Raw genomic sequence first — 72,089 nt, 5'->3', positions numbered from 1 at the left:
AATAGTTGGCACGAGGCCCAAATATGGCATTCAGCCCAAATAATGATGATAGCAAATAGATTTCAGTCAAATACGCGTTAAAATCATCAATCGGGATGAACCAAGTCGCAATTCCCAATAGTGCACAACCCCACGCTCGTCACCAAGCGTGTGCCTCACTTCAATATAGCACTACGATGTGTAATCCGAGGTTTCAAACCCTCAGAACATCATTTACAATCATTACTCACCTCGAACCGGTCAAATCTCTAGCTTATGACGCCTTTGCCCCTCGAATCGGCCTCCTCTCGTGTCGAATCTATCCAAAATCAGAACGAGGATGTCAAAATATGTTAAAGGAACGAAGCCCAAGCGAAAATAATCAAAATACGACACAAAACCCAAAATTACCAAAACCCGACCCCTGAGACCACGTCTCAGAATTTGATAATTTTTACATCGCCAGATTCCTTATCTCCTCACGAGTTCATACATATCAAAAGTTCTGAAATCTGACCTTAAATGGTGTTTCAAATCCTCAAGCAAAGGTCTAAGTTTCCAAGCCCTAGTTTCCCCAATTTTCACCCTTAATTTCCATAATTTCTAGCTCTAATCCGTGAAATAATAGCATAGGAACGAGTTTTAGGTCCAAATTCCTTACCTCAATGAAGTTCCCTTGAAATCCCTATTTCAAATTGTCCAAAAAGCTCCAAAGCCGAAGTAAAAAATAGTAAAAATAGCTCAAATTTGCGAAGGTCACAATTTATACCTTCTACCCAGACCTTTTCGCATCTGCTGTCCCATAACCGCTTCTGCGGTACCGCGTATGCGGTTCTTCCTCCGCTTTTGCCGAAATCACTTAACGCCCCATTACCGCACCTGCGATCCCATACCCGCATCTCGCAGAGGCAGTCCTCTTAGCCACTTATGCGGTTCCTGCTCCTTAAGCCCTTTTTCGTTTCTGCGGTCGATCTCCTACACGTACGACGTTACACCTGCGGTCCCCAATACACAGGTGTGGAAATACCAGAAGCACAAAGGTTCAACACCTACAACAAGTCTCAAACCTTTCCATCAACCATCCAAAATCACCCGAGTCCCCAGGGACCTCAACCAAAAGTACAAACATATCCTAATACCTTATTCAAACTTGTACCAATATTCAAAACACCTCAAACAACATCAAATCAACCAAAACACGTCGGATTCAAGCCAAACTTTCAAAAATCTTCCGAATTCCGCTTTTGATAAAAAAACCCAACAAAACCACGTTCGAATGACTTGAAATTGTGCATGCATATACAAATGACACAACAAAACTATTACAACTCTCAGAATTCCATTCCTACCCCTATATTAAAATCTCGCCTACCAACCAGAAATCGCCAAAATATCAACTTCGCCAATTCAAGCCTAAATCTACTCCGAACCTCCAAAACTCATTCTGATCACGCTCCTAAGTCCCAATTCCCCCCCCCCCCGAAGCAATCCGAACCATCAGAACTCACATCTGAGCCCTCTAACACATAAGTCAACATTCGATTGACTTTTCCAACTCAAGCTTCCTCAAAAGAGACTAAGTGTCTCAACCTTACCAAAATCATTCCAGATTCGATCCGACCAACCCGATACCATATAACACGGGTAAAAAAAGCATAAAGAAGCAGAGATGGGGGAAACAGAACGGTAACTCATAAGATGACTGGCCGGGTCGTCACATTAATACTCGATCCTATTATGATTTCTACCTAATTAAACATGAAATTTGTGGAATTTAAAGCCTAAAATTGGAGAGTTAGGGCTTGGAATTTGAGACTTGATTTGGGGATTTGAGGGGTCGTCCGTGGTCGAATTTTGATGTATTTAGTATGTATGAACTCGTGAGAGTGTAAGGATTCTAGTTTTATGATTTTTATCAGAATCCGAGATGTGGACACAGGGGTTGGGTTTGGTCAATTTCGGGATTTTTGATGTAAATTGGTTATTTTCAAGTGGGCTTTGTTCCGTTAGCATATTTTGATGGTATGGATCTATTTTTGACTAGATTTGGAGCATCCAAAGGCCGAGTCGAGAGGAAAAGGCATCGTAGGCTAGAGTTTGGACCGGATAGAGGTAAGCAATGATTGTAAATGCTGTCCTGAGGGTATGAAATCACATCGTTGTACTACTTTGAGGTGACACACACGCTATATGACGAGCGTGGGTCGTGCACCGTTAGGGATTGTGACTTGGTCCATCCCGTATGACTATTTAGTCATGTATTTGACTGAAAACTATTTGATATTTTGGAAAGTATTATCATGTTTTGGGTTGATTACCATATTTGGGCCTTGTGCCAACTGATTTGGACCATTAGGGGGATTTTTATTACTATTTCTCACTGTTTTGACTTCATATTTATACTCAGTCATGATGTATTCTACTATTTTCATAATTCAACCATGTTTACTCCGTTTTGATATTTTAAATAATATTTTGGGTTGAACATCATGTTTTACTGTTGCCCGAGTGGCTTGAGAGATTTCTGACTGAGTGAGGCCGATGGCCTGTGTTGTGAGGATATTATGGGATCGGGCTGCGCGCCACAATAGTGTGGTATTGATTCATGATTATGAGGTCGGGGCCCTGTTTTGTTGAGCCATGAGTTGGCTTGATATGAGCCCGAGAGCCTATTTGATTATGCCACGAGATGGCTTGTTATTGTGCTTGTGCCGTAAGGGGCCCCTCCCGGAGTCAGTACATCCCCAATGAGCACGAGTACCCAGTGTGAGATGTGATATATCCCGAATGGCTGATGTCGTTACATGTTATTACCCGAGGGGCTGATATGAGTGATGGTGAGGTAGCCCGAGGGGCTGGTTCTATTGGTATTTTGCCCGAGGGGCGGTTATGGTACTTGTTTTGCCCAAGGGGCTGATTTATCTTTCTACCCTTTATCCTCACTGTTTTCATCACTCGTTTGAACTACTAAAAGATGTTTTAAAGAGGGTTTTACCGAACTAAGGTGTTTTTATGAGCCTTTTACTGTTTTATTGCATTGTTCTGGTTTTATACCATTTTGTTGTAGCATTATGCTGTGTTTTACGTGTTTTCTTATTGCTCATCTACCTTTACTTTTATTACTTACTAAGTTGGCATACTCACATTACTCCCTGCACCCTGTGTACAGATCTAGGAGTCTTGGGTCACGCTAGCGAGTGCTGATTTGCTTTCTAGCAGACTTGTTCGAAGTTGACTAGGTAGCTGCTCGGCATTCGTAGCCCTGTGCTTCTCCTTACTATCTTTATTTCACTTTGTTCTAGCTTTGTATTAGACTATGTTGTCTTTTCATACTCTTAGACATATTTTAGATGCCCATGACTGGTGACACCCCGATGTCGGGCCATGTTTGTTTCCGCACTATTCTATTCTACTCTTTATTTTGGGATTTTAGCTTATTAATGTCTTTAAATGATTTATTATAACTGTTTAGTTGGATTCGGGGTTTGTGTCGGTTGGCCTAGTTTTACGATAGGCGCCATCACGACCAGGTCCGATTTAGGGTCGTGACAAGTTGGTATTATAGCCTAGGTTACATAGGTCTAACAGGTCATGAGTGGGTTTAGTAGAGTCTTTTGAATCGGTACAGAGACATCTGTACTTATCTTTGAGAGGCTGCAGAACCTTAGGAAAACTTCATATTCTTGAATTCTTGTCGTGTGAATCTGTTGATCCATGTACTAATACTTCTGTTATTCTATTCTCTCACAGATGGTGAGGACACGTGCTACCGGTCAAGATGGACGACTATCAGTACCACCAGTTGGGGTCACTAGAGGACGAGGACGTGGTAGAGGTCGTGGTAGGGGCATGGGTGTAGCCAGCACAGTAGCTAGGGCATCACATGCAGATCCACCAGCTACCCCCAGCTCATGATCAGGTCCTAGTGGTAGATGCTCCAGCAGCACTAGCCCAGGCACCAGCTGTGCCTATTGTGATTCCAGGCATTCAGGAAGCCCTGACCCAGATTTTATCAGCATGCACTGGCCTAGCTCACGGGTCTCGGTTACTACAGCCGCAACTACTTCTCAGGCCGGGGGAGGTACTCAGACTCCAGCTGCTCGCACCCCTAAGCAGGTTGTATAGGGACTTCAGACATCGGGGGAACCTCCAGCCCAGCCAGTTACAGCTGCTCAGGACTATGTAGCTCTTGTTATGCCAGAGGATGAGCAACGCAGATTAGAGAGGTTTGGTAAACTTCAGCCTCCGACTTTCAGTGGTACAGAGGGCGAGGATGCCTAGGGTTTCTTGGACAAGTGTCAGTGGATTCTTCGTACAGTAGGCATTCTAGAGATTAGTGAGGTAGCATTTACTACTTTTTAGTTTTTTGGATTTGCCTTCACTTGGTGGGAGGCTTATGAGAGGCGTAGGGCTATTGGTGCTGCACCCCTTACCTGACAGCAGTTCTCCGTTCTCCTTTTGGAGAAGTATGCCACAATCTCACAGAGAGGAGCTGCGCAGGTAGTTTGAGCTGTTGTGTCAGGGAGATATAACTATGATGTAGTATGAGATAAGGTTCTCGGAGTTAGCTCATCATGTTATTTGGTTGGTTCCTACGGATAGAGGTAGGATCAGGAGATTCTTTGATGGCCTCACATATCAGCTTCAGATTCTTATGACTAGGGAGAGGGTGTCTGGTGCTACTTTTGAGGAGGTTATTGACATTGCTCGTGAGATTGAGTCAGTTCGTCTCTAGGAGCAAGATGAGAAGGAGACTAAGAGGCCTCGGGGATCTAGTAGTTTTGGTGATGCTCCTTCAAGAGGTCAGTTTCAGCACGACAGAGGTCGTCCATTCAGGAATGCTTAGTCAACTCGCCCAGGTTATCGTGGGACATCATCGGGTCATGGTTCTCACAGTTCTCATCATGGCAATTCATCACTCAGTGCCATTCTAGCCTAGAGTTCATCTTGTGCTCCATAAGTTCAGGGCTCTTCTATGCCGGGTGCATCTGCTAGTCATTCCGGTGCTAGGGGTTCCCTTCAGTCCCAGTCACCAGAGGAGTCAACCATCGACTTCAACACCAGTTACTTCACCACCAACCCAGTCAGATATGGGTGGAAAACAGTCAGTTGGGGGTCGCCCCAAAGGGGGAGGTCGATCAGGTGGTAGTCCAGCCCGTTTCTATGCACTCCCAACTAGACCCGATGCTATCTCTTCTTATGCTATGATTACATGTATTGTCAGTCTGCCACAGAGATGCCTCTGTGTTATTTGATCCTGGTTCCACTTTTTCATATGTATTATCCTATTTTGCTCGTTATATAGATATGCCCCATGAGTCTCTTGTTTCATCTGTTTGTGTGTCTACTCTGGTGGGCGATACTATTGTTGTAGATCGTATGTACTAGTCGTGTATGGTGACTATTGGGGGTCTGGAGACCCGAGTGGACCTTTTGTTACTGTGTATGGTGGACTTTGGTGTGATATTGGGCATCGATTGGCTATCTCCGTGTCGTACTATTTTGGATTATCATGCTAAGACAGTGACGTTAGCTATGCCGGGTGTGTCACATATTTAGTGGCGAGGTTTGACTAATTTTGTTCCGAGTAGAGTGATTTCATTTTTGAAGGCCCAACGTATGGTTGGGAACGGTTGTCTTTCGTACTTGGCCTTTGTGAGGGATATCAGTGCAGAGACTCCTACTATTGATTCTATCCCAGTGGTACGGGAGTTCACAGATGTGTTTCCAGCAGACCTTTCGGGCATGCCGCGGGATAGGGATATTGATTTCGGTATTGACATGGTGCTAGACACTCATCCCATTTCTATTCCTCTATATCGGATGGCACTGGCCGAGTCGAAGGAGTTTAAGGAGCAACTTCAAGAACTCCTTGATAAGGGGTTTATTCGGCCTAGTGTGTCGCCTTGTGGTGCGTCTGTTCTATTTGTGAAGAAGAAGGATGGTACGATGAGGATGTGCATCGATTACAGGCATTTGCCTCGTATCGACGATTTGTTTGACCAGTTTCAGAGAGCGAGAAAGATTGATCTTCGTTCAGGGTATCGCCAGCTAAAGATCAGGAACTTAGATATTCTTAAGATAGCTTTCGGGACCTGATATCGTCATTATAAATTCCTAGTGATGTCTTTTGGACTGACTAATGCCCCAGCAACATTCATGCATTTGATAAACAACATGTTTTGGCTTTATCTTGACTCATTTGTCATAGTTTTCACTGATGATATTCTGGTGTACTCGCGTAGTCAAGAGGAACTCATGGAGCATTTGAGAGTCATGTTACAGAGATTGAGGGTGGAGAAGCTTTATGCCAAGTTCTCCAAGTGTGAGTTTTGGATCAGTTCAGTGGCATTCTTGGGGCACGTGGTATCCAGTGAGGGTATTTAGGTTGATCCGAAGAAGATAGAGGTAGTTCAGAGTTGGCCTAGACCGTCCTCAGCCAAGGAGATTCGCAACTTTCTTATTTTGGTGGGCTATTACCATTGGTTTGTGCAGGTATTTTCATATATAGCATCTCCCTTGACCAAGTTGACTCAAAAGGGTGCTCCATTCAGGTGGTCGGATGAGTGTGAGGAGAGCTTTCAGAAGCTCAAGGCTGCCTTGACCACAACTCGAGTGTTAGTTTTGCCATCAACTTCAGGTTCATATACCGTGTATTGTGATGCTTTGAGAGCTGGTATTGGGTGTGTGTTGATGCATGAGGGTAGAGTGATTGTTTATGCTTCTTGTCAGTTGAAGCCCCATGAGAAGAACTACCATGTTCATGATCTATAGTTGGCTGCCATTATTCATGCGTTGAAGATTTGAAGACATTATTTGTATGGTGTGTCTTGTTAGGTATTTACTGATCATCGTAGCCTCCAACACTTTTTCAATAAGAAGGATATCAATTTGAGGTAGTGGAGATGGTTGGAGCTACTAAAAGACTATGATATCACTATCTTGTACCATTCGAGAAAGGCCAATGTGGTGGTCGATGCCTTGAGTAGGAAGACAATAAGTATGGGGAGTTTGGCATATATTCCTATTGGGGAGAGACCTCTTGCAGTTGATGTTCAGGCCTTGGCCAATCAGTTCGTGAGGTTGGATATTTCGGAGCCCTATCGGGTATTGGCTTGTGTGGTTTCTCGGTCTTCCTTGTTTGATCGCATCAGAGAGCACTAGTATGATGATCCTCATTTGCTTGTCCTTAAGGACAAAGTTCAGCACGACAATGCCAAAGATGTGACTATTGGTGATGATGAGTTGATGAGGATGTAGAGCCGGATATGTGTGCACAATGTAGATGGGCTTCGGGAGTTGATTCTAGAGGAGGCCCATAGCTCACGGTATTCTATCCATCCGGGTGCCACGAAGATGTACCAGGATCTGAGATAGCATTATTGGTGGATAAGAATGAATAAGGACATTGTAGGATTTGTAGCTCAGTGTCTCAATTGTCAGCAGGTGAAATATGAGCATCAGAGACTGGGTGACTTGCTTCAGCAGATGGATATTCTAGAGTAGAAGTGGGAGCGGATCACCATTGACTTTGTAGTTGGTATCACATGGACTTTGAAGAAGTTCTATGCTATTTGGGTGATTGTGGATCGGCTGACCAAGTCCGCACACTTCATTCCTATATGTACTACCTATTCTTTTGAGCGGTTGGTAGAGGTATATATCCGGGAGATTGTTTGTTTGCATGGTGTCCCAGTTTCTATCATTTGAGATAGAGGTACTCAGTTTACTTCACAGTTTTGGAGAGCTGTGCAGAGAGGGTTGGATACTCAGGTGGAGCTGAGCACATCTTTTCACTCTCAGACGAACGTGCAGTCTGAGCGCACTATTCAAATATTGGAGGACATGTTGCGTGCTTGTGTCATTGATTTTGGAGGTTCATGGGATCAGTTCCTACCACTCACAGAGTTTGCTTATAATAACAATTATCAGTCAAGTATTCAGATGACTCCATATGAGGCTTTGTATGGGAGACAGTGTAGATCTTCGGTCAGTTGGTTTGAGCCTGGCGAGGCTAGGCTTTCGGGTACAGACTTGGTGTAGGATGCTTTAGACAAGGTGAAGGTGATTCAGCAACGGCTTTGTACAGCACGATCGAGACAAAAGAGTTATACTGACAGGAAGGTTCAGGATGTGTCCTACATAGTTGGTGAGAAAGTTCTATTGAAGGTTTCACCCATAAAGGGTGTTATGAGATTTGGGAAGGAGGGTAAATTAAGTACTCGGTTCATTGGGCCTTTTGAGGTGCTTTAGAGGATTGGGGAGGTGGCTTATGAGCTTGCCTTGCCACCCAGCTTATCGAGTGTGCATCCGGTATTTCATGTTTCTATGCTCCGGAAGTATATTGACGATCCTTCTCATGTTTTGGATTTTAGCACGGTTCAGTTAGATGATGATTTGACTTATGATGTGGAGATAATGGCTATTTTTGAGTGTCAGGTTCAAAGTTGAGATCGAAGAATATAGCTTCAGTGAAAGTGCAGTAGAGAGGTCGGCCCGTGGAGGAGACTACCTGGGAGACCGAGCGGGAGATGCGAAGCAGATATCCTCACATATTTGAAGCTTCAGTTATGTTTCTTGACTCGTTTGAGGATGAATTTTTGTTTAAGAGGGGAGGATATAATGACCCTGCCGGTCGTTTCATGAGTTACCCCTCTGTTTCCCCCATTTCTGCTTCTTATTTCCTTGTTTAGCTGTATTATGTGTTATCGGGTTGGTTTGTTCGGGTTTAGAGAGGTTTTGGTAAGGTTGGAGACACTTAGTCTCTTTTGAGTAAGCTTAGGTTAGAAAAGTCAACTGGACGTTGACTTATGAAAAAATGCTCGGATATGAATTTTGATGGTTCAGATAGCTTCGGGAGGTGAATTGGGACTTAGGAGCATGATCGGAATGTGTTTTGGAGGTCCGGAGTAGATTTAGGCTTGAATTAGCAAAATTGGAATTTTAGCGTTTTTCGGTTGATAAGTGAGATTTTGATATAGGGGTCGGAATGATCTTTCGAAAGTTGGAGTAGGTCTGTTGTGTCATTCGTGATGTGTATGCAAAATTTCAGGTCATTCGGACGAGGTTTTCTAGACTGTTTGATCGAAAGCGGAATTTTAAAGTTTATGGAATTTCTAGGCTTGAATCTGATGATGATTTGGTGTTTTGATGTTGTTTTGACCATTACGAGCGTTGGAACAAGTTTGAATGATTTTATGGGATATGTTGGCATATTTGGTTGAGGTCTCGAGGCCCTCAGGTGAGTTTCGGGTGGTTGAACGGATCATTTCATGTTGGAAAAAGTTGCAGAAAATTTGTTGTTGGTGTTGCAGGATTTTGGCCTTCGCGTTCGCGATGGATATCCCGCGTTCGCGAACGGTTAGGATGTAGGCAGTAGGGTTGTCCTTCGCATTCACGAATGTGGTCCCGCGTTTGCGAAGGGTTGAGGTCAGTGGTCATCACGTTCGTGAGGGTTTTGCCGCGTTCGCGTAGAGGAAATATGAGCAGCTGGGGTCCTGGAGAATTTGTTCTTTGCATGCGCGAGCTGGTAGTCGCGTTTGCGATGGGTTTAGAAGTTAAGTCTTCACGTTCACGTTATGCTGTCGCGTTCGCGTTATGATGTCGCATTCGCGATAAAGGAAAAAGTGGTCAACGTAAGTTTGAGCTTCGCGAACGCGAGGCGTTGACCGCTTTCGCGAAGAAGGAACGTGAATAGTTGGGCAGAATGTTTAAAAGACTATTTCCGCGATTTTGGGTCTAAGTTTCACCATTTTTGAGCGATTTTAGAGATTTTTGAGGAGTATTGAAGAGGGAATCAAGGGGAAACACTTGTAGGTAAGTTTTATGGACTTAATACTCGATCCTATTGTGATTTGTACCTAATTAAACATGAAATTTGTGGAATCTAAAGCCTAAAATTGGAGAGTTAGGGCTTGGAATTTGAGACTTTGATTTGGGGATTTGAGGGGTCGTTTGTGGTTGGATTTTGATGTAATTGGTATGTATGAACTTGTGAGAGTGTAAGGATTCTAGTTTTGTAATTTTTATCGGAATCCGAGACGTGGGCCCCGGGGTCGGGTTTGGCCAATTTTGGGATTTTTGATGTAAATTGGTTATTTTCGAGTGGGCTTTGTTCCCTTAACATATTTTGATGGTATGAATCTATTTTTGACTAGATTTGGAGCATCTAGAGGTCGAATCGAAAGTCAAAGGCATCACAAGCTAGAGTTTGGACCGGATAGAGGTAAGTAATGATTGTAAATGCTGTCCTGAGGGTATGAAACCCCAGATTTTACATCGTTGTGCTACTTTGAGGTGATGCACACGGTAGATGACGAGCGTAGGGTCGTGCACCATTAGGGATTGTGACTTGGTCCGTACCGTATGACTATTTAGTCGCGTATTTGATTGAAAACTATTTGATATCATTGTGTTTTGGAAAGTATTATCATGTTTTGGGCTGATTGCCATATTTGACCTTGTGCCAACTGTTTTGGACCCTTAGGGGGATTTTTATTACTATTCCTTACTATTTTGATTTCATACTTGTACTCAGTTATGTTGTATTCTACTATTTTCATAACTCAGCCATGTTTACTTCGTTTTGATATTTTTAAATCATATTTTGGGCTGAGCATCATATTTTACTATTGCCCGAGTGGCTTGAGAGATTTCTGACTGAGTGAGACCAAGGGACTGTGTTGTGAGGATATTATGGGATCGGGCTGCGCACCGCAGCAGTGTGGTACTGATTCATGATTATGAAGCCGATGACCTATTTTGTTGCGCCACAAGGTGGCTTGATATGAGGCCGAGAGCCTATTTGATTATGCCACGATATGGCTTGTTATTACGCTTGAGCCATAAGGAGCCCCTCCCAGAGTCTATACACCCCTAGGAAGCACGGGTACACAGTGTGAGATGTGATATAGCCCAAGGGGCTGATGTCGTTCTATGTTGCCGAGGGGCTGATACGAGTGATGGTGAGGTAGCCCGAGGGGCTGATTCTGTTGGTATTTTTCCCGAGGGGCGGTTATGGTACTTGTTTTTCCCGAGGGGCTGATTTATGTTTCTACCCTTTTTCCTCACTGTTTTCAACACTTGTTTGAACTACTAAAAGATGTTTTAAAGAGGTTTTTACCGAGCTAAGGTGTTTTACGAGCCTTTTACTTTTTATTGCATTGTTCTGGTTTTATACCGTTTTGTTGTAGCATTATGCTGTGTTTTACGTGTTTTCTTATCGCTCAACTACCTTTACTTTTGTTACCTTCTGAGTTGGTGTACTCACATTACTCCCTGCACCCTGTGTGCATATTCAGGAGTCTCGGGTCACATTAGCGAGTGCCGATTTGCGTTCTAGCAGGCTTGTTTGGAGTTAACTAGGTTGCTGCTCGACGTTCGCAGCCTAGTGCTTCTCCTTTCTATCTTTATTTTACTTTGTTCTATCTTTGTATTAGACAATGTTGTCTTTTCATACTCTTAGACGGATTTTAGATGCTCATGACTGGTGACACCCCGATGTCAGACCGTGTTTGTTTCCGCACTATTCTATTCTACTCTTTATTTTGGGATTTTAGCTTATTAATGCCTTTAAATGATTAATTATAATTGTTTAGTTGGATTAGGGGTTTGTGTTGGCCGGCTTAGTTTGACTATAGACGCCATCACGACCGAGTCCAGTTTAAGGTCATGACAGGATGTTACACAATTGTCCTTAGTCTATTTTAAATATTCTTGATATATGAGTTATGAGAATTGTTTAAAAAAGTCATGTTGCTGTAAAGTGTAGAAAGTTGCTTGAGGACGAGCAAGAGTTTAAGTGTGGGGTATTGATAAACAACCAAAAATGCATATTTGTCGGTGTACTTTCATCTCATAACTTGTGTGGTTATGGTAGGTTACATGAGTTTTTGTAGTGAATTATGCTCATTACGTGCATTCTTATGTGCACGAGCAAGTTGGACGAAAAGTGAGCAAAAGAAGTTGATTCGTGACCAAAAAACAAAAGAAGGACTTTGCTCGTTCACTATTGCGAGCACACGAGAGAGTAAATGGGCTATTGAGGAAAATCTTGGAAAGAAAATAGCAAAGTATAGCAAAAAGGCATGGAAGTGCAAGAGAAACCTAGAAGAGAAAGAAAAGGAGAAGAACTTTGCACGTTCACACTTGCGTGTGTACGAGAGAGTGAACGAGCTAACCAAAAATGGTTGTTTCGAAGTGGGCTTGTATTATTTGACCCCATGCTAACCCTATCCCATATAAATAGTCTTTAAACTCACTTTGGTGAGGGAGGATGTGACCTTTGTGTAGAACGTGATTTTTGTGAGGGAGGAACACACTCCACGCTTGGAGGAGGCTTCTAACTAGTTTTTCTTCTCTTCTCTTCCTTTAATTTCATAGTTTATTAGTTCTAGAGTTTTGGGTGCTATATGAATGTTGTAGTTTGAAGCTTAGATTGTTCTTATTATGTTATCATATTGGTTTATTTATTCAATCTTGGCTTAATTATTTGATTGCTTGATCACCAATTGAATACTATCTACGAATTTAGGATTGAACTTGAGAGAGGGAATTCTAGATTGCATATAAGATTGAGCAGAGTAAGATCTTGAACTTGAGTATCGAAAATGGATTTATGGTTAGGATAGGAATATACCTAATCGCCTTGCTTGGTTATTATACGAGAATTATAAATGTGTTCTTGTTAATCTTAATTCCATACGAATATAGGTGTTGGGTTAACTTGAATAGGTGAGTTGTACTTGGGGAGAAGGCTACGAGTATTATTAACCCCGTCAATCAATAAACCAGATAAATTAATTAGACAATTTAGGTAGAAAACTCAACAGAATTGTTAGCTAACCCATAGCTCTAGAATATTTTTTCCCATTGAAATCGTGTCTAAGTTCACCAATTTGTTTCCTTTGTTTCTTAGTTTACTACTCTAGATTATCTTTAGTTAAATATTCATACTTTAGAATTCACTCGAATAGATTAATTGTTTTGGTTTAATTGAGATGATACTTAATCACTAGTCCATGTGAGTACGATATCTGAACTTACAATCCTATATTACTTGTCGATCACATATACTTGTATGTGTGTTTGGGAGCAACACGTACTCTACCTGTAGATTAATAACCAAAATGAGAAAACATATGACAATGGAATATTTATAATTAATCATAAAACCAATCCTTGAATTTTCTATTGTTTGGTGTTTTTGTGCTAGTTGCTATCTCCATTCAAACCGTGGAAGCAACCACTAATACTTGCATTAAGATAGGTTGTCTACATCATAATCCTTGAGGTGCAACCCTTACCCGAAGCTTACATGAACGCAAGATGCATTGAGCACCGGACTGTCTTTTTAGTGAATTTCAATTATTAGACTGTGATATAGTGAAACGAGGATTTATTATTTCAAGGATATAGTTATCTTATATGGAGTTACTAGTATAACTAATTCAAGTAATAGAACCAGCCTACCTTAATGCAAGTATTAACAAACTTATTATTTTTTTTATTCCCAAAATATGCATACAACAATAGCTTAGGCTATGATGTTTTGAAATTGTTACATCACTTACATTAACACAACAAAAATAAACTACATTATTTCTGGAAAAATTTATAGAAGGACCGACATTTATAGAAATTATTTTGAAATTGTTGCATTCAATATATTTAGTTGTTTTGTAATGGTACTACGACATTTTTGCGGTATTCTGCCAAACCCCACAATGAAAATATATTTTTGTATAAAGCATAGTGCAGCATGCAATTCTTTATAAAAACTGCAGTCATTTCCTACACATATTTATTAAGTGAAACACAAGTTAGATAAAAATATTTTCTGATAAAAATGGTTTTAGTAATCTTTGTTCTTTTAGATATTGTTTTGCCAGTCTGAAACAACTTGTTTCTTTATATAAATTAATCGATATCAATCATATACGACCAACTTCTAAACTAGTTTGAGTCGACTATATGAATCATCTACGTACGTTTTGTTCCATTTGAGTCTATCTCAATCCAATACTTAACAACTTGATATTTTAATAGCCAAAGAATTTTCTCCTTTATTTGTGTTGAAGTGTATGATCATTTCATCTAAAAGCTTAAGCTGTTAGAGAGAACCCACTTTTATTTACTTAATTATGTTTTCAACAGTTTAGCTTGTAATTTTAAGAGTAATTACCCGTTGTAGGAAGTCACCATCTTCCAACTGAGAATTAATCTACACCCTTGCCGCATAGTGGAGGGGCCTCAGATCTCTATCAACTTGTCCAAATGAAGAAGTTGGTAAATAACTCTTTTGAAAAAGAAATTTTTTATTGTGATTGTTGTTAGTTAATTAGTTATTATGTAAATAAGCATAATCCTACGTGGAATAGAAGTAGCGTAGGTATTGTATATTGTTATAAATAGGGATACTTGTATTATAGTTAGGGCACATCAATAGCATAATATTTGTTATGTGTATTATTTCTCATATAGTATCAGAGCCGTGGTGGTGAGACAATACGAAAACCAAAATACAATAGAAGGTCAACGTGCCTCATTTTTGGCAATTTTTCATGGCTGTCTTGCGTCATCTCTCTCTCCGTCAGTATTGTGAAAAATACAACATTACCAAAAGCTTTGTCATCGTCCGCCGACCAAACCCCACTAAACCTCTCCGGCAGAAGCAGCCTCATACATCGCTAGAAGCTAGGGTTCCAGTGAGTGCATGAGCCCACGCACCGGCGAGTACACACTTTTCCTGCCATTTTTTGGAAAAGTTCATTGAGGATAGATAACTCGCCTACTAATTCCGACAACTTTTATATTATTCGGCTATTATTGGCATATTCCGGCGATTGTTTCTATTTACGGTGGCTACAGTATATTTTTTCTTATGCTTGTTTACTGTTTCTATGACCTAACACAATTTTGGACCAACTTTTCCACCAATTTTATGTCTTCGTAATTATTTGATCCAATCATATCCCTCGAACTTGAACCTTTTGGTTCCAAGAACAATGGAGTTGGAAATTCGGTCTTTATGTTTACTTCTGAACCCCTAATTGGAGATTCAAATTATTTATCTTGGGCTTCGTTTGTGGAGTTGTGGTGTAAAAGTCAAGGTGTTCAAGATCACTTAACCAAAAAGGTTAGTGAGGGAGATAAAAGGCCAAAACACAATGGGAAAAGATTGATGCTCAGTTATGTAAAACACAATGGAGTTGTGGCGATCTATTATTTCCAAATTAATGCCTTTGTTTTGTCCATTTCAGGCATGTTTTTTAGTTTGAGAAAAGGCTCGTACGATATCCACTAATGACATATCTCGTTTCTATGATGTGATATCGCGGATGACAAATTTGAAGAAATGGGAATTGGATATGTCGACTTACTTGGGATAAGTACAGTAGTCATGGAAGAATTTGAGAAGTTGATACCAATTTCTGCTAGTGTTGGAAAGCAACAAGAGCAACGACAAAAGATGTTTCAAGTTCGTACACTCGCTGGACTTCCTAATGACCTTGATTTAGTGCGTGTCCAGATTTTGGCTAGTACAACTGTCCCCAAAGTTGATGAATTGTTCTCTCGATTACTTCGCCTTGCTGCAGCACCAAGTCACCCAATGATCTCATCACAAACACTTGAATCATCTATTCTCGCATCCCATACAGTTGAAAATTGGCATATCAAACTATGGAGAATAGATGAGGATGATGTTTTTTTGGAAGATCTAGACCTAAGTGTTCTTATTGTCTTAAACATGGACACACTCGTGAGTCGTGAAATGTGCTATTCTTTACATGGTCGAATACCTAAAAATGTCTATGTTTCTCAAACCGAAACTACAGGTAACCAGGAATGTTCTTTTTCTGAAGAGGAGTATAATGAGTTCTTTTAATATCAAGCAAGTAAGCAGACATCTCTACAAGTAGCCTCGGTTTCTCAGACTAATACTTTTGTTGCTGGTAATTCTTTTGATTGTGTTTCCCATTCTAGTATTCTTGGACCATGGGTCATGGACTCATGCGCTTCTAATTATATTTCTGGTAATAAATCACTTTTGTCGAATATTGTGTATTACCAGTCTTTTCCCACTGTTACTTTGGTCAATGGATTTCAAACTAAAGCAAAAGGAGTTCGACAAGCTAATCCCCTATCTTCTATCACTCTATCCTTTATGTCCGTGGCTGTCCTTTTAGTCTTGCATCTGTTAGTCATTTGACTCGTGCCCTCCATTGTGGTATATATTTTATTGATTATTCTTTTATAATGCAGGACCGTAGTACATGACAAATGAATAGCACGGGGCTTGAATCAGAAGGCCTTTACTAATTTGACTCACTAAATAGCTCCACAACATGTCTAGTTACAGATCCTCCAGACCTAATTCACAGACGTTTAGGATATTAGAGTTTATCCAAGCTTAAGAAAATGTTGCCTAGTTTGTCTACATTAAATTGTGAGTCGTGTCAGTTTGGGAAACATAACCGATCCTTCTTTCCTCGTAGTGTTGGAGTCATGCATAGTCTATTTTCCCTTTAGTTCATTCTAATATGTGGAGTCCTAGTAGAGTCAGTTCAACTTTGGGATTTCATTATTTTGTTGGTTTCATTGATGATTATTCAATATGTACTTGTTTTTTCTTAATGAAAGATCGTTCTGAGTTGTTTCCTATATTCCAGAATTTTTGTGCTGAAATCAAAAATCAACTTGGTGTTTCTATTCTCACTTTTCGTAGCGATAATTCCGTAGAATATTTATCCTCTCAGTTTTAATAGTTTATGACTTCTCAAGGAATTATTCATCAAACATATTGTCCTTATACCCCTCAGCAAAATAAGGTTGTAGAGAGAAAGAATAAGCACCTCATTGAGGCTACTCGCAAACTCCTCATTAAATCTCGTGTTCCGCTGCGTTTTTGGGGCGATGCAGTTCTCACAGCTTGTTATTTGATTAATAGGATGCCTTCACCTCCCATCAAGGGTCAGATTCCACATTCAATATTGTTTCCCCAGTCAGCCTTATACCCTCTTCCACCTCGGGTTTTTGGGAGCACATGTTTTGTTCATAACTTAGCCTCGGGGAAAGATAAGTTAGCTCCTCGTGCTCTCAAGTGTGTCTTCCTTGGTTATTCTCGTGTTCAGAAAGGATATCGTTGTTACTTACCTTATCTTCGTAGGTACCTTATGTCAGCTGACGTCACATTTTTCAGTCTAAACCTTTTTTACCTCTTCTAACCACCTTAATATATCTGAGGTCTTACCTATACCAACCTTTGAGGAGTTTACTATAGCTCCTTCTCCACCTTCAGCCACAGAAGTCTTAGCCATACCAACCATTCAAGAGTCTAGTATTTCTTCTCCTAAATCCTCAACCACAGGAACACCACTCTTGACTTACCATCGTCGTTTGCGCCCTGCATCAGGCCTAGCTAATTCACGTCCTACACCTTATCTTGCTCATACTGCGGACTTTCCCCTTTCTAGTACACTGATTGCATTTCAGAAAGGTATACAGACTATACTTAATCCTAATACCCATTATGTCGGTTTAATCTATCATCGCCAGTCATCACCCCATTATACTTTTATATCTTCTTTGTCCTTTGTTTCCATCCCTAAGTCTACAAGTGAAGCATTGTCTCATCCAGGATGGTGACATGCTATGATTGAAGAGATGTCTGATTTACGTATGAGTGGTACTTGGGAGCTTGTTTCTCTTCCTTCAGGTAAATTTACTGTTAGTTGTTATTGGGTTTATGCAGTCAAAGTTGGTCCAGATGGATAGGTTAATCGACTTAAGAAATGTCTTGTTTCCAAAGGATATACTTAGATATTTGAGCTAGACTACAGTGATATTATCTCTCCCGTGACTAAAATAACATCAGTTTGCCTTTTTCTATCTATGGCTGATGTTCGACATTGGCCTCTCTATCAACTGGTAGGGGAGAACCCATATATTACTAAATGGTTTTAACTGAACCCGATTTGTCAAAAAATAATATTGTTGTAACGACCCGGCCAATCTTTTCGAGAGTTGTAGCCCCATTCCCCCATTTTCTACTTTTTTGTGTTTTACAGTTGTGTTATAATTTGGGCGAACCTGTGACGACCCGGCCAGTCGTCTCATGAGTTACCGCTCCGTTTTCCCCATTTTTGCTTCTTTATGCTTTGTTTACCCGTGTTATGTGGTATCGGGTTGGCCGGATCGAATCCGGAATGATTTTGGTAAGGTTTGAGACACTTAGTCTCCTTTGAGGAAGCTTGAGTTGGAAAAGTCAACTAGATGTTGACTTAGGTGTTAGAGGACTCGGATGTGAGTTCTGATGGTTCGATTAACTTCAGGAGGTGATTTGGGACTTAGCAGTGTGAGCGGAATGAGTTTCGGAGGTTCGGAGTAGATTTAGGCTTGAATTGGCGAAGTTGATATTTTGGCAATTTCCGGTTGGTATGCGAGATTTTGATATAGGGATCGAAATAGAATTCTGAGAGTTGTAGTAGTTTCATTGTGTCATTTGGGATGTGCGTGCAAAAGTTTAGGTCATTCAGACGTGGTTTGGTTAGTTTTTTTTATCAAAAGCGGAATTTGGAATATTTTAGGAAATTTGGCTTGAATCCGATGTGTTTTGGTTGATTTGATGTTGTTTGAGGTGTTTTGAGGATTGGTACAAGTTTGAATAAGGTATTAGGATATGGTTGTGCTTTTGGTTGAGGTCCCGGGGGCCTCGGGGTGATTTCGGATGGTTAACGGAGAAGTTTGGAATTTGTTGCAGCTGTTGAAATTTGCTGCTTCTAGTATTTTCGCACCTGCGGATTGAAGATTGCAGGTGCAGTACCGCATAAGCGGAAGGGTGGCCACAAAAGCAGAATTTAGGGAAGTCGTCAAGAACCGCAGAAGCAGTTGGAATACCGCATCTGCGATGGCAAGACGCGGAAAGTTGATCGCAGATGCAGTGGTTTAGACCGCAGAAGCGGAAATATAGTCGCAGATGCGAAAAGTTCTAGGTAGAAAGTATAAATTGTGGCCTTCGCGAATTTTGAGCAATTTCACCATTTTTATCTCGGCTTTGGAGCTTTTTGGACGATTTGAGAGAGGGATTTCAAGGGAACTTCATTGCGGTAATGAATTTGCATTTAAAATTCATTCCTATGCCATTACTACACGGATTATAACTAGAAATCATGGAAATTAAGGGAGAAAATTGGGGAAACTAGGGCTTGGAAACTTAAACCTTTGCTTAAGGATTTGAAGGACCATTTAGGATCATATTTGAGAACCTTTGATATGTATGAACTTGTAGGGAGATAAGGAATCTATTGATGTAAAAATTATTGAATTCCGAGACGTGGTCCTGGGGGTCGGGTTTTGGTAATTTTAGGATTTGTGTGGTATATCTATTATTTTCGCTTGGGCTTCGTTCCCTTAGCATATTTTGACGTCCTTGTTCTGATTTTGGATAGATTCGACGCGAGTGAAGGTCGATTCGAGGGCCAAAGGCATCGCGAGCTAGAGATTTGACCGGTTCGAGGTGAGTAATGATTGTAAATGATGTTCTGAGGGATTGAAACCCCAGATTGCACGTCGTAGTGCTATATTAAGGTGAGGCACACGCTTGATGACGAGCTTGGGGTCGTGCACTATTGGGGATTGTGACTTGGTCCTTCTCAATTGATGATTTTACCACGTATTTGACTGAAATCTATTTGTTATCATCATAATTTAGGTTGAATGCCATATTTGGGCCTTGTGCCAACTATTTGAACCCTTCGGGGATTTTTACTGGTATTTCCTTATTATTTTGACCTTATACTTGAACTCAGTGATATTATATTTCACTATTTTTTTGTACTCAGCCAGGTTTACTCTATTTTAACACTTATATGATCTTTTAAATAATATTTTGGGCTGAGAAACATGTTTTACTACTACCCGAGTGGCTTGTGAGTATTTTTGACTGAGTAAGGCCGAGGGCCTATGTTGTGAGGAAATATTTGATACTGATTATGCGGCCGAGGGCTTGAGATATATACGCCATGAGGTGGCTTATTGATATGAGGCCGAAGGCCTAGTGATGATGCCACGAGGTGGCTTAATATTGCGCTTGGCCCGTAAGGGGCTCCTCCAGGAGTCTGTACACCTCCAGTGAGCGCGGGTACCCATTGTGATGTGAGATTGAGCCCAAGGGGCTGGTATTGTTCTATGTGATTTGCCGAGGGGTTGGTACTGTTCTTTGATATTGTCCGAGGGGCGGATTTGTTGATATTGTGCCTGAGGGGTGAGCCTTTATGTGTTTACTTTTCATATATGACTGACAATTTCCTACTTAATTATTGAAAAAGGCTTTTCATGAAACTACGTTTGAGTTAAAGAATTTATCTATCTTTCACTGGTTTAATTGTTTTACTGCTTCATTATGGAATGCTTTATGCCTTACTTGATTTTTTGCTTTCAGTCTTTATTTGCATTTGTTACTCATTGAGTTGGAGTACTCACTTTACTCCTTGCACCCATGTGTGCAGATTTGGGCGTTGTTGATCCTGCCAGTGCGAGTTGAGAGTTCCCGACGGACATTCAGAGTTCACGAGGTAGCTGCTTGATTTCGGCAGACCATGTTTCTCCCTCTTTATCATTTCTATTTCTAATCAGACAATTGTGATAGTTTATAGACTTATCGGAATTGTAGTAGGATTTATAGATGCTTATGACTAGTGATACCCTGGTATCGGGCTTTGTTGGGTTGTTCTTCTGCGTATTTATGATATTATCTACTACTTTGGATTATTTATTCTTGTTTAGACTGTTTTTAAATGCTAAATTGTTAATAATTGGAAAAATGAGAAGTGTCGGTTGGCCTTGTCTTCATGAGAGGTGCCATCACGACCGGGTCCGGGTTTAGGGTCGTGACAAGTTGGTATCAGAGCCTAGGTTACATAGGTCTCACGAGTTATGAGCAGGTTTAGTAGAGTCTCTTGGATATGTACGGAGACGTCTGTATTTATCCTCGAGAGGCTGCAGAATCTTTAGGAAAAAAATCATATTCTTGAAATTTTTGTCATGCGAATTTGTTGATCCGAGTACTAAGCTTCTGTTGTTCTATTCTCTCATAGATGGTGAGGACATACGCTACCGGTCAGGATGGACGACCACTAGTACCACTGGCTGGGGCCACCAGAGGCCGAGGATGTGGCCGTGGACGTGGTAGGGGCAAATCAGCTAGGGTAGCACCTGCCGATCCACCAGCTGCCCCAGTACAGGATCAGGTCCTAGTTATGGACGCTCATGTAGCACCAGATTAGGCACCAGCTGTGCCCATTGTGATTCCGGGTCTTCACGAGGCCCTGGCTCAGATCTTATCAGTATGCACTAGCCTAGCTCAGGCAATTTCAGCCACTACAGCCGCAACTACTTCTCAGGCCAGGGGAGGCAATCAGACTCCCGCCGCTCGCACATTTGAGTAGGTCGTGCAGGGACTTCAAACGTCGGGGGCACATCCAGCCCAGCCGGTCGCAGCTTCTCAGGACTATGTAGTTCCTTCCATGCCAAAGGACGAGCAGCGTAGGTTGGAGAGGTTTGGTAGACTTCAGCCTTCGCCGTTCAGTGGAGAAGAGGACGAGGATGCCTAGGGTTTCTTGGATAAGTGTCAGACGATGCTTCATACAACAGGTATTCTAGAGACCAGCGGGGTCGCTTTCACTACTTATCAGTTTACAGGAGCTGCTTTCACTTGGTGGGAGGATTTTGAGTTGCGTAGGCCTATTGGTGAAGCACCCCTTACCTGGCAGCAGTTCTCTGTCCTCTTTTTGGAGGAGTATGTGCCGCAGTCTCGCAGTGAGGAGTTGCGTAGACAGTTTGAGTGGTTGCGTCAAGGGGAGATGACCGTGCCGCAATATGAGTTGAGGTTCTCTGAGTTAGCTCGCCATGCCATTTGGATGGTTCCGACATATAGAGAGAGGATTAGGAGGTTTGTTGATGGCCTCACTTATTAGCTTCGTATTCTTATGACCAGGGAGAGGGTGATTAGTGCTACTTTCGAGGAGGTTGTGGATATTTCCCGTGAGATTGAGTCTGTTCGTCGCCAGGAGCGAGAGGACAGGGAGGCCAAGAGGCCTTGAGGATTTGGTAGTTACAGTGGTACTCCTTCAAGAGGTCAGTTTCAGCACGGTAGAGGTTGCCTATTCAGGCATGCTCAGCCAGCTCGCCCAGGTTATCGTAGGGCATCATTGGGTCATGGTTTTCACAGTTCTCATCAGGGCCAATCATCACTTAGTGCCCTTCCAGCTCAGAGTTCATCCTGTGCTCTATCAGCTCGAGGTTCTTCTATGCCGAGTGCATCTGCTAGTCACTCTGGTGTGAGGGGTTCCCTTCAGTCCCCTTCTCCAGCACCTTGGAGTTTTTATGAGTGTGGTGATATGGGTCATATGTGGAGGTAGTGCACTCGTCGTCTTGCGAGTTCATCTCAGCAGAGGGGTCAGTCATCGGCCTCGGTGCCAATTACTTCACCACCGCCCGCATAGCCAGCTAGGGGTGAAGGTCAATCAACTAAGGGTCTGCTGTCATTACAGGTATTGTCTCAGTCTGCCACAGAGATGCCTCTGTATTATTTGATCCCGATTCCACCTTTTCTTATGTGTCATCATACTTTGCTCGTTATTTGGGTACGCCCCGTGAGTTTCTTGTTTTATCTATTCATGTATCTACCTCGGTGGGTGATACTATTGTTGTAGATCGTGTGTAACAGTCGTGTGTGGTGACTATTGGGGTCTGGAGACCCGTGTGGATCTTTTATTACTATGTATGGTGGATTTCGATGTCATTTTGGGCATGGATTGGCTATCTCCGTGTCGTACTATTTTAGACTGTCATGCTAAGACAGTCACATTGGCTATACCGGGTGTGCCATGGATCGAGTGGCGAGGTGTGACTGATTATATTCCCAGTAGCGTGATCTCATTCTTGAAAGCCCAACGTATGGTTGGTAAGGGTTGTCTTTCCAATCTAGCCTTTGTAAGGGATGTCGGTGTTGAGACTCCCAGTATTGATTCTATTCCAGTTGTGAGGGATTTTCCTGATGTGTTTCTTGTAGACCTGACGGGCATACAACCGGACAGGGATATTGATTTTGGTATTGACCTGGTGCCGGGCACTCAGCCCATTTCTATTCCGCCGTATCATATGGAACCAGCGGAGTTGAAAAAGTTAAAAGAGCAGCTTCAAGAACTCCTCGATAAGGGGTTCATTCGGCTTAGTGTGTCACCTTGGGGTGTACTAGTTCTATTTGTGAAGAAGAAGGATGGCACTATGAGGATATGAGGATGTGCATTGATTATAGGTAATTCAACAAGGTAACAATTAAGAACAAGTATCCTTTGTCTCACATTGATGATTTATTCTAGAAACTTCAGGGAGCGAGGGCGTTCTCCAAGATCGATCTCCGTTCAGGTTATCACCAGTTCAAGATCAGGGATTCAGATATTCTTAAGATGACTTTCAGGACCTGATATGGTCATTATGAGTTCTTGGTGATATCTTTTGGGCTGACCAATGCCCCAACAACCTTCATTCATTTGATAAATAGCATGTTTCAGCCTTATTTTGACTCGTTCATCTTAGTCTTCATTGATGATATTCTGGTATATTCACGTAGTCAAGAGGAGCACACAGAGCATTTGAGAGTCGTGTTGCGTAGATTGAGAGAGGATAAACTTTATGCAAAATTCTCCAAGTGTGAGTTTTGGCTCAGTTCAGTGGCTTTCTTGGGGCACGTGGTGTCCAGCGAGGGTATTCAGGTTGATCCGAAGAAGATAGAGGTGGTTCAGAGTTGGCCAGACCGTCCTCAGCCACAGAGATTCGTAGCTTTCTTGGTTTGGCAGGCTATTATCGCCGGTTTGTTCAGGGATTCTCATCTATCGCATCGCCCTTGACCAAGTTGACTCAGAAGGGTGCTTCATTTGTATGGTCGGACGAGTGTGAGGAGAGCTTTCAGAAGCTCAAGACAGCTTTGACCACATCTCCAGTGTTGGTTTTGCCATCAGCTTCAGGTTCATATATCATGTATTGTGATGCTTAGAGAGTTGGTATTTGTTGTGTGTTGATGTAAGAGGGTAGAGTTATTGCTTATGCTTCTAGTCAGTTGAATCCCCATGAGAAGAACTACCCCGTTCGTGATTTGGAGTTGGCTGCCATAGTTCACGCGTTGAAGATTTGGAGGCATTACTTGTATGGTGTGTCTTGTGAGGTGTTTACTGATCATCGTAGCCTCCAGCACTTGTTCAAACAGAAGCATCTCAATTTTAGGTAGCGGAGATGGTTGGAGTTGCTAAAGGATTATGACATCACTATATTGTACCATCCGGGAAAGGCCAATGTGGTGGCCGATTCCTTGAGCCAAAAGGCGGTGAGTATGGGGAGTTTGGAATATATTCCAATTGGGGAGAGACCTCTTGCGATTTATGTTCAGGCCTTGGCCAATCGGTTCATGAGATTAGATGTTTTGTTTCCCGATCGGGTATTGGCGGTGAGCACAACCTTTCACCCTCAGACGGACGGGCAGTCCAATCGCACTATTAAGATATTGTAGGACATGTTGTGTGCTTGTGTCATTGATTTCGGAGGGTCATAGGATCAATTTCTACCGCTTGCAGAGTTTGCTTATAACAATAGCTACCAGTCGAGTATTCAGATGGCTCCGTATGAGACTTTGTATATGAGGGGGTGTAGATCTCCAGTTGGTTGGCTCAAGCCCGGTGAGGCTAGGCTATTGGGGACAGACTTGGTGCAGGATAACCTTAGAGAAGGTGAAGGTGATTCAAGAGAGACTTTGTACAGCGCAGTCGAGGCAAAAGAGTTATGCTGACAGGAAGGTTCGAGATGTGTCCTACATGGTTGGCAAGAAAGTTCTGTTGAAGGTTTCGCCCATGAAGGGTGTTATGAGATTTGGGAAGAAAGGAAAATCGAGTCCTCGGTTCATTGGGCCTTTTGAAGTGCTTCATAGGATTGGGAAGGTGGCTTATGAGCTTGCTTTGCCACCCAACTTGTCGAGTATGCATCCGGTATTTGATGTTTCTATGATCCGGAAGTATTTTGGGGATACATCTCATGTTTTGGATTTCAGCACGGTTCAGTTGGATGATGATTTGACTTATGATGTGGAGCCAATAGCTATTTTGGGTCGACAGATTCGAAAGTTGAGGTCAAAGGATATAGTTTCAGTGAAAGTGCAGTGGAGGGGTAGGCCCGTGGAGGAGGCTACCTGGGAGACTAGGCGGGAGATGCGGAACAGATACACTCACTTGTTTAAGGCTTCAGGTATGTTTCTTGATTCGTTCGCGGACAAACGTTTATTTAAGTTGGGGGGATGTGATGACCTAGTCAGTCGTCATATGAGTTACCGCTCCTTTTCCCTATTTCTGCTTCTTTATGCTTTGTTTACCCGTGTTATGCGGTATCGGGTTGGTCGGATCGAATCGGAATGATTTTGGTAAGATTTGAGACACTTAGTCTCTTTTGAGGAAGCTTGAGTTGGAAAAGTCAACCGGATGTTGACTTATGTGTTAGAGGGCTTGGATGTGAGTTTCGATGGTTCGGTTAGCTTCGGGAGGTGATTTGAGACTTAGGAGTGTGGGCGGAATGAGTTTTGGAGGTTCGGAGTAGATTTAGGCTTGAATTGGCGAAGTTGATATTTTGGCAATTTTCGGTTGGTAGGTGAGATTTTGATATAGGGGTCGGAATGGAATTTCGAGAGTTGCAGTAGCTCCGTTGTGTCATATAGGATGTGTGTGCAAAAGTTTAGGTCATTCGGACGTGGTTTGGTTGGGCTTTTGATCAAAAGCAGAATTTGGAAGATTTTAGGAAATTTGGCTTGAATCCGATGTGTTTTGGTTGATCTGATGTTGTTTGAGGTGTTTTGAGGATTGGTACAAGTTTGAATAAGGTATTAGGATATGGTTGTGCTTTTGGTTGAGGTCCCGAGGGCCTCAAGGTGATTTCGGATGGTTAACGGAGAAGTTTGGAATTTGTTGCAGCTGCTGAAATTTGCTACTTCTAGTATTTTTGCACCTGCGGATTGGGGACCACAGGTGCGGCGCCGCATAAGCGGAAGGGTGGCCACATAAGCGGAATTTGGTGAAGTTGTCAGGAACCACAGAAGCGGTTGGAATACCGCATCTGTGATGGCGCATATGCGGAAAGTTAATCGCAGAAGCGAAAAGGGGAGTTTAAGTGAGGACCGCAGATGCGGTACTGCAGAAGCGGAAATATAATCGCAGATGCGAAAAGTTCTGGGCAGAAAGTATTAGTTGTGGCCTTCGCGAATTTTGAGCTATTTCATCATTTTATCTCGGCTTTGGAGCTTTTTGGACGATTTGAGGGAGGGATTTCAAGGTAACTTCATTGAGGTAAGGAATTTGCACTTAAAACTCATTCCTAAGCCATTACTACACGGATTAGAACTAGAAATCATGGAAATTAAGGGAGAATATTGGGGAAACTAGGGCTTGGAAACTTAGACCTTTGCTTGAGGATTTGAAGGACCATTTGGGGTCGGATTTGAGAACCTTTGATATGTATGAAATCGTGGGGAGATAAGGAATCTATTGATGTAAAAATTATTGAATTCCGAGACGTGGGACCGGGGGTTGGGTTTTTGTAATTTCAGGATTTGTGTGTCGTATTTTGATTATTTTCTCTTGGGCTTCATTTCCTTAGCATATTTTGACGTCCTCATTCTGATTTTGGATAGATTCGACGCGAGTGGAGGCCAATTCATAGGGCAAAGGCGTCGCGAGCTAGAGATTTGACTGGTTCGAGCTGAGTAGTGATTGTAAATGATGTTCCGATGGTTTGAAACCCCGAATTGTACATCGTAGTGCTATATTGAGGTGAGGCACAAGCTTGATGACGAGCCTGGGGTCGTGCACTATTGGGGATTGTGACTTGGTCCGTCCCGATTGATGATTTTACTGCGTATTTTGACTGAAATCTATTTGTTATCATCATTATTTGGGCTGAATGCCATATTTAGGCCTTGTGCCAACTATTTGGACCATTCGGGGATTTTTACTGGTATTTCCTCACTGTTTTGACTTTATACTTCAACTCAGTCATGTTATATTTTACTGTTTTTTTCGTACTCAACCAGGTTTACTCTGTTTTAACAGTTATATGATCTTTTAAATAATATTTTGGGCTGAGAAACATGTTTTACTACTGCCCAAGTGGCTTGTGAGGATTTTTGACTGAGTAAGGCCGAGGGCCTATGTTGTGAGGAAACATTTGATACTGATTATGCGGCCAAGGGCCTGAGATATGTATGCGACGAGGTGGCTTGATTGATATGAGGCCGAGGGCCTAGGGATGATGCCACGAGGTGGCTTGATATTGAGCTTGGGCCGTAAGGCCCCCCCAGGAGCTTGTACACCCCCAGTGAGCATGAGTACCTATTATGATGTGAGATTGAGCACAAGGGGCTGGTATTGTTCTATGTGATTTCCCGAAAGGCTGGTACTGTTCTGAGATGTTGCCCGAGGGGCGGATTTTTTGATATTGTGCCCGAGGGGCGAGCCTTTATGTGTTTACTTTTCATAATTGACTGACAATTACCTACTTAATTATTGAAAAAGGCTTTTAAGGAAACTATGTTTGAGTTAAAGAATTTTACCTATCTTTCACTGGTTTACTATTTTAATTATTTTACTGCTTCATTATAGAATGCTTTGTGCCTTACGTGATTTCTTGCTTTCTGTCTTTATTTGCATTTGTTACTTACTGAGTTAGAGTACTCACTTCACTTCCTGCAACTCTGTGTGTAGATTCGAGCATTGCTGATCCTGCCAGTGCGAGTTGAGACCTCCCGGCAGATATTCAGAGTTCACAAGGTAGCTGTTTGATGTCCGCAGACCCGTGTTTCTTCCTCTTTATCATTTCTATTTTTGATCAGACAATTGTGATAGTTTATAGACTTATCAGATTTGTAGTAGGATTTATAGATGCTCATGACTAGTGATACCCTGATATCGGGCTTTGTTGGGTTGTTCTTCCGCGTATTTATGATATTATCTGCTACTTTTGATTATTTATTCTTGTTTAGATTGTTTTTAAATGCTAAATTGTTAATAATTGGAAAAATGGGAAGTGTCGGCTGGCCTTGTCTTCACGAGAGGCGCCATCATGACTGGGTTCGGGTTTAGGGTTGTGACATTATTAGTTGGTTTAGGTCTGGAGTGATTTCAGAATGTATTGAGATACTTAATCTCTTATTTGAAAGTTTAAGTTGCAAAAGTTGACCGGATGTTGACTTATGTGTAAACGACCTCGAATTTGAATTTTGAAGGTTCCGTTAGCTCTATTAGGTGATTTTGGACTTAGGAGCATGTCCTGTTTGTGTTACGGAGGTCCGTAGTAGAATTAGGCTTAAATTACCGAAAATTGGAATTTTGGAAAGTTTGAACGGGAGTGGTCTTTTTGATATCGGGGTCAGATTGGATTTTCTGAAGTTGGAGCAGGTTCGTGGTGTCATTTATGACTTGTGTGCAAAATTTGAGGTTAAACGAACATAATTTGATAAGTTTCAGCATCGGTTATAGAATTTGGTAATATCAACATTCGTTAGGCTTGAATCCGTGTGTAATTTATGTTTTTGATGTTGTTTAAGGTGATTTGAGGATCTGACTAAGTTCGTATGATGTTTTTGGACTTGTTGGTATGTTTGTTTGAGGCCCCAAGGGCATCAGTGAGTTTCGGGTGGTTAATGGATCATTTTGGCCTTTCAATGATAGTTGATGTCTGCTGGGTGATTCTTTTGGTTTCCTTATATGCGATAGCATGATTTCATCCGCAATCGCGTAAGCTTATTTGGTGAAAAGGTGATTTTGTTCTATGCGGTCGTAGAGAAAGGGATGTGATCACGCATATATGATAAGTTATGCTTTGTGAACGTGTGGCTAAGGCCACGTTCGCATATAAATAATTGAGCTGAAGAGGAGGTGAGGTAATTGTTCTACGCAAACTCGGGAGGTAGGATGCGATCGCGTAGGTTTGAGAGGCAGTGATCCGCGATCACGTGGGTTATTCTGCATTTGCATAGGGTAAAAGTGTAGGGCAACATAGTTGTGCTTCGTCATCGTAAGGATAATTTCGCGATCACGATGAATGAAATCTGAGCAGACAGTATTAATTTCAAAAATGAGGGTTTGAACCTATTTTTCATATTTTGAGCTAGAGACCACATATTTGGGCGATTCTTGAAGGGATTTTCTTGGAGTTGATTGGGGTAAGTGATTCTTACTTGGTTTTAGTTGAATCCCATGATTACGTCTTTAATTTTATCATCTAATTTTTGTTTTGGGATGACAAATTGGGGAGGAAGATGAAGTATTCTTGAGATGGATTTTTGAGGTTTTGAACGGAATTTTGTTATCGGTTTTGAATAACTTTGGTATGGTTAGACTTGTGAGTGAATGGACTTTTGGGTTTTGTGACTTTTGTCTGATTTCGAGACGTGGACCAAGGGGTTGGGTTCGAGCCCATTTTAGATTTTTAGTTATGATTTAGTACTTTTGTTGTGAAATTGATCCCTTTAGCCTTTATTGATTGTGTTGTACTACTTGTTGCTAGATTCGGGATGTTTGGAGGCCGATTTGAGAGGCAAAAGGCATTTCAGACTAGAGATTTGCTCGGTTTGAGGTAAGTAACGCTTTCAAATTTGGCTCTAACGGTTCGAAACCTCGAATTATGTGTTATGTGATTGGTATTGAGGTCATGCCAAGTGACGGGCATACGGGCGTGCACCGTGAGAATTGTGACCTAGTTGATTCCATGGCACCGTATAACGACCCTATCTTGTTAATATCCGTGTTTCCATCATGTGATAAAGTAATTGAGCTATCAATCATGCCACATATCATGTTTAGGATTTATGGCGGTACTGTTGAGACCCCTAGTAGTCGTTTTTTGCTGTCATCTCACTGACTTCATTGCTATTCTATACTCAGTCATATTCATGCATTGTTATATCATATCTCAGTCTTATTTATTATTTATTGATACATCATATCATTGTTTCGGGTTAGCTTTCATGACATTGTGAGCCCGTGGGCGAGACTAGAGAGATTGATGACTGAGTGAGGCCGGGGGCCTGATTATGAGTGACAGTTATAGGATCGGGCTGCACGCCGCAGCGATTATATTGATTTGTGATAGCGCTTGTGCTGTGGAGCCCCTCCGGAGTTTGTACACACCCCTAGTAAGCGCGGTTGATATTATCGAGGGATGAATCTTCCCTGGACATGGATCTTGTCCGAAGTATTTGATACCTGGAGATGGATCTTCTCCTTATGGATTGATTGACCTTCCTCAGTACTGAGTGACTATTGGTCAGTGATGTATATACTCCGGGTTGGATCTTTCCTTGGCCGTATGAGCCATATACAATACCGAGTGGTTGAGTATTTGAGAGTGTGAGAACATGAGGCTGACAGCATGGTGCATCACATACAGTATGTGCATTGGCATGTAGGAATAACAGAGTTATATTTTGTACATTATTCATATCTGCTCTACTTTACCGTTTTGAGCTACCTATTAAATTGAAAGCATGCCTACGTTTCTGCACAATTATTTCTATGTTTATTTGTACTGGTTGGGTTTGTCACTACCTTTCAGTCCAAATTTTGGACTCGTTACTTACTGAGTTGGACGTACTCACATTACTTTCTGCACCTCGTGTGCAGATCCAAGCACTTCTGGTCACGGCGGCGGTTGCTGATTGAGGTTTCAGAGTTTGGAGACTATCAAGGTAACTGCACGGCGTTCGCAGGCCTTGACTCTCCTTCTTTATCTCTAGTTGTATTTTCAGTTTATTTCTCTAGACACTGTAGTGGACTATATTCTGATTTAGACGCTCATGTACTCAGTGACACCCCGATTTTGGATTAGATTGTATCGTATTTTGAGATTTAATCGGTTTTCAAAATGGTATCTTTAATGTTAACTGCTTCCGTCTTTATTTTTCAAAGCTATTCTTACTGTGATGAGTTGTTAAGTAGAGGATGACCTAGTTTCACGATAGACGCCTTCACGACAGTTGATTTTGGGTCGTGACAATTGTATATATTAATAAATTTCTTGGAAGAATAGTAAAAGGGATAAAATTGAACCGACTTGATGCGTACATTCTCTTTGTAAAAGTGGACGTGTGGGTTCAAAGTTTTCAATGAGGTCATGCTTTCGAACCCGACTTTCACATTTGTGTATATTTTGCTTCTTTTTTCCTTTTTGTACTTCCATTGACGATGTGCTACAGTGGGCCTAGAAAGCTTGCAGGGCAAATTAACCATAACTTGTTATAAATTTATTAGGGAAACTATCAGCTATGTCTATTTATAAGTAGTTTATTACAAAAATTAGTCAATTTATGAAATATTATTAATATTAGCCAATTAGCTATTTATAGCAAAAAAGGGTCAAATATTTGCTTTCTTTTGAACGGGTGTTATTAGAATAGATTGGGTACATCTTAAGGAGTTTGAATATCAGTTTTGGGATGATTTAGTGGAGTTTTGAGGTGGTTTGAATTAAAAATTCGAAGTAGAAGATGAAACATGAAAATATGATATTTGTATCATACAGTGTATCATTTGTGTATCATAGTATACCTCTGTGTGTGATACATGTGTTGCATAATAATTTATTGAACTCGATTTTAACTACAAGTTTTGATACCAAATCACCTCCGATCTTCCTCAGAATTTGTATATTGACACATCTATATGTTTTCAATGAATTTCAATCATACTCATTCGAAAATTGTCCTTTTTTGCTTAGATTTTGGAATCTTGAATATATATATATATATATATATATATATATATATATATATATATATATATATATATATATATATATATATATATATATTCTTGTATTTCATCACCTTATTTGCTACATTATCCATGAAATTTCTTTTCGTATTGCATCTAATATTTTTGATCATGCCTAAAATATGGAAGAAAATCTTTTCGTATGATTCTTGGAAAGGAAGAACCTTATTTATTTGGGTCTTTAATTTTTATATGTGCTTGGCTAATTTTGGTATGTATATAGTTTATGGCTAGAGGTTGATAAGTTGGAACTTATTTGGAAAATTTATGTAAAATTCCCTTTATTACTTCGTTCAAATATACAGTGTCTTCTATTTGTCTTTTCCTGTTTCACTTTATATTTTTTTTTTCTAATTAAATTTAATAAAATCACTCTCAAGTTTATTTTACTTCAAAATTAAACCCTTCTACAATTTTCATTATCTCTTTCATAAATTTTACTAAAACATGCAATTCATTTTATTTTGATGAAATATTTATATTTTCTTAGAGCACGTTGAAAGTTTTTGTATAATTTATATTAAAATTCTACGTTAGGGTATAAGCCCCCTTTCCTTAATTATTGGTATTAATTTAGTTTATTTTGTAACTCTTCTTATTGTCTATTAGTAAATAATAGTATCTTGTTATTTTCCTTTCACAATTTTATATTTTGTCTAACTTTCTTAGAGTTAATAAATTGTAAATTATTTAAATTGATTTATTTATTAAAATTTAACGAATCTTTAATTTATTGAAGTAAAATTTGTTAAAAATAGATAAATTGTTTAAAAATAGAAGTAAATAGCTTCTATGTACTTTTTTAAGAATATGTGCTACCTTAGTTAAAAATATCGAGGCGCTGTTTAAATTCGCTTGTGCAAAATCCTGGGTCCGCCATTATCAGCTGGACATTAAGAATAGTTTTCTTCACAGTGAACTTGAGGATGAAGTTTATATGGAGCAACCATCTGGTTTTGTTGCTCAGGAGGAGTCTCGTGGCCTTGTATGTCGCTTGCGCCGATCACTTTATGGCTTAAAGCAGTCTCCTCGAGCCTGGTTTGGTAAGTTCAGCATAGTTATCCAGTAGACTAGGATGACTCAGAGTGAAGTTGATCACTCCGTGTTTTATCGACATTCTATTTCAAGTCTCTGTATTTATCTACTGGTCTATGTTGATGATATTGTTATTACCGGAAATGATCAAGGTGGTATTACTAAATTGCACCAACATCTTTTTTAACACTTTCAGACTAAGGGTCTGGGCAGATTAAAATATTTTTTAGGTATTGAGGTCGCTCAGTCTAGCTCAGGTATTGTGATCTCACAACAGAAGTATGCCTTAGACTTTCTTAAGCAGACAGGAATGACAGGCTGTAGACCTGTTGACACTCCGATGGATCCGAATTCTAAACTTCTCCAAGACATGGGGAGCCGCTTAGCGATCCTGCAAGATATAGGTAGCTAGTTGGTAAATTAAATTATCTCACAGTGACTAGACCTGACATTTCCTTTCCTGTGAGTGTTGTAAGTCAGTTTATGGATTCTCCCTGTGATAGTCATTGGGATGCAGTTTTTTGCATTTTTTGATATATAAAATAGGCTCAATGAAAAGAGTTATTGTTTGAGGATCGAAGCCATGAGAAGATCATTGGATACTCAGATGCTGATTGGGCATGATCATCCTCAGATAGACGTTCTACGTCTAGATATTGTATTTTAGTAGGAGGCAATTTGGTCTCTTAGAAGAGCAATAAACATAATATTGTTGCTCGGTCTAGTGCAGAAGCAAAGTATCGAGCAATGACTATGGCAACATGTGAGCTAGTTTGGATCAAACTATTGCTCGAGGAGTTGAAATTTGGTGAAATAAGCCAGATAAAACTTGTGTACGATAATTAAGTTGCCTTTCATATTGCATCAAATTCGGTGTTCCATGAGAGAACTAAACACATTGAGATTGATTGTCATTTCGTTAGAGAAAAGTTACTCTCAGGGACAAAGTTTGTGAAGTCAAATAACCAGCTTGCAGATATTTTCACCAAGTCCCTCACTGGTCTTCGTATTATTTATATATGTAATAAGCTCGGTACATATGACTTGTATGCACCGGCTTGAGCGGGAGTGTTAGTTAGTTAGTTGTTATGTAAATAAGCATAGTCCTACATGGAATAAAAGTAGCGTAGGTATTGTATATTGTTATAAATAAGGGTACTTGTATTATAGTTGGGTACATAAATAATATAATATTTTTCCTGTGTATTATTTCTCACAATTGTGAATTAAATTACAAGGAAATCACCTGGATAGCGTGAATCAATCCCATTAATGCCCATGCAGTTTGTACAAGATTTGAGTTATCTGTTTCAAGTTCTCTGTATACATGTTTTGATCAAATACAAAGCTGAGTCATAGTTGTCTGATCCAGTCATCTGTCACGATCCAATTCCATTATAGGTCATGATGGCGTCCAACACCATTGTCGGGCAAGCCAACGTGGAAATATTGACAAGTTCTCATTTTACTTTATTAAAGCAAGTGTAGAAATTTCTAGATTATGAAATTAAACCAAGTAATAATTAGTAGCGTACAGAAATAATTATACAATGCCAAAAGAATAGTCTACCAATGTGTGTGCCAAGACCTGGTGTAACAAGTATGTGGGCATCTAGTACAATATACAAAAGTAATCAGTTCTTCCTGAGATAGAATAGACAGATAAACAAAAGAGAGACTCCAATAGGCTACTGAACGACATCGGAAGGGAGTAGCTCACCGTAGAATCTCGGCCAAATATCAACAATGCACACCAGAAGGGTAGCCAGATGCACCTAGCTCAGATCCTGTACAATTAAGTACAGAAGTATAGTATGAGTACATAAACAATATGTACCCAATAAGTATCTAGTCTAACCTCGAAGAAGTAGTGACGAGGGGTCGACTTGACAATTACTAGGGTCAATAGAGTGACAATACGAAGTTTAAATATTTCAATTCACAGTGTACATGGATAACAACAAGTGCAAATAAGAAATAGTACTAAAATCTTCATCAATTAGAATTATAGGCATTTTTCTTCCTTTAAATCAAGTGACATCTCAAGCAATAACTTATAAGAATTATAAGAAGTTCCGGTCTATTATCACATACAAGTACCACCGATGACGTTCGGCCCGATCCAACATAAAGGTAAACTGTGCACTGCCGAGGATCGAACGGTCCGAACCTTATTTGTATGTAATTACCAATCCGCCGAGGAGAACAACCCGCTCCCATGAGAGTAGGGGGAATAATCAACCCGCGCGCAATATACTTGTGACACGGTAAAATATAAGTACAATTCAAATGTTCCTTTAGTTACTTTCCGAATAATTATTTACTTGAAATCATAACATTCTCCACGAGGTTTCAATAAATGCAATTCAACAATTTATAATCATATAATAACACTAACGAAGTATGGTGTAAGACTAGAACTACCCGGACATAACATGAATAGTAGCTACGTATGGACTCTCATCACTTCATACGTACGTAGCCCCACAATCAAATCACATATTAGTTAAGTTTACCTATGGGGAAATTTCCTTCTTACAAGGTTAGAAAAGAGACTTACCTCGCTTCACGACCTACTTTCCGGTCCAAGCTTAAGCCCAAACCTTCAATTTGGTGCCACACACTCCAAAACTATCCAAATATAATAGAAACTAATCAATATAGGCTTAAAAGTTCATATTCCAACCATTAGGGCAATTCCCCAACACAAATTACAAGATTCCTAAAATTCGACCCCATGCCCGGATTTCGGAAATTTTTGAAGAAAGTTGTTACCCATAGCCTAAGGGTCAAGAATATATGATTTTTACTTCATTCCATAACAAATTTCGTGGTTAAATCTTGTTTTTATCAAAACCCTAGGTTTTCACCTAAATCCCATGATTTTCACTAATTTTAGTATGTTAATCTATCCAAACCCCAAGTATTATACTCACATTAAGTAGAAATAACTTACCTCACAATGCTGTGTTGAAATCCCCTATTTGAAAGCTCCCAAATCGCCCAAGTGTAGAGATAAAATGAAATAAATGGCCTAAGTCCCGTTTTTAAAAGTTGTGTCCAGGCCTCTGATGTCGCATTTGCAACATCAGGTTCGCAAATGCTAACTTGCAATCGCAACAAAAGCTTCGCAACCTCCTCTTGCTTTGATCGCAAATGCGATCCAGGGGTCGCAAATGCGTACCCTGCAGGGTTCGCAATTGCGAAGAATTGTCGCAAATGCGACGACTGCCCAAGCCTTCCCCTCATCGCAAATGTGATGCCCTCCTCTCAATTGTGAACAATATCTCATAATTGCAAGATCTGCAGCAGCAACAAAAACACCAGAAATCTGGTGTGTTTTCTACTCCCAACCTATGCCCGAAACTCACCCGAGCGCTCGGGGCTCCGCTCCGAACACCCATACTAGCCCAACAATCTTGTACAAACTTGCTCGAGTGATCAAGTCGCCAAAATAACATCTAAAACTACGAATTCAACTCCAACATGCATGAAATCCTTAAGAACACTCAAATTCCTATTTTTACAAGTGGACATCTGAATCACGTCAAATCAGTCCAGTTTCTCACTAAATTTCGCATACGAGACTTAAATATTATATTGGACCTGTACCGGGCTCTAGAACCAACATATGTACCCGATACTATCATGATCAAACATTATTGAATTCTTTAAATCCTTGGAAATTTCAGTTTGACAATTTTTAACAAAAAATCATTACTCGGGTTAGGGACCTCGGAATTCGATTCCGCGCATACGCCCAGGTCCCATATTTTCCTACGGTCCCGGACAAGTTCGGGTCCATTTACTGAAAATGTTGACCAAAGTCAAATTTAACCTTTTAAGAAAATCTTAGGGAATCAAGTGAGCTTATTTCAACCCAAACTCTTCCCAATCCCGAACCGACCATTTTCGCAAGTCATAAATCAGTAAAAGAAAGTGCGGGACCAGGCGGGTCGTTACATTCTCCACCTCTTAAACAAACGTTCGTCCTCGAACGAACATAGAAAAGTACCTGAGCTAGGAAAAAGATGGGGGTATCTACTCCGCATGTCTTCCTCGAACTCCCAGGTCGCCTCCTCGACTAGTTGGCCCCTTCACTGGACCTTCACAGCAGAAATCCTCTTGGATCTCAGCTGGCGATCCTGTCTATCAAAAATGGCAACTGGCTCCTCCTCATAACCCAACCTCTCATCCAGCTGAATAGTACTGAAGTCTAACACATAGGACAAGTCGGCATGATACTTCCGCAGCATCGATACATGGAAAACTGGATGAACTCCCGATAAACTGGGAGGGGGAGGTAAAGCAAGCTCATAAGCAACCTCCTAACTTGACTCAACACCTTATATGGGACAATAAACCTTGGGATCAACTTGCCCTTCTTCCCGAATCTCATAACACCCTTCATTGGCGAGACTTTCAAGAGAACCCTTTCTCCAACCATGAATGATACATCACGCGCCTTCTGATCCGCATAACTCTTCTATCTGGACTGAGCTATGCAAAGACTTTCTTGAATCAACTTTAACTTATCCAAGGCATGTTTCACCAAGTATATATCGTACAACCTAGCCTGATCTGGCTGAAGCCACCCGATAGGAGAACGACATTGCCGACCATACAAAGCCTCGAATGGAGCCATCTCAATGCTGAACTGATAGCTGTTGTTGTAAGCAAACTCTGCCAAGGGCAAGAACTGATCCCACTGTCCTCCAAAGTCAATCACACATCCTCCAAAATCTGAACTGTCCACTCCGACTGCCCGTTGGTTTGAGGATGGAATGTTGTGCTAAGATCCACACAGGTCCCCAACTCACTCTGAAAGGCTCTCCAGAAATGGGAAGTGAATTGAGGGCCTCTATTTGGTATGATGGAAATAGGCACACCATGCAACCGGACTATCTCTCGAATGTAAATCTGAGCCAATCTCTTTGAAGTGTAAGTAGTCACAACCAAAATAAAGTGTGCCGACTTGGTCAACCTATCAACAATGACCCATGCTGCATCAAACATCCGCAAGGTCCGGGGCAACCCAACTACGAAGTCCATAGTAATGTGCTCCCACTTCCACTCTGGTATAGGCATATGCTAGAGTAGGCCACTTGGCCTCTGGTGTTCATACTTAACCTGTTGGCAATTCAAACACCTAGCCACATACTCTACTATGTTCTTCTTCATCCTCCGCCACCAATAATGCTGCCTCAAGTCACGATACATCTTCGTAGCACCTGGATAAATGGAATATCGCGAACTGTGTGCCTCCTCTAGAATCCTCTCCCTCAAACCATCAACATTAGGAACACATAGGCGACTGTGGAGTAACAGAACACCGTCCTCGCCAATAGAAACCTCCTCGGCACTACCCTATAGAATTGTCTCTCTGAGAACTGCTAGATGTGGGTCATCGAATTGTCGGGCCCTGATCTACCCCAAAAATGAAGACTGAGCAACAACACATGCAAGAACTCGGCTGGGCTTTGAAATATCCAACCTCACAAGTCTGTTAGCCAATGACTGAATGTCTAAAGCTAGTGGCCTCTCCTCTACTGGAATGAATGCCAAGCTACCCATACTCTCTGCTTTCCCGCTTAAGGCATCCGTGACCACATTCGCCTTGCCCGGATGATGAAGTATGTTGATGTCATAATCCTTCAGTAACTCAAGCCATCTACGTTGTCTCAAATTAAGATCCCTCTACTTGAACAAATGATGTAAGCTACGATGATCAGTATAAACCTCACATGATACCCCGTACAGATAATGCCTTCATATCTTAAGGTCATAACCAATCGCCACCAAGTTTAGATCATGCTTAAGATAATTCTTCTCATGAATCTTCAGCTGGCATGAAGCATATGCAATAACTCGTCCCACCTGCATCAATGCACAACCCAATCCAATGTGTGACGTGTCGCAATACACAATATACGTCCCTGAACCGGAAGGCAATACAAGAACTGGTATTGTGGTCAAAGCTATCTTGAGCTTCTGAAAGCTCGCTTCACAATCATCTTACTAACGGAAAGGAGCTCCCTTATGGGTCAATCTAGCCAGAGGTGATGCAATAGGTGAAAACCCCTATATGAATCGTCTGTAATAACTTGCTAACCCCAAGAAACTCCTGATCTCGGTCACTATAGTAGGACGTGGCCAACTTTGAATTGCCTCGATCTTCTTGGAAACCACCTTAATACCCTCTCTGACACAACATGCCCCAAGAATGCCACTAACTCTAGACAAAACTCACACTTGGAGAACTTAGCATATAGCTTCTGCTCTCGCAAGGTCTAAAGCACTACTCTAAAATGATGCTCGTGCTCCCCCAAGCTACGTGAGTATATCATGATGTCGTCAATGAAGACGATGATGAAGGAATCAATATAAGGTCTAAACACCCTATTCATCAAATCTATAAATGTTGCTGGGGCATTAGTCAAGCCAAAGGACATCACTAGAAAATCATAATGGCCATATCTAGTCCGAAATGCCATCTTCGGAACATCTGAGTCCCGAATCATCAGCTACCATGATCTCAAGTCGATCTTAGATAACACCCTAACACCCTGAAACTGGTTGAACAAATTATTAATGAGCGGCAACAGGTACTTGTTCTTGATGGTAACCTTGTTCAACTGGCAGTAATCAATGCACATCCGCATGGTTCCATCCTTCTTCTTCACGAACAACACTGGTGCGCCCCAAGGTGACACACTTGGTCTAACAAACCCCTTTACTAACAACTCTTCAAGTTGTTCCTTCAACGTTTTCAACTCTTTCGGAGCCATACTGTACGGTGGAATAGATATAGGCTGGGTGCCTGGAGACAAATCAATACAGAAATCAATATCACTATCCGGTGGCATGTCAGGAAGGTCAGAAGGAAACACATCGGCGAGCTCCCGGACTAATAGAACTGAATCAATTGTCAGAAAATATGTGGTGGTGTTCCGAACATAAGCTAGATAATCCAAAAAACCCTTCTCGACCATATGTCGATCCTTCAGAAAAGAGATAACCCGGCTAGATAAGCTAACGGAGGAACCCTTCCATTCCAATCTAGGTAACTCTAGCATCGCTAAAGTAACAATCTTGGCATGATAATTAAGAATGACGTGATATGGAGATAACCAATCCATGACCAGTATGACCTCGACGTTGATCATGTCAAGTAGCAGAAGGTCCACTCTAGTCTCGTAACAATAGAAGGTAACCACACAGGACCGATAGATCCGATCCACAACTATAGAATCGCCCACATGAGTGGACACATAGATAGGAGTACCCAAAGGCTCACGAGGAATATCCAGGAAATGAACAAACAGAGATGACACATATGAATAGGTATACCCTGGTTCAAATAACTTTGAAGCACCGCTACCGCAAATAGAAATAATACATGTGATAACAGCATCTGAGGCCAATGCATCTGGTCTGGCCGGAATGGCATAGAATCTGGCTGGAGCACCGGCTGGCTGGCCTCCACTTGCCTGAGCAGTAGCTGGCTGACCTCTCTCTGTCTGGCCTCTACCTCTAAGACGACATCTACTAGTCTGTCCCCCACCTCTGGAAGGCTGGGCAACCGGTTCTACAATTATGGGCTGATAACTCTGCTGTACTGCCTTGCCCCGAAGTCTGGGACAAAAAATCTTCATGTGGCCTGGATCCCCACACTCATAAGAACCTCGCGGTTCCATATACTATTGTCCTGAAGTCTAAGCCTACTGACCTGAATACCCACTAGAAGAACCCTGAATGGCTGGGGGCAATATAAACTCTCTGGAATGGCACTGAAGTAAGCATTGGAAGAACTCGGATGACCAGAATACCCGCCAGAGGAACCCTGAATAGCTGGGGGACGGTAAGAACTCTCCGACATCGCACTGAAATATAGCCTCACTGGAGCACCTCGGGGAGGTGGTGGTGCTGCTGAATACGGGGGCCTGCTGGGCTGACCTCTCCTGAAGTGACCTCTGCCCCTAGCTGGGGCACCCCTGAACGATTCGGAAAATCGAGCCCTCTTGTCCTGCTCAATCTTCTCCTTACCCCTCTGGCGATAGCCCTCAATCTTGCGAGCAATCTCTACCACTAACTGATACTCAGTACCCATATCCACCTTTCGGGCCATGCTAGCTCGAATAACATGGTGTAACCCCGCAACAAATCTCCGCACCATCTCTGCATCCGTGGGAAGTATCATGAGTGCATGGTGAGACAACTCAGAGAATCTTGCCTCATAGTCGGTCACAGACATTTGACCCTACTCAAGCTGCTCAAACTGGCACTATAACGCTTCCCTCTAGGAAGGTGGAATATAACTGTCCAAGAATAACTATATGAACTGGCTCCAAGTGATGGGAGGGGAACCTACTGGCCTGCCAAGAACATAAGACTGCCACCATCTGCGGGCCCTACCCTCCAACTGGAAAGTAGTGAAGTCAACCCCATGCGACTCCAATATCCTTATGTTATACAATATGTCCCTACACCTATTAATGAAATCATGGGCATCCTCATGACGCTCACCCTCGAAGATAGGAGGGTGAAGTCTAGTCTATCTATCCAACAGCTTCTGCGGGTCACCATCTGTAGCTGGTCTGGGCTCGGGCAGCAATGTAGCAACTGGCTGAGCCCCATCCGTGGGTAGTGCACCCAGAGTCTGATACATTGCAGCTGCATGACCAGGAGCCTAAGCAATAGGGGTCTGTGCTCCCCCTCCCGCCTGTGATGTAGTTGGATCCGCTGGAAATAAACCAGCCTGAGTCATGGTGTCCATGAACCGCAACATACGTCCCATGACCTCCTAAATAACTAGTGTTGTCATAAAGTCTGCCGGGGTAGGCTCAGCTGTGGGCACCTCGCCCGGCTCCTAAATGATAGGAGCTCCCGCAAGATCTGCCGGTAGTGCTACTAGAATAGCTCTGGGACACCATCGTCCCCTACCTCGGGCCGGTGCCCTCTCTCGGCCTCTACCTCGTCCTCTAGCAACTGGGCGAGCGGCTCCTCTCAGGTCTGGAACATCTGCCGTGTGTGTACTCATCATCTGTGAGAGAATAGAAGAGGGAAATTTAGTATACCAATTTTCCCGATAGGAAGTGAAAAAGAGGAGTTTTCTAACACCTTATAACCTCTCGAAGATAAATACAGACGCCTACGTACCAATCCACAAGACTCTATTAGGTTTGCCCATGACTTGTGAGACCTACATGATCCTAGTGCTCTAATACCATGTTGTCACGACCCAATTCCATTATAGGCCATGATGACACCTAACACCATTGTCAGGCAAGCCAACACGGAAATATTAACAAGTTCTCGTTTTACTTTACTAAAACAAGTGTAAAAATTTTGAGATTTGAAATTACACCAAGTGATAATTAGTAGCGTACAGAAATAATTATACAATACCAAAAGAATAGTCTACCAATGTGTGTTCCAAGACCTGCTGTCACAAGTATGTGGGTATCTAGTAGAATATACAAAAGAATACATCTAGCCTACTGCCTGAGATAGAATAGACAGATAAACAAAAGAGAGACTCCAATAGGCTGATGAACGACATCAGAAGGGAGCAGTTCACCGTAGAGTCTAGGCCAGATATCAACAATGCGCACTAGAAGGATAGCCAGATGCACCTGGCTCAGATCCTGTACAATTAAGTACAGAAGTATAGTATGAGTACATAAATAATATGTACCTAGTAAGTATCTAGTCTAACCTCGAAGAAGTAGTGATGAGGGGTCGATTTGACACTTACTAGGGTCAATAGAGTGACAATACGAAGTTTAAATATTTCAATTCACAGTGTACATGGATAGCAACAAGTGCAAATAAGAAATAATACTAAAAATCTTCTCATCAATTAGAAATTATAGGCATTTTTCTTCCTTTAAATCAAGTGACATTTCAAGCAATAACTTATAAGAACTATAAGAAGTTCCGATCTATTATCACATATAAGTACCACCGAGGACGTTCGACCCGATCCAACATAAAAGTAAACTGTGCACTGCCGAGGGTCGAACGACCCGAACTGTATTTGTATACAATTACCAATCTGCCGAGGCGAATGGCCTGCTCCCATGAGAGTAGGGGGAATAATCAACCCGCGCGGGGAATATACTTGTGATGCGGTAAAATATAAGTACAATTCAAATATTTCTTTAGTTACTTTCCGAATAATTATTTACTTGAAATCCTTGAAATCATAACATTCTCCACGAGGTTTCAATCAATGCAATTCAACAATTTATAATCATATAAAAGCACTAACGAAATATGGTGTAAGCCTAGAACTACCCGGACATAACAGGAATAGTAGTTACATACGGACTCTCGTCACTTCATGCGTACGTAGCCCGCACAATCAAATCACATATTAGTTAAGTTCACCTATGGGGAAATTTCCCTCTTATAAGTCCCATTTTTAAAAGTTGTGTCCAGGCCTCTGATGTCGCATTTACGACATCAGGTTCGCAAATGCGAACTCGCAATTGCAACAAAAGCTTCACAATTGCGAATTGGCCCTCCTCCTACTTCGATCACAAATGCGAACCTGGGGTCACAAATGCGGACCCTGCAGGGTTCGCAATTGCGAAGAATTGTCACAAATGCGACGACGCCCAAGCCTGCTCCTTATCGCAAATGCGATGCCCTCCTCGCAATTGCGAGTTCGCTGTTGCGAACAATATCTTGCAATTGCGAGATCTGCAGCAGCAACAAAAACACCGGAAATCTTGTGTGTTTTCTACTCCCAACCTATGCCCGAAACTCACCCGAGCCCTCGGGGCTCCACTACGAACACCCACATAAGTCCAACAACCTTGTACAAACTTGCTCGAGCGATCAAGTCGCCGAAATAACATCTAAAACTACAAATTCAACTTCAAAATGCATGAAATCCTTAAGAACACTGAAATTCCTATTTTTACAACAGGATGTCCAAATCACATCAAATTAGTCCCGTTTTGTACCAAATTTTGCAGACGAGACTTATATATTATATTGGACCTATACCGGGCTCCGGAACCAACATACGAGCCCGATACCATCATGATCAAATATTATTGAATTCTTTAAATCCTTGGAAATTTCAGTTTATCAATTTTTAACAAAAATTCTTTACTCGGGCTAGGGACCTTGGAATTCATTTCCGAGCATACGCCCAGGTCCCATATTTTCCTACAACCCTTTGGGACCGTCAAAACACAAGTTCAGGTTCGTTTACTGAAAATGTTGACCAAAATCAAACTTAACCTTTTAAGAAAATCTTAGAAAATCAAGTGAGCCTATTTCAACCCAAACTCTTCCTAATCCCAAACCGATCATTCCCACAAGTCATAAATCAGTAAAAGCAAATGCGGAAAGTCTTATATAGGAGAACTGGGTTCTAAAAAGCAAAACGACCAGGTGGGTCGTTACATCATCTTTACATTTCCTCCTCTTTTTTAAGGGGAAAAATTCATGTTAATAGAAAACTTGGCTTAAATTATTTAGTATTGGAATGAAATGGTTCCAAGTAAGCAGGATGCATATATAGATTTCATATAACCGACCTTAACGATGTATAAATTGAGACGTAGTTGTTATTGTAGGTTTATGTAGCCTTTTTTGCTTATACATTACCTTGTCCGGGTAAGAATGATAGCTTTCTCCCCAACCACCATTAGACCTTTGTGTTCTTAGTAGAAATTCAACACCTTGACGGACAGCTGCACAATTGCTGTAACTTTTGCCTGCTGCAGCAAGCCCTCCAAGAGCAAACTAAGAAGCATATATGAAGCACGCACACCAGGAACCATACCTGTTGACATGATTAATCATGACATATGTATCAATAGAGCAGAAATAAACTATATATTGCAAGTTCAAGGGCTCGCAAGAGTCATATCATATACCATGAACCATCAGGCCTTTGTACATCTTCAAAATATTTGACATCGTTATCAATGAAATTGTCAACCTCCCTGGTTTGGTGTCCAGGGTATAGCTTTTTAAATAGAGCAAGTGCTTAGATTGACGAGCCAATGCACTCATCATAACTGGATTGACATTTAATCAGTGTGAATCTATAAAATAGAGACTAACAAATGGAAAAAAGCTATAGGGAAAGAGAGGAACTAGAGAAATAAATCTTACTCATGCTCAATAACAACGTCTGTGAAAAATTCAGTAGGATTGAGCAACTGTCAGATTATAAAACAAAACAAGAAAGTTAATTATTCAGGTTATGGAAGACTACAGAAGAAGTTGAAGGTCTTTAACATCATTGAAATGAAGCAAATTGACAAAATTCCTAGATCGTGAAAAGTTACCTCCAAATACTCTGAGGCCCCTGCAGGCTCCCATGCTGACACACCCTCATTTATGCTCTGCAATTTTATTTAAATAGATCTTATTATTACTAGAAATGATTCAAATGACAAGCGACTAAATTCAGAAAAGATGAATCTATCTCATTCCAATACATAACAACTTGATCTAACGGTCGAAGAATTTTCTCCTTTGTTTAGCTTGTAATTTGCAAAGCCATTACCTACTGCGGGAAGTCACCATTTTCCAACTGAGAATTAATCAACAGCCTTGTTGCGCGGTGGAGGGGCCTCGAATCTCTATCAACATATCCAAATGGAGAAGTTGGTAAATTAGTCACTCTTTTGAAGAAGAATTTTTTTTACTGTGATTGTGAAATAAATTACAAGGAATTCACCTGGCCAGAGTGAATCAATCCCAATAATGCCCATACAGTTTGTACAAGATTTGAGTGATCTGTTTCAAGTTCTCTGTATACCTGTTTTGATCAAATACAAAGCTGAGTCACTGTTGTTTGATCCACAGTCATCTTTACATTTCCCCTTCTTTAAGGGGAAAAGTTCATGTTAATAGAAAACTTGGCTTAAACTATTCAGTATTGGAATGAAACGATTCCAAATGGAGCATGATGCATATATAGATTTTATAACCGACCTTAACGATGTATAAATTGAGATGTAGTTGTTATTGTAGGTGTACGAAGCCTTTTTTGCTTTTACATTAACTTATCAGGGCAAGAACGATAGCTTTCTCCCCAACCACCATCAGACCTTTGTGTTCTTAGCAGAAATTCAACACCTTTACGGACAGCTGCACAGTTGGTGTAACTTTTTCCTACTGCAGCAAGCCCTCCAAGAGCAAACCAAGAAGCATATATGAAGCACACACCCCCACAACCATACCTGTTGACATGATTAATGTTACACAACGCCTTCCTAATTTTCTTTGGAAGGGCAACATAAGGCTAAGCAACCGATGTCAGTGCGGTTGCTGTCCGCCAATGAGGTCCCCTCCGCACGCTAGACTAGATTGTCAGTGCCGTGCGGGAAAACCAATGTCACGAGCAATTGCGGAAGCTGAGAGAGAATTGGGTTTTGAATGATGATGATGATTTTATTGATGAATGAAATGCTGATTACAAAAGATGCGGTGTCGAGGGGGAGAGACACCAGTACAGAAAATTGCTTGCTTGAAAGTGTTTGATTGTTTGATCCCACCTAATAATACTTAAAAAAAATAAACTAAAGTTACATGACTAGTCCTAATAAAGCTGTAGAAGCACACTGAATGAAAATGATGTAAACTAGCCTATAATTACAATGAAAAGGACTTAGTTTATTACAATGTAGAACCAAGTCCGATGGAAGCAACTTTGTATTGCGGGTCAGGGTCTGCACTCGCGACACTTGCTATGTTGACCTGAGCCTGGGCGCTGGTTCTTGGCATCAGGGTCTGTGCACGAGGCGCTGCTGGAATGGGCCTGCAGCTGGGCGCTGGCGAGGCATCAGGATCTGCGCGCGCGACATTGTCAAGGCGCGCGACGCTGTTGTCATTGGCCAGCCACTGGGCGCTGGCGAGAGGAATCGGTGGGGCGACAGAGGCGCATACGCGCTTGTCACTTGGCGCAGCCAAGACCACGGGGTTGACCATGGAACTAGGCATTGTGAGGCTTGTTAGGCCTCCATGGGGCGCGACCAAGGGGTCATGTGGCGTGTCTGGAAAGCAGCCCATGACATTCTCCACCACCTGAGTTGGTGCTGTCCTCGGAGCCTTATGATGATGATGATGATGATGATTCTAGTGGTTGTTGGATGGGAGGTCTGCGCCCCTCTGTCCTTTGAGCTTGCTGTTGTAGCGATGCAATGATTTCATGCGGCTAACATGGAAAACTGGATGGATCTTACACCAGGATGGGGTTTTCACCTGGTATGTGGACTTCCCAATGCTTTTTCCAATGGGCAGAGGCCCGATATATTTTTGTTGCAGGCGAGGGTCATGGGTCCTCTCTGCAAACAAGTATCACTTTGGGATGCATAACATTACTTTGTCCCCTGTTTGATGTTGGGCAAAGCAAAAATTTTGTTCGGTGAATCTTTTTGCCCGCTTTTGGGCTTTGATGAGATAGCTCTGCACTATCCCCATGTTGCGCTCCCATTCGCTCGAGAAGTTGGAAGCTCGAGGAAATTTCGGCATGGTTGATGCATTCACCGTTTGCGGGAGAAGTGGTTGTTGTCCGATAACAATTTCAAATGGGATTTTGTTTGTATGATGGCTCTTTTGAGAATTGAAACACAGTTTAGCAGCATCCAAGAGCTTCACCCAATACTTTTATGATCCGGTTGCAAAGTTGCGGAGATATTCCTCCAGCATGTCATCGAACCAGTCTGTCTGGCCATCCGATTGTGGATGGATGTCTGAGTTGTGTCTCAATGTTGACCCAAAGCACCTGAAGAGATGGGTCCAAAAGTTGCTAGTGAAGCATGAGTCGCGCCTGCTAACAATGTCTTTGGGAAGGCCCCAATGTTTGACAATGTGCGAGAAGAAGAGTCGAGTTGTATCTTCTGCTGAGATGTTTTGCGGGGCTACTATAAAGGTTGCATAGTTTGAAAACTAATCTATGACAACCAAGATGGATGCAAGATTACCGACTTGGGGTAATCCCGTGATAAATCTGAGGGAAACACTTTCCCATGGTCTCTGAGGGACATGTAATGGCTGCAAGGGTCCCGTCTGTGATGAATAATCTGACTTGTCCTTGTGGCATAGTTGACAAGTCTTCACATGTTGAGGGGCGTCATCAGTCTTTTGAGGCCGATGACATGATGGCTGATTGTTGCTGCGAAGGGTAGCCGGAACCAAGGGTTCATGTCTGTTGACTACCTTCTCCAACTGCATGACTGAGATGTTTCCAGCAACCATCTTTATGGGAAAGCATGGTATGGTGCAGGGCTTGGCCCCGTTTTCCCCCAACATCAGGAGCATGTTGGCATATGGCACTGGTATGGTATTGGTCTGCCTCATGAACTCCAAACCCACTATCATGTCGAAGTCATCTATGATTGCGATGCGTAGGTCGATGCTTCCTTTGTATGGGCCAAGTTTCACGGGGACATCTGTAGCTATTCCACCTAATGCCTGGGGTGGCGAGTTGATGGCCTTCATACGGCCTTTGATATTTTGCACAATAAGACCCAGGTGCTCTACTTGAGTTGAAGCCAAGTAGTTGTGGGTAGCGCCCGTGTCTATCAATACGTGAAGGGGCTTGCCGTTCACTTTCAATTCGACGAACATTAGGGTCCTCTCTTGCTTAGGAGGCCTCTCGTCCATCTTTTCCTTCCCTTTCTTGGTGATTGGGACTGAGATTTTCTTAGGAAGACATGCAGTGGTCCCCGCTAAGGCATGTGGGATAGAGCCAACAATTGCATTGAAGGCGCCTACCTGGTCTGATTCTGATATGTCTGATGCATCTGACTCATCCTCGATAGTCTGATGAGCATTGACCTTTATGTTTGGGCATTCATTGTTCCAATGTGCCCCGCCGCAATAACGACATTCTAAGGGAGGCTTTCTCCCCTGATTGTTGTTGATGGATGCAGCACTGTTGCTGCTGGAGGGAGGAGTCTTAGTTTTGGATGCACTCCGATCTCCCCCACTTTTGCTTGGGACACCATTGCTGGGATGATTCCCGTTGAATCCCCTTCGGACAGATGGCTGGGGTCTGTCATTCTGAGTTCCCAAATGATAATCGCCAAGACATTTTGCAGCTTGAATGGCTTTGGGCAAGGTGTCTACCCGTTGTCTTTGTAGTTCCATACGGGCATGAGGTTTCAAATCTTCTATGAATGCGAAGAGTTTGTCTTTGTCCCTCATGTTGTGTATGTTTAGCATGAGTGCGGAGAATTCGTGCACGTACTCCCGCACTGATCTGGTGTGGCGGAGCTCCCCTAGCTTTCTCCTTACATTGTATTCCACATTTTCGGGGAAGAATTGCAGGCGTAGTGCTGCCTTCAATTCATCCCATGTCTGTAAAGTATCTTCACCGGCCTTGATGGCTTCGTATTTGACCCACAACCAAAGTTTGGCATCGCCCTGAAGATACATGGCAGCAGTCGCTACCTTTTTAGATTCTTCCAAATGGCCCACGACATCGAAGTATTGTTCGATGTCGAAGATGAAGTTTTCCACTTCTTTAGTATCCCAAGATCCGTCGTATGGATTTGTCTCCGATATCTTAAGCTTTTGTTGAATGGGGGTGAGGTTTGCTGCATCCCCGATGTGGTTGTTGCCTCCTCGAAGTAGGCTTTGTAGGGCAGCATTGACAATATTGAGCCTGCCTGTCAAGTTGTCTATGGTTTGCTACATGGAAGTTAGTCTGTCTGCCTCTTGTTGCCAATGGGCTAAATCGTCGGCACACTCCTGTTGGAGGTCCTCAAATTTGCCATGAATATTGGCAGTTTCAATGGCTGCCGTTTTTCGGTAATTCTCAGAGTTACGACTGATGTTTGCAATGTTATTTTCCGCTTACCGCATTCGGTGGTCTAGGTCGTCCAACCTTTGCACTAGGTTGTTGTTTTGATCAGGTACCGTATCCACGATGGGTCGTAATCGGTCAACCATCTCTTCTAGGGATGCTAGACGCTCCCCATGATTCACCATGGTCAGAAATGGTGATGATGGCAAATGTGTTCCCCCATTCGATGTCGAGCCTAGGCTCTGATACCAACTATTACGCAATGCGATGTTCTTTGGAAGGGCAACGTAAGGCTAAGCAACCGATTTCAGTGCGGTTACTGTCCGCCAATGAGGTCCTCTCCGCACGCTAGACTAGATTGTCAGTGCCGTGCGGGAAAACCAATGTCACGAGCAATTGCGGAAGCTGAGAGCGACTTTGGTTTTGAATGATGATGATCATTTTATTGATGAATGAAATGCTGATTACAAAAGATGCAGTGTCGAGGGGGAGAGACACCAATACAGAAAATTGCTTGCTTGAAAATGTTTGATTGTTTGATTCCCCCTAATAATACATAAAAAAAATAAACCAAAGTTACATGACTAGTCTAAATAAAGTTGTAGAAGCACACTGAATGAAAATGATGTAAACTAGCCTATAATTACAATGAAAGGACTTAGTTTATTACAATGTAGAACTAAGTCCGATGGCAGCAACTTTGTCTTGCGGGTCAGGGTCTGCGCGCGTGGTGTTGTGGGCGTGTGCGACACTTGCTGTGTTGGCCTGAGGCTGGGCGCTGGTGCTTGGCATCAGGGTCTGTGCGTGAGGCGCTGCTGGAATGGTCCTGCAGCTGGGCGCTGGTGAGGCATCATGATCTGCGCATGCGGCATTGTCAGGGCGCGCGACGCTGTTGTCATTGGCCAGCCACTGGGCGCTGGCGAGAGGCATCGGTGGGACGATAGAGGCGCATGCGCGCTTGTCACTTGGCGCAGCCAAGACCACGGGGCCGACCATGGCGCTAGGAATTGTGAACTAGGCCGCCATGGGGCGCGGCCAAGGGGTCATGGGGGGTGTCTGGAAAGCAACCCATGACATTAATCATGTCATATGTATCAATAGAGCAAAAATGAACTATTTATTGCAAGTTCAACGGCTCTCAAGAGTCATATCATATACCATGAACCATCAGGCCTCTGTACATCTTCAAAAAATATAACAGCGTTGTCAATGAAATTTTCAATGTAATGACCCGACCGATCATTTTGAGCTTTTGCACTTCGCTTACCAGTTCTCGAGCGTGACTAGCCCCGTGTGATATATTATGACTTGTGTAAATTGTCGGTTTTGATTTTCAGGGTAATCGGAATGAATTTGAAAGAACATTTCTCAGTTTGAAGCTTAAAATTTGAAAGGTTTGACCAAGGTTTTACTTGTTAGTTTATGATCTCAGATTGGAATTTCTGTGATTTGGTTAGCTTTGTTAGGTGATTTGGGACTTAGGAGCGTGATCGGAATGTATTTTAGAGGTCCATGGAAGGTTTAGGCTTGAATTGCCAAAATTGGGATTTTGGCATTTTCCGGTTGATAGGTGAGATTTTGATATAGGAGTCAGAATGGAATTCCGGAAGTTGGAGTACGTCCGTTGTGTTATTTATGATGTGTGTGCAAAATTTCAGGTCATTCGGAGTTGAATTGATGGGTTTTCGCATAATTTGTGGAACTTGAAAGTTCCTAAGTTCTTAAGCTTGAATCCGAAGTTGATTTGGTATTTTGGCGCTGTTTTGAGTGATTTGAAGGCTCGACTAAGTTTTAATGATGTTATGGGAGGTGTTGATATGTTTAGGTTGAGGTCCCGAGGGCCTCAGGTGTGTTTCATGTGAGTTTTGAGCGAGTCTGGGCATTACCAGGACTCAGGCATTAGTTCTGGTGCTTAAATTTACAGCTGGGGTGGAAGTTTTACCGTTCGGCGCAGTGGTTTTATTGCAGTCGCGGAAAATGGTCCGCGGTCATGAAGAATCCGTAGGTTGTTGGTCCAACTTAGGAAGCCTATATCTTTTGATCCACAAAGAATTTTGAGATGATTCAAAAACGACAATTATAGATCTTTGAATTTAGTTTTCTGAAATATATTATATTAGGCATTTGGACATATATAGAGAAAGTTATGGCCAAAATACTAAAGCCCGTCACTGCAGTCACATCCACCGCGGTCAGCGGTGATTTTCTGCGGTCCGTGGTGATGGAGATCCGGAAGGCACTCTATAAATACGAGATTTGAGGTTTTATTTCATGTTTTGACCTAGAGAGCTCGGGCTTTGGCGATTTTTCGAGGGATTTTCAAGAAAATCATCGGAGTAAGTGATTCTAACTCAATTTTGGCTAAAATACATGATTATAACATTGGATTCATCATTTGAGTGGAGATTTAGGATGTAAATTTGGGAAAAAATTGTGGAACTTCATAAAATGAATTTTTGGGATTTGAAAGACGATTCAAAGTCGGAATTGAGTGAAACTAGTATGGATAGTCTCGTAATTGAATGGGTTATCGGATTTTGAGACTTTGGTCGGATTCCAAGACGTGGGCCCGGGGGCTGGGTTTGAGCAATTTCGGGATTCTTGAGTTAATTTGATTTTTTTTGCCTGGGCTTTGTTCCTTTAGTGTATATTGATGATAATATACTGATTTTGGTTAGATTTGGAGCATTTAGAGGCTGATTCAAGAGGCAAAGGCATTGCGGGCTAGAGTTTGGACCGGTTTGAGGTGAGTAATGATTTTAAATGTTGTCCTGAGGGTATGAAACCCCGGATTACACATCGTTGTGCTATATTGAGGTGATGCACACACTAGATGACGAGCGTTGGGTCATGCACCGTTGGGGATGGTGACTTAGTCCATCCCGAATGACAGTTTTATCGCATATTTAATCGAAAACTGTTTGCTATCATCATGTTTTGGGCTGAATTCCATATTTGGGCCTAGTGCCAACTATTTGGATCCTTATGAGATTTTTACTGATATTTCCTCACTGTTTTGGACTTTATACTTGAACTCAGTCATGCTATATTCTACTATTTTCATAACTCAACCATGTTTACTCTGTTTTAACCCTTAAAATGAGATTTTAAATGATATTTTGGGCTGAGCATCATGTTTTACTGTTGCTTGAGTGGCTTATGAGATTCTAACTTTGTAAGGCCGGGGGCTTATATTGTGAGGAAACACTGATTGTGATTATGAGGCCGAGGGCCTGAGATTTGTACGCCACGAGGTGGCTTGTTGATATGAGGTCGAGAGCCTATTGAGTATGCCACGAGGTGTCTTGATTTGCGCTTGGGTCGTAAGGGGCCCCTCCAGGAGTCTGCACACCCTCAATGAGCGCGGGTACCCATTGTGATATGAGAGATAGCCCGAGGGGTTGGTGTTGTTCCATGTTATTGCCCGAGGGGCTTATTCCGTTGACATTGTGTGTGTTTATCTCTTCTAGTTGCCTATCATTTACTTGTTTAACTGTTAGAAAGGTGTTTAAGGAAACTTATTCTGAACTAAGGTATTTTTGTAAGATTTCACTGTTTATTTGCCTTTTTATGATTTTACACTGCTTCTTTATAGCATGTTGTTGTGTTTTTACGTGATTTCTTATCGCTCAATCTTCATTTATTGTTATTAATCACTGAGTTGGAGTACTAACTTTACTCCCTGCACCCTGTGTGCAGATTCAGGTGCTTCAGGTCCTGCTATCGAGGGTTGATAGTTTCCAGCAGATTTCCGGAGAGCACTAGGTAGCTGCTCGGCGTTCGCAGCCCAGTGTTTCTCCCTCTTATTATATTTTTTTCTCTTGTACTGGATTTTATAATAGACTGTGTAGTCCCTCTTCCGTATTTATAGACTTATGTTAGATGCTCATGACTGGTGACACCCCGATGTCGAGTAGTATTGATTTTCCGCAAATTATACTATTCCATTGTTTATTGGGATTTGATCATGTTAATGACTTAATTATGCTATTTTAACTGTTTAAAATGAACTGTGTGTTGTGTCGGCTGGCCTTGTCCTCACGAGAGGCGCCATCACAACCGGGTCCGGGTTTAGGGTCGTGACCGTCAACCTTCCTGGTTCGGTGTCCAAGGTATAGCTTCTTAAATAGAGCAATTGCTTGGATTGACCAGCCAGTGCACTCAACATAACTGGATTGACATTTAATCAGTGTGAATCTGTAAAACGGAGACTAACAAAGGGAAAAAAGCTAAAGGGAAAGAGAGAAACTAGAGAAATAAATCTTACTCATGCTCAATAACAATGTCTGCGAAAAATTCAGTAGGATTGAGCAACTATCAGATTATAAAACGGAACAAGAAAGTTAATTATTCAGGTTATGGAAGACTACAAAAGAAGTTGAAGGTCTTTAACATCCTTGAAATGAAGCAAATAGACAAAATTCCTAGATCATGAAAAGTTACCTCCAAATACTCTGAGGCCCCTGCAGGCTCCCATGCCCCATTTCTTCTCTGAAATTTTATTTAAATGGATCTTATTATTACTAGAAATGATTCAAATGACGAGCGACTAAATTCAAAAAAGATGAATTTATAACACAGGTAGCCATGTATTGGATTCTCTATTCGGTGTAAGATATAGGTTTCTCTAGGAATTTTTTACAAGCAGAAAACAACTTCAAAACGACTAACAATTTTAGGACACATTTTTCAGTGTTTACCTGTAAGGAAAGAATAACATTCACCGCGTCATACAGTCCCGCAGGTTCCATTGCCTCACTAACTAATTCAGAGGGCATTGTAGAGAAGAGAAGGCAGCACTAGAGGAAAACAAGAAAAAACAAAAAAAAAAGAAGATATCAGGCAACTTTACAAGCATTATCATCTTAACATTTTTCAGCAATTACAAGAAATTAAAATCTTATTTCATTGAATAGTAGATACTGTTAATGCTTTGGTAGTGCTATCAGATACTCTCCATCCATGATCTTGATCTGAAAAAGTCCATGATCCTTTTGAGATATGCCGATACATCCCTCTAAAATCACCATAAGGGTTGTCCTTCACCTAGAAATAAGTCACATACATTAATAAGGTCCATATTTTGAAAGAGTTGTTATGCTCATGATTTAGGCATCCAAACCTGAAATTTCTTTATAAAGTCATGTCCTTTTCTAAGAGTATTTGATATCTCCTCATTCATCTCACTAGCCAATAGTCCTTGAATAGTAAAGACAGTATCCCATAGTTGACTACCAAAACTCTGCAATCCAATGATAAATACTCGCCAATTTCAGTAATAATTGGTTGCATCACTTCAAAATAGGAAAAGGGGGATAGAGTTTTTATTTCACGAACACACGTAAAGTGTAAAAGAAATCCTATTCTTAACTCACTGTGGTTAGTGAAATAATATAATTCAGATCTACCAACCTGCATTTTCAGTCCATCTTCAGCTACCCATAAATAATCTGGGATCCTAACAAGATGTTTTTTAAAATAATTGCCGTTGGGATCCTCAACCCAACAAGCAAGCATGCATAATACCTACACCATACAAGTGTTACATCAGTGTCTAACAATTGAAGTCATTAACAAAATGTAGGTAATTTTGTAATCTGTTCAAAATGAATTAGTTTCCATAACTTTTCCACACATCCGATGGAGATCCCTAAAAGTCATACCTTTGCACATAAATGGCGTACTTTTTTCCAGTTAATCTTACGGTATGGTTGATCATATAACTCTTCCCTCAATTGCAAAACGAGAGGTGTGATTGGACCAACAAATCTCTTCCCATGGAGATAAGACATTGGCATGTAGACCATTCGAGTGTAACACCACATTTTTGCTGTATTTAAATTAAGAATCAAGATACTTGGTATATTGATAGATCGACACTTGTAAAAAATGGCACCAACCAGAAAACATTGCACAGCAAATCCTGTAAATTAATATCTACAATAAAATGAACTGAAAATTTTAAGATGTGTACTAATGCATGAGCAATAAAGAAAAACTTGACCAACCTGGATGCATGGGAAGAAAAGATGGAAGAATCCAAAACTCAGGCGGCATTGGATTAGTTCCTAACCACTCAAAAACTCCAAGAATCTGAATGAAAGAAGAAAAATTTATCAGCAACATGAAAGCATTAACATGATACTACAAGGTTTACTTGTCAATGGAGAATGTTATAATTTACTAAGTTTTATACACTAATCATAAAAAGGAAATTTTACATAATCAAGTCACCTAAGTAATAACTACAAGTAACTATCCACAATAAGTGCAGAGGCGTATGTAGCATATAAACAATAAATGTATAAACAGAGGCGTATGTAGCATATAACCACTCAGTTTAAATAAGTGGGATTAGTAACGTAGAAAATAAGATTGTGTAAAATTTCTGTACATTGTCCTTGTATATAACTTATATCCTACTATAATTTACAATCGTCTAACAGTTACTCCATTAGGGTATTTAATCATACCGAGAGCCAGGTTTTACCCCAGGAAGGAATTGCAGTGACACTACCATGATCAAGAATCCATTTCCTTGCTCTGGCACAGGCATTGTTTTCACCATCATCCGGTCCTTCTCCGAGGATCCTCATGCATATGTAATTCAGTGTTGTACAGAACATGGTACTATGACCTTCTATGTGCAAACCCCATCCACCATCTTCATTCTGAAATCAGTAATTCAAAAATGAGTTTACCTTCTATGCGATGACATTGTATACTATCTAATGTATTATCAGTGTATATAAGTTATTTATTTGAACATGACCAGTGTGATCAGTTATAGGAATTTTATTACTGTTACCCTGTAAAGAATAGCAGAAGAAGAGTATTATTCGGAGACCTTCTGCTAGCCCAAGATCGTTAACCAAGATTGGAGGATTCAACTAAAGAAGAGGAAACTTGAAAAAAGAAGAGAAATTTTAGATAGGAGAACTTATTTAGGAAAGAAGGCTTTCTTGATTTTGGCTTACTTATAAATGAACAAAATACCCCCTATTTATACTAGCCTATGGATGATTCTAGATATGATTCTAGATAATGTACAAAGAAAATTCTAGCAACCTTATCTTCTAACAACACTCTAGAATATCTAGATATGTCTTATCTTCCTACAACATTCTAGAATATCTAGATATGTCCACTAGATAAATATCAAGTATACTAAACTAGGACATTCTAGAGAATTCTATATTATTCCAAAAAATTAACTTTATTTTTTTCACACTCCCCCTTAAAGTGATTTTTTGGAAACTACTCCAAGCTTGTCACGGAAGAACTCGAACGAAGCTTTAGTAAGTGACTTGGTGAAGATATCAGCAATATTCTCCTGACTTCTCACTTCCAGAGTATTGATAGTTCCATCAAGAACCTTTTCCCAAACAAAGTGATGTTCCACCTCAATGTTTTTAGTTCTTGCATGGAATACTAGATTGTTTGCAAGCTTGATGGCACTTGGATTATCTCCATAGATCAAAGTTGGCTTTGATATAGGTAGATGCAAGTCTTCAGCAAGTCTTTGTAGCCATACACATTCTTGAGTAGTGAGAGCAGCTGCTTTATACTCTGCCTCCGTGGTTGACAAAGAAACTGAGTCTTGCTTTTTGCTACACCAAGAAACACTTGTTCTACCACAGAGGAAAATATAGCCCGATGTTGATCTTCGGTCATCCAAATCACCACCAAAATCAGCATCCGTATAACCAGCCAACACCAAATTATTCTTCTTTTGGAAGAACAAGCTCATGTCTGATGTTGAGTTGATATACTTTAGAATCCTCTTTGCAGCTTCTAAGTGAGGCTTTCTTGGCCTTTGCATAAATCTGCTGACATATCCCACCGAGAACACAATGTCCGGCCTTGTAATAGTCAAATACAGGAGACTTCCAACAAGAGCTCGAAAAGGCTTGGAATCTGCAAGAAGTGAGCCTTCGTCCAGCCTTAACCTTGTGCTTATCTCAAGAGGAGTAGAACATGTTTTGCTTTGCTTCAATCCCAACCTGTCAACAAGTTTCTTGGCATATCCTTCTTGAGTGACAAAGATCCCTTTGTTCATGTTTGTCACCTCTAAGCCAAGAAAATGGTGTAGTTCTCCCAACTTCTTGATGTCAAATCTTATGGAAAGCTCATCTTGAAGCCTAGCAACTTCATCTTCATTGTTTCCTGTTATTATCATATCATCCACGTACAAAAGAACAACCATATGCAAGTCTCCTTGTTTTTTAACAAATAAGCTAGGATCTGATTGTGATGCATTATAGCCACAGAAATGTAGATACTGAACAATTTTTCCATACCATGCTCGTGGAGCTTGCTTGAGGCCATAAAGGGCGTTCTTAGTTTGCAGACATGATTAGGATGTAAGTTAGAGACATACCCAGGTGGTTGCTCCATATAAATATCTTTGTCAAGCTCTCCATATAAGAAAGCATTCTTCACGTCAAGTTGCCATAACTTCCAATTATGCGAGGCTGCCAAGGCTAGCACAACTCGGACAGAGATCATCTTAGCCACCGGACTGAAGATTTCTTCATAATCTTCACCATACTTTTGAGAAAATCCCCGAGCAACTAGTCTTGCTTTATATCTATCTATGTTGCCATCGGCTCTTCTTTTGATTTTGTAAACCCATTTACAAGAAATGGGTTGTACATCCTTCGGCTTTGGTACAAGGCTCCAAGTTTGATTTTTTATCAGAGCCTCCATTTCATCATCCATAGCAAGCTCCCATTCTTTGACTCCTTTAGCTTCTTCGAATGAGGAAGGTTCTTCATCATCAATTGGTCCTGCAAAGAAACAGGAATACGTACTAACAAAATTTTCATCTCTAAAGCGGGCTGGCTTGATAATAGTTCTTTTTGGCCTTCCCGAACCACTTGAATCATCTTCTTGTTGAGTTTCATGTTGTTGAGGTACAGGACTCCCCCTTTCTCTTAACTCCTCGGCAGTTGTATTATCTAGAGAAGCACTTGCAATGGACAAGCTTGAATCTCCATTATTTAAAGTTTTTGAACTCGCTCCATTCAATGCAGCTCCATAATACAAAGACACTTCGTCGAATATGACATCCCTTGAGACAACAAAGAGATGAGTTTTAGGATCCATGCACTTCCATCCCTTTTTCCTTTCATCATATCCGACAAAGATGCATTTCCTTGCCTTGGCATCTAACTTGCTCCTTTGAGAATCCGGTATGTGAACATAACAAATAGAGCCAAAAACCCTGAGGTGTTTCACACTAGGCTTTTCTCCAAACATTAATTCATAGGGAGACTTCATATTATTTGGAGAAAGCGGCATTCTGTTAATCACGTACGCTGCACATTTCATACCTTCAGCCCACAAGGCTCTAGGTAGATTCTTGGCATGAAGCCAACTCTTACATGTCTCAGTTAAGTGTCGGATCTTCCTTTCCACCACTCCATTTTGTTGTGGCGTATCAGCGCATGTCAGCTCTATTTTAATGCCATGCTGACGACAAAAGGAAAGAAACTCATCTGATGTAAACTCACCGCCATTATCAGTTCGTAGCCGCCTTATTCTGGAATCGAGTTCACCTTCAACAGTTTCTTTGAACTCCACAAACTTACTGAAAACTTCTGACTTGTGCTTCACAAAATAAATCCAAGTAAATCTAGTAAAATCATCAATGAAAATTAGCATATAGGAGTAGCCTGAAAATGAAGGAGTTCTCGTTGGCCCCATTAAGTCACTGTGAATAAGTTCTAGTGGGGCATTGTACCTTGACAAGGATCTGTCAAATGGAAGACGATGTGCCTTTCCATATTGACATCCTTCACAAACCTCTCCTCCATCAAAATTTCTTAAGTTAGGCAAACCTTTTACTAGATTCAACTTTACCATGGCTTTTAATTTATCCATGCTTAGATGTCCAAGTCTAGCATGCCAAATATGTGTATTATCATTGCTACTCATCTTCTCAATATATGAATTAGAGGCAGATAAGACATATAAATCGTTAACTCTCTTACCTGAGTGAACGATATCTGCCTTGAGTACCTTGATATTTCGGAGGAACTTCACATCACGTGGGCCAAATAGCAAATAGTTTCCGGCATCTACAACATTTGCAACTGAAAATAGATTTTTCTTCATACCTGGAACGTGAAAGACACTGTTGAGGGTGATAGTGTTTTTTTGCTTCTCGTTGATCACAACAGTGCCTTCCTTCTCCACATTATGGATTGTATTATCTGCTGTAACAATGACCTCATGTCCGTTGTATTTGCGAAAGGTGGAGAATTTGGATTGATCTCCAGTGAGATGGTGCCCGCATCCTGAATCCACGATCCAGTCTCTTTCAAAATTTATGGAAGCCATGGCATTTATTGCTCGAGTCTCCGCTGTGAAGCACTTTCCCCAGTCTTCTTCTTTTTCTTCTTCTTCAGCAACTTCCTCGATTTGAGCTATATTGCTCTCTTTGGCTCGACAATATCTTTTTATGTGCCCGACTTTGCCACAACGGTAACATTTTAAAGGCTTTTTACCGTTGCTGGAAGACTCCCCCTTCTTTCCTAGCGAGCTCGAACTACTTGAGGATTGAAAGTGCATGCTATCTCTTGATTTCCCTTTAAAGTTCCTCTTATCGGCGACAAGAGCATTTCCTTCCCCTTCTTTGATGGATACACCAGCCATCTGTTTGGCTAATATCTCTTGTGACGATAGCAAATTCTCAAATTCTTTCAAAGATGGTTGTTGAACCCATCCTTGAATCGATGTAACAAAGGGAATATATTCTGGCTTTAAGCCACGAATAATAATTCTTCTTATTCGTGCTTCAGAGATAGCCTCGTCCGGATTCAATAGAGAAATTTCAGAACATAGATTTTTAACCTTCAAAAAATACTCAGCGATCGAGAGATTACCTTGAGTGGTGTTAGCTAACTCATTCTCCAAAATCTGTAGCCGAGCTTCATCCTTCTTGTTGAATAGCCGATCGAAGGTCCTCCATATTTCGTGAGCTGATTTACACCTTATAATATGATCAAATAAATTATGAGAGATGGACCTCTTTAGGATAAACTTCGCCTTAGCATTAATCTGCTTCCACTTCTTACGTGCATTGCTATTTTCCGATGCGTCAGTAGGAGGACTTGTGTTACTCCCATTGACAACTTCCCACAAATCCTCACCAACAAGGTATGACTCCATACAAGTCTTCCATACCTTGTAGTTGGACTGGCTCAATAACTCAATCCCCAATCCATTAGCACGACCACCCAAATCCATTTAGAGAAACCAGTTGAATCAACCACTAACCCGACCTTGAAATCCAGGAGCCGGCTTATGGCTCTGATACCATGTAAAGAATAGCAGAAGAAGAGTATTATTCGGAGACCTTCTGCTAGCCCAAGATCGTTAACCAAGATTGGAGGATTCAACTAAAGAAGAGGAAGCTTGAAAAAAGAAGAGATATTTTAGATAGGAGAACTTATTTAGGAAAGAAGGCTTTCTTGATTTTGGCTTACTTATAAATGAACAAAATACCCCCTATTTATACTAGCCTATGGATGATTCTAGATATGATTCTAGATAATGTACAAAGAAAATTCTAGCAACCTTATCTTCTAACAACACTCTAAAATATCTAGATATGTCTTATCTTCCTACAACATTCTAGAACATCTAGATATGTCCACTAGATAAATATCAAGTATACTAAACTAGGACATTCTAGAGAATTCTATATTATTCCAAAAATTAACTTTATTTTTTTCACAATACTCATTGAGACATCAAGTTAAATACCTGGTGACAGTATATACACTGAAGAATCTCCTTACTGTTTTCTTCAATTTTTTGAAAGAAAAGAAAAGTAAAATTACAAATAAAAAAACTTACAAGAGGTAGAAGAAAAAACAAAGGACTGGCATTTTCAGCAGGCCAATGACCATCACTAGCCTGTAATGCTGAAAAGAAATTAACAGCTCTACGCAATGCAGTTGTGGCAACTTCATTTGTAATGTCTTCTCCTTCTTCTCCTTTTACTGCTGGAATTTTCTGTTTGAAATTCTTCCCTTGGAGAAACTGCACACATATTGTGAATGGTTCACCAAAAAATTTACATATCTTTAATTTAGACACATAAAATGAAATTGAGGAATTAACTTGTAACGACCCGACCGGTCGTTTTGAGCTCTAGCGTGTTGTTCACCAACTTGAGGCCATGAGCAGCTTCACTTCGGGTATTATGACTTGTACGCATGGTCGGAATCAAATTTCAGAAAGTTCGGAGTTGTTTTGGAAAGAAAAGCCTCATTCCGAAAGCTTTAAGTTGAAAGAATTGACTAAGGTTTGATTTTTGAGTAAACAACCTCGAAATCGGGATTTGAAGGTTCCAACAGGTTCGTATGATGATTTTGGATTTGGGCGTATATCCGGATCGGATTTCGGAAGACCCGGGAGCGTTTCGGCACCTATTATGGAAGTTAGCATTTTTGAAAGAATTTCATAAGTTTGGGTTGAAGTGCATTTCAGTGTTATCGATGTCCGTTTGGGATTCCGAGTGTGTGAATAGCTCCGTATGGTGATTCTAGTGTTGAGAGCGCGATCAGAAGTGAATTCGGAGGTCCGTGGGTAATGTTGGAGTCATTTGGCTAAAGTCAGAATTTGAAGGTTTTTGAGAAGTTTGATCGGGAGTGGATTGATATCGGGGTTGGATTCCGATTCTGAAAGTTGGAGTGGGTCCATAATGTCAAATATGACTTGTGTGCAAAATTTGGGGTCAATCGGATGTGATTTCGTAGGTTTCGGCATCGAATCTTAAAGTTTGAAATTCTAAAGTTCATTAAGCTTAAATTGGAGTGCGATTCATGATTTCGAGGGACGGGTTGGTGTGATTGGACGGGGTCCTGGGGGTAACGGATCGAAAAAGGGAGTTGAGGAAGAGCTGAAACAGCTGACCACATGGTGTAACCGCACCTACGTGAGTAGGGCCACAGGTGCGAGCCCACAGGTGCGGGAGATGGCTCCCAGAAGCGGAATGGAGCCAGGCCGGTGGGGATCGCAGAAGCTAAATAACGTGCGCACCTGCGATGGCACAGGTACGATGCTAGTAGCCGCAGAAGCGACAAAGACCACAGGTGCAGAAGGAGAGGCCGCAGAAGCGGGAGCACATGTGTGACTGCCCGACCGCAGGTGCGAGTGGTCGGGCTGCAGAGGTGGACCTACCTTGTGGGTTAAGGGGTCACGGGACCCCGCTAGCCTCGGCAAAAATCCTGTATATATATGTTATATATATCTATACATACATATGTGGGACCCCTAAAATATTTTGTTTGTGCCCCCCAAATACAAAATGTTGTACGGGAGAAGTGGTGTTGCGCGCTAAAGTTACCTGCTTCTATTTTATACTTAGAAAATTACTTTATTTTTTTACTTTTATATTTTTTTGGAATTTAATTATAGTTTAGCACTAACACATAATAGTCTACTTAATTAATTTTTCTTTTTCAAATTCCTCCCTTAAAATTAAAAGCCTCAAATTGATTATTAACATGCCCTTAATATTGATTTCTTTAGTAAGTTTTTGATAATTTAAAGTTTGAACGCCCTTTTGATCACTAACCCCTTCTTTAATTAAATGTGTGAGACATGCTTAATCAAATACCTTCCCTTTTTAAAGTACCCATTTTGCGAAGAAATCTCTCTCTGTTAGGTGCTTTCTTTTTCTTTAGAACTTTATTTTGTTTATCTTTGGATGATAAGTCATCATAATCATTAAGTTTTAAAATAGTTTCACGTCGAATTTTATCGTTAGTAATTTAGCATATAGTGGTGCCCCGTTGTACTCAAATCCTAGGCCCGTCTCTGTCGGGCTAGGCAGTGTGTTTGTTTAAAATGGGAGTTTGGCTCATTTTAACCCCATTTCCTCCAAGGGAGCCGATCTTTGGGCGATTTTGGAGTTCCATCTCCATCATCCATGTCAAGGTAAGTGGTTCTACTAGTTTTGGGTTAAATACTTAGATTATATGGATTTGAGCATGAAAATTAGTAGAAATTTGGGGTTTTGGTGGAAAGACCTAGAATTTGTTTTTTTGGATTTTTACCACGAATTTGAGTATGGAATTGAGAGTAAATTATATATTTGAGCTCGTAAGGTTATGGGTAAATTTTTTCTTCGAAAAATTTCGGAATCCGAGCAAGTGAGCCCGGGGGAAATTTTGTCAACTTTTCAAGCAAAGTTGGGAATATATATAAATTGAATTGTTATGAGCATTAGGATACATTTTCATTGGTTTGCCCGTTATTTGGCTAGTTTTGGAGTGTTGGGGCATCGGTTTGAGTCGTCAGAAGGGCTTTGAGGCCGGTTTTGGAACTTTGGAGCGAGGTAAGTCTCCTTTCTAACCTTGTAAGAGGGAATTGTCCCCATATGTGAAATAATTGGTTATGTGTTTCTATTTGTGAGGGGCTACTTACGCTCGAGGTGACGAGAGCCTATGCATAGATACTATTATGTTTAAGTTCGGGTAGCCTAGGACCCAAAAGCATGCTATACCTGAAATATTTGTAATCTTATTGAATATTTAAATTGCTTAAATCATATCGGATTAGTAAATGAATTTTCTAAAAGGTTTAACCTCATTTTCTTAACAGTTAAAAGAGAAATTTTCATTTTCTTGGATATTGTTCCCTGATGACTTCTTGATTGACTGTCTATGTGTGTTTAATTTTGGAACGGGCTGAACGCCTCGGCATATTAAATAAATGCATCTATGGTTTGCGCCTTTCGACCCTCTAGCAGTGCACAGTTTAAATATTTGTTGGATCGGGTCATACGACCTCGGCATGATTTGCGCATGCTTGTAATGCTTGCTTGAGATTTATAATTTAATATTGTCTCCCTGGTCTGAGATAAATTAATAAACAATGGATTATTAAATTGGAAACTTCTAAATATAAAAAAGGATTATTTACTTGTTTCTCGATTTACTTGATTTTACTGCAGTTTCTAATAAATTCATGATTATTCACCTTATTGATATATTATTATTGGACCACTAGTAAGTGTCAAAGTCGACCGCTCGTCTCTACTTCTCGAGGTTAAACGGGATACTTACAAGGTACACATTGTTTTCGTACTCATACTACACTTGCTGTGCATTTTGCTGCACAAGTTTATGTGTGGCTAGTGGCCTAGTTGGGCGTAGCGGCATGGTTGATGCGGGGACTTATGTGAGCTGCATCTTGCGAGACGATCCGCAGCGAGCAGAGTCTCCTTCAGAGTATTGTACTGTATTTTCATTTCTGTCCAAATTTGAATTCCGGATAGTTATTGTATTTTATTTCATTCCCTAGTAAATGCTCATGCACTTGTGACACCAGGTTCTGGGATGACTATGGGGTATTTTGTATTAACTTCTTAACATTTATATTTAACTTGAAATAATTATCTTTTACTAGCAAAAATTGAAAGAAAATCATAGTTTTCAAAATTATTAAAACGAGAATTAAATTAAGTATTTATGGTTTGGCTTACCTGATAGTGGTGTCCGGCGCCATCACGACCCTTAGTGGATTTTGGATCGTAACATAACTCTTTAATTCTAATATTTCATAAAATACTATCAATATTAACCAAATTCTATCAATATTACAATTAATTATTTGTTGCCAAAAAAGGCAAAGTTTTGCTTTTTTTTAGTGGATATTGTTGAAATAGATAGAATACATCTTAAAAAATTTGAATCTTAATATTGGGATGATTTAGTGGAGTTTTGTGGTAGTTTGAATTGAAAATTCGAAGTAGAAGATGAACATTAAAAAAAAAGAAGATAAATCACATTGTGTCATTTGTGTATTACATATGTATCACATGTATATCCATGTATACCTATATGTGAGATACATGCATGCTACATGTGTCATAGAAGAATTGTTTAAACTCGACTGTAACTATGAATTTTTATACAAAAACCAGTGAAAAACACCTCCAATCTTGCTCAGAATTTGTATATTGCCTCATGTATATATTTTAACGAATTTCAATCATACCTATTTAAAAAAAATCTTTTTTGCCTAAATATTGTATATCATCGGTAATGAATTTTGACTCCAAACTAATCTAAGTCACTTTCACACTTCCTCAATTTTTGTATCTTGCCTCATATATATATATTTTCAACGAATCACCGCAATACCCATTGGAAAACTCTTTTTGTCTATGTTTTGAATATTGTATATTATTGATAATGTATTAGGCTTTTTTGGTAGTATGACTAAATTGGTTAGTTGTTGGCAAATAGTATTTTTTTGTTACCGTTCTGAAAGAATTGATATAAATATCTGGTACGGATAAGTTTATAAGGTATTATCAGGTTTTTTATGTGCCAGAAATTATTTACATTCGGTAACTAAAACGTGTATAAAATTTGTATAATTTTATATATATATATATATATATATATATATATATATATATATATATATATATATATATATATATATATAAAAAAAATATATTTTCCGGCTATTATTTTAAAAACGACTATAATAATATCATTCTACATGTACCTGCATTCGCCAAAGAAGATCACCACTAGGCTTGATTTTATAGCGATTGTTCCAAAATTATTGACGGGCCTCTTCGATCTCGGCCCGTTCTTCTGGGCTTCCAGCATTTGGGTCAAAGGCCCATAATTGATGTCCAACGTAGTTGTTTGTGGTAAAAATTGCATGGGGCGTCCTATTTGGTCGCCACCATTTAATCTATACCCATTTTTTTAAAACTTTTAACTTGTACCCACTTCTTAAATAACTTCAGCCCTTTTCTCCTCCTCCTTCGTTTTCTTCTTCTTCTTCTGAAATAAATAGCTGAAATATGCAAACAAGCAATTGACTGAGTTGTCAAGCAAGAGGACGACCATCCCGTATGCCATATTTGATTTTCCTTTACCTTTTTAAATATTAATTCTTCTACTGTCTTCCTATAAATCTGAAGCTTTTCTGTGACGTTATCTTCTCTATTGAACTGGATGAAACAGTAATCCATTAGTAATGACTAATACATGAATCGGTATGCGAGGATTATTTAATATTTTGTTTGATATATTACAGATTGTATATATTGTAAATTAGTATACAATACATAATTTTAAAATTGAAACAAAATATTACAACACAAAAACTTCAGCTGCTGAAGTTTTCCAGTTACAACATAAAAACTTACAACATGTAATGACCCGAATTTTCGTTCTAAAAATTAGCATTTCCGTTCAGCGGCTTAAGACCTTGAGAAACTTCGTAATATGCATCATGACCCGCATATATGGTCGAGTTTGGTTTTCGTAAGATTCAGAGTTAAATTTAAAAATAAAATAAAAAAATCTTATTTTTGAAGCTCAAATGGAAAGAGTTGATCGGAGAGTTGACTTTTGAGCAAACGACCCCAAATTGGAATTCTAATGATGTCAATAGCTTCGTATGGTGATTTCGGACTTAGACGTGTGTCCGAAATTAGATTTGGAAGTCCATAGGACAATTCGGCGCGTTTTGGCGAAGTAAGAAAGTTGACGTATTCTAATTATATTTTTATATGTGAAAGAGGTCTATTACTATGATGGATAATAATTGGATATGATAGCAAGTGTACGAGATGTACTACAAGGTATATGGGGTCTAAGGAAAGTCCTAAATCTAAGCCAAGTTGGGAAAATTTCATAATAGACTAAAGTTGCAAATGAGTACGCATAAGACCTCACTTTGGACGGGCATATATACATATATATAAGGGGTTGTGTGATGAACAACCTATAAAATTAAAGCTCTACGAGTCTAGTTTCCAAAACATCAAACCGTATGTCATTTGGAGGTGCATACAGAAAGTTATGACCATTTTACCGGACATGTGTCATATGCGCGCCCAGGTGCGCGATCGTGCATATTCGAAAGTTTCTGCCTGTGAGCGCGGCCTGAGCGCAACCGCGCTCGTAAAAAATCGCTATAATACCCCTGGACAGTGTATAAACCAAAGGGGTCCAAAATGTCTTCCATTTTTGGTCATTCAAGCTCGGATTTGGGCGATTTCAAAGGGGGGTTTTCACGATTTCGACTTGGGTAAGTGTTCTATATCCGGAAGTGATTACATTTCATGAATCTATATCAATATTCATCGTTTATTTCGGATTTGGATGAAAGAAATTGTGGTTTTTGTAAAACTTTTCAAAAATAAAAATTTAGGATTTGAAGGTCCATTTGACATCGGAATTCAATAATTTTTGTATGGTTGAACTCTTATCGGAATGGGTTGTCGGATTTTACGAGTTTCGTCAGATTCCGATACGTGGTCCCCATGGGCAATTTTTGAGCTAAATTTTGGATTTTAATCCGAAAAATTTGTAAATTCGTATAGAATTAGTTCCTACGATTCGTGTTGAGTATTTTGAATTGTTTATGACTAGATTTGAGGATTTCGGGCACGAATTCGCGAGGCAAAGGCTTATTGGAAATTTTGATTTGGTTGCAAAGCGAGGTAAGTGTTTGGTCTAACCTTAGCTTGAGGGATTAAGAGTTGTGTCCTATTTTCTATGTGTTAATTGTTGAGTACGACGTATAGGCATGGTGACGAGTATCTATATGTTGGTGTCAAGCATGCCTGTGAGTCTTATACTATGATTAATGTGATTCCGTTTGGTATAGTTATGCTCTATATGATAATTTCTATTGAGGAATATAACTTGTGGAAGTATTATGGTTAATTGTTGAACATGGTAGAGTGTTGGCTCAAGTTGAGAATTGAATTGTTGAACATTGGCTCAAATTAAGAATTGAATTGTTAACATGGTAGAGCATTTGCTCAAGTTAAGAATAGAATTGTTGAACATTATAGAGCATTGGCTCAAGTTGTGAATCGAGTTGTGAAGTAAATGTGAAAAATAGAAGAGGTTGATGATATTATCTCCCTTGTCGGGACGTTATTATTCATGATATTGTTTCCCTTGCCGGGGTTTTATTGTGATATTTTTTATTTTCCCTTGCCCAAATTGCTTTGTGATTGTTGCTTGGGTGAGGAATAGTGATAAAGCACGAAGGGTGATGCCGTGCACATTTATATTATTCATATGGTGAGGAAAGAGTGATAAAACACGAAGAGTGATGTCGTGCACATTTATATTATTCATAAGGTGAGGAAAGAGTGATAAAGCACTACGGGTGATGCTGTGCCACACGATGTACAATTCAATGCCAATTACATTGATTTTACAGTGAGGATGAGAGTAAAAGCACGAAGGGTGATGCCGTGTAGTTTATATCAATTCTTATGGTGAGGACGAGAGTAAAAGTACGAAGGGTGATGCCGTTCACTTGTCCTTGATTTTTCCTGATTCTAATTGAGTTATGTTGTCCTTTACGTTTATTTACTGATTCTCTGTTGTTACTTGATTTTATTTCGATGTTATAGATCCCCTTACCCTATTTGCCTTGTGTTTGTTGCTTGGGTGAGGAAGAGTGTAAAGCACGAAGGGTTATGTCGTGTATTGTTTTGGTGAGAGTATTAAAGAATGAAGGGTGATGCCGTTATTATTTTTGTGAGAGAGTGTTAAAACACGAAGGGTGATGCCGTGCACTTTCTGTTTGTTGTGTTTACTTGTTATTAACAATTCAAGTGTATTAACTGTTTAGATCCCTTTACTGTTGTGATCCTTTGTGTTGGAATCCATAGTGTTTACAATACTTCACCTTTTTTTTTATATGTTCAATACTTCAAATTTCAACAATTGTTACATTTTTTTAACTCAATTGATTTCTCAACTAAAGTTTCCTTAAACCGTTTGAGGTCGTACTTTACTTAAAAAGGAATTTCTACTATGTTTTGATTTATGGATTTCTCGTATTAAAGGTAATGACTCATTCGATATTGTAATTTAATTGAAAAGGGTATTCTCTTTATCAAATGATTTCAAAAGAAAACTTCATCTTTTCTTGTTGATTTCCTAATTGGGTTGGAAGTTGTACTCTACTTTATGTTAAGTGAATGAGGCTGCTTAAACATTCTTGAATTATATTGGGTTATGGAACCTATGAACTGAGTAACATGAGAATATTGTTGTGCAATGTGAGATAGAAATATGTGGGCACAAGGTGTCAGAGAAAATATTATAGTTTTATTTAATGGCACGTGAGTTGTCCGTGCGGTTGTGATATATATAAATATGGGCACGAGGTACCCTTAAAATATGAAAGTGGGCTGAGACCTATATTATTTATGATTATGAAATGAGGCGTCACAAGGTGACCTTTACTCGAAAGAATTATATTCGAAAGATGCTTATTTGAAAGGCTTGATTAATTGATTGCACTTGTATTTATTATTTGTTGAGAAATATTTATGTTGTTCTTGTTGCCTGCTATTTATATCACTGGTTGATCATTGTTGCCACCATTGTTATCTGCTTCTTATTATTTTTGTACGTTATATTGCACAGGTTTATTTGGTAGTCTGGTCCTAGCCTCGTCACTACTTCGCCGAGGCTAGGCTAGGCACTTACCAGCACATGGGGTCGGTTGTGCTGATACTACACTCTGCACTGTATTGTGTACAGAACCAGATATTTGATCGATAGTAGCTGTTTGTTGCGGTGGAGACTCAAGGTAAACCTGTTGCAGTGTTCGCAGTCCTCGGAGTCAACTTCAGTTGAGCTTATTTCCATATGTTCCCTTGTTTCGGAACAGTGATGTATTTATGTTGTATGACTACTCCTAGAAAGGCTTATGACTTGTACTACCGGTTTTGAAAATTATTTTTTGTTCAGAGTAATTTAATTTAAAGTTAGTAAATTCCCATATTATTACAGTAAATGTTAGGCTTACCTAGTTTAGAGACTAGGTGTCATCATGACTTCTTTGGAGGGATTTTTGGATCGTGACACAACACAAAAACTTCAGCTCTAGAGCTGAAGTTTCCCCGTTACAATACAAAAACTTCCGCTCTAGAGCAAGCAAGAGGACGCCCATCCCGTATGCCATATTTGATTTTCCTTTGCCTTTTTAAATATTAATTTTTCTCTTGTCTTCCTATAAATCTGAAGCTTTTCTGCTTCGACGTTATCTTCTTTATTGAATTGAATGAAACAGTAATCCATTAGTAATAACTAATACATGAATCGGTATGCGAGGATTATTTCCAGTTACAACACAAAATCTTCAGCTCTAGAGCTGAAGTTTCCAGTTACAACACAAAGAGCTGAAGTTTCCAGTTACAACACAACTTCAGCTCTAGAGCTGAAGTTTCCCAGTTACAACACAAAAACTTCAGCTCTAGAGCTGAACTTCAGGCCCAGCTACTAGAATGCTGAAGTTTTGCGTGATTGTCTTTGCTACTTCAGCCCCGTGTGCTGAAGTTATGCGAAAAAATTGATACGCTTGCAATTTTTTTTGCAAAGCGGACTCAAGTTAAAATATGACACAAAAAGTGGGTATAGATGCAAATGCCCCTTGTTTGTGCTGTACAAATATGGCCCATCTTGCCCTTGTGCAATCTTCAATTTCCACATTCTTCATTTCTTCTTCTAACCTTCTACCTTACTGAGAAAAAATATATAATTAAGAATATGTCAAGACATCATCTTACACCATTAAAACTTACAGTCTAGTAGTATTAGTAAGAATCTCACACATCATGTAAGTGATAGTTCGAATTAAGAATATGTCAAGACAATATCTTACACCACCAAAATTTATAATCTTGTAGTATAGGTGAGAATCTCGCACGATATTGGTGTGAGTTAAACTCTCATGCCACTGTAGACGGCAAAGAATGATCAGTTAAACACGAAAAACATATGTATATGTAGATTGAATATTAGTTTTCATACATATGTATTAAATTTTGATCACGTTTAATGAAATTTTTGGCTTCGCTAGTACTGTTATTGTCCCGTTTCCCCTTCCTTTTCCACGATCTCTTATGTAATGGAAAAAAATAAAAAAATTTAAAGGATCGTACTAACCCCATGCACCACACCTTTCCATCAAACCATTTGTAATAGGATGTCATGAAAAAGGCTCTAAATGTCTCAATAATATTTCATGGCAAGTGAAAATGAAGTGATCAAAAAAATGCATGGTAAAAAAAAAGAGAACAAAAAAGGAGAGAGATATTATGCAAGAAGGGAAAGATTTCAACAAAGACTCACCAAATCTTTATTTTGTTTGGGGGGAGGGGGGTGGATTTGGCAAGAAAGCAATACAAAATGGACCATAAAGTTTTGTAGGTTGAAAGAGAAGAAATTATGATTTGTGGGGGAAAATGAGTGATATATGCAAGTATTTATATGTCACGACCCGGAATTTCTACCATCGGGAGTCGTGATGGCGCCTACTCATAGAAGTTAGGCAAGCCATAACTTGAAATCATTAACTATTTTGTTTTAGTACATGTTTAACCAATTAAATTAACAATGAATAAG

General features: G+C 40.5%; 1 pseudogene; it reads right to left on the bottom strand.

The window, feature by feature from the left end:
• Window positions 1–13,647: 13,647 nt before the first annotated feature.
• LOC107804055 (beta-amyrin synthase-like) lies at window positions 13,648–71,174 on the bottom strand (annotated as a pseudogene).
• Between the last annotated feature and the right edge of the window lie 915 nt (window positions 71,175–72,089).

This window comes from Nicotiana tabacum, chromosome 8 (assembly GCF_000715075.1).
Source record: "Nicotiana tabacum cultivar K326 chromosome 8, ASM71507v2, whole genome shotgun sequence".
NCBI lineage: Eukaryota > Viridiplantae > Streptophyta > Magnoliopsida > Solanales > Solanaceae > Nicotiana > Nicotiana tabacum.
This window is presented reverse-complemented; position numbering and strand designations above follow the sequence as displayed.